This window comes from Peromyscus eremicus, chromosome X, assembly GCF_949786415.1.
Source record: "Peromyscus eremicus chromosome X, PerEre_H2_v1, whole genome shotgun sequence".
In the NCBI taxonomy this organism is placed as follows: Eukaryota; Metazoa; Chordata; class Mammalia; order Rodentia; family Cricetidae; genus Peromyscus; species Peromyscus eremicus.
This window is the reverse complement of record NC_081439.1, coordinates 68,725,141-68,797,229: the sequence shown is the minus strand read 5'-3', so window position 1 is coordinate 68,797,229 and position 72,089 is coordinate 68,725,141.

Genomic DNA, 72,089 nt, shown 5'->3' with positions numbered 1-72,089 from the left:
TATTCAAAGGTGATCAACTATTTAGCAAAATAATCACATAATGCCATGAAATAATGGATCTAGTATGATATCTGTTCTTTAATTAGTAGTTTGTGATAGGTCATTAAGATATGACTTGCAGCAGGGCGGTGGTGGCGCATGCCTTTAATCCCAGCACTTGGGAGGCAGAGCCAGGCGGATCTCTATGAGTTCGAGGCCAGCCTGGGCTACCAAGTGAATTCCAGGAAAAGGCGCAAAACTACACAGAGAAACCCTGTCTTGAAAAACCAAAAAAAAAAAAAAAAAAAAAAAAAAGATATGGCTTGCTTCTTGTATTTCACTATTACTTCTTCATTCTGTATTTAATTAAAAATATATTTAATTTCTGTCTAATATTGTCAAGTTGGTATCTAGTGGGAAATTTTCCAATGAATATTCCCTGACTTTGTTTACACATCTCCTACAAACACAGAGAACAGCATTCTAATTTTTACAGCCTTTTCATGTTTAATTTATATGTTCTTTAAATGCAAGTCATACTGTTTATGCTTAAAATAGCAACACTGAGAAAACTGAGCCTTCATTTATGTGTGCCTGTGTGCACATTGGGTGACTCATGAAAGACTTCAGCAGATACTTTATTTTAAATGCTATTTCTCTTCTCCATACTTATGCCTGCAGGCTATTTATTTTTATGTGTTATACTCTCGGCAAGTTCTTGTCTTCTTATCATGAAATGCATGCTTAATTACTATTATGACATTTTGGAACTTTGCTTGTAACTTATTTTTGATTCTGAAGTCATTATTGTTTTAAGTCTGGGCTTACTTTTTACATGTTTTGATTTGTTTCCACCAAATTAACCAGGATGTTACTTTGAAATGTATAGAATTTTGATTGTTTCAAATACCTATTGGATTTCTTTTCTCCTAAGTACAGAAATACACTGTCCTTTGAAATAGAAAAAAAATAGCAGCATTCACTTTTCAAGCTTCCTTCTTTCTTATGTGCATTGTAAGAAAGTGTTGCTAATTTTGTTCTTCCAAAGCTTTGTAATAAAAGCATGTCTTGTGCTTTTGCTACCAAAACATGCATCTAAAAATGTTTATATATACTGTCTTGATTTTACAAAATTAAATGCCCCATAAGATGATCATGCTTGAACAAGAGATGTCTCCAACTCTTTTACTGGTTTTTGGTACCCTATTCCTCATACTGTGTCACTTGGCCAACCTTAAAACATGAGGAGGTACTCAGTCTTACTGCAACTCAAAATGCCATGTTTTATTGATACTTATGGGAGACACTCATTTTCCTGGATGGAGATGGAAGAAGAGGGCATTGGGGGTTGGGAGAGGGGAATAAGGGAGAGGGATTTATAGAGGAGGATGGGAGGGAGGCTATGCCCAGGATAGAAAATAGATAGGTGAACAATAACAAAAATACAAAGAAAAACAATTAAATGTCTTGAAGAACCAAAATTTCAAAACTATTTTGCATGTTAAATCTGAGTTATATCAGTTCCTGTATAACAGATTCTTAATTGCACTTCACTGTCCATTGTCTTATTAATGTTAATAATCATGACAGGAAAAATAAAGGGAAAGAGTATGTGAGGTGTTAGTTACTTTTCCATTCTTGTGAAGAGATACCATGACCAAAGCAACTTATAAAAGAAATAATTTAATTTGGTTCTTGATTATAGTTTCAGAGGATGAGTCCATGACAATCATCATGGTTAGTATGGCAGGCGGCAAGTAGGCACAATACTGGAGCATTAGCTCACAGCTCCCATCTTACCCACAAGTTAGAGGCAGAAAGAGAATCAGATTGGAATGGTTTGAGCTTTTGAAATCTCAAAGCCCATCCTCAGTGACATACCCCTTCCAACAAGTCCACTACACCTCTTAATCCTTCCTAAATATTCTACGAATTGGGAAACAATCACTTAAATACATTGGCATAAGAGGGTATTTTTACTCAAAAACCCACATGAATGCAACCACATTTTTTAGCAAAAACTAAATACAGAAGCTACATAATTATAAAATGTAAAGAGACTTATAATTTTATATTAAGTTCACTTTTTAATCAATGAATTTTTTAAAGTTTATGTGTTATTTTTAATTTTTATTTTTTTAATTTTATGAGTATGAGTGTGCTGCTTGCATATATGTGCACCATGTGCATGCCTAGTACCCATACAGGCTAGACTAGGGCATTGACTTTCATGAAATTGGTGTTACAAATGGTTATGGGCCACTATGTGGGTGCTGGGAACTGAACTTGGTTTTCTGCAAGAATATCTACTGCTGAGAAAATTTTCTAGGCCTGTATTTATTTATTTTTTATTAACATGTGTCTGTCTACATTTGTTTAAGTGTGATAGGTGCATAGAGAATTTCAGTCTTCTGTAAAAACAGAAAGCCCTCTTTTACTGCTGTGATATTTCTCTAGCGCCTAGCAAAGCATTTTTTGTTTTGTTTCTAAAACTATTACAGAATAAGAAAAGTGATGCATCAAAAGACAGACCCAACAATCATAATAAAGATGACTGTTTTGTAATGTATTCCTTTTCTTTTTTAAAATGATGGTGAAAACCCCTTAGGATTCCTAAAGAATTTAGAACACATTGGAGAGATAATGTACTGGCAGGCAGTATTCTATATGGGAGGTCTACTCAAAATGAAATTAAAGTCTAATGTTGAATTAAACAGTATGTATTCCCTGATAATTTTTGCAGGATTGGGGCTTTACTTCTCACATTTATAGAATGTGGTTAGAATTATTGGACAGTAGAGACCATTTTACTGCTACATTTTATCTAGTATAATTTAAGATCATTGTCATAAAAGCCACCTTTTACAATTATGATTCCCATAGATCTGATTTTCATAAAAGCCAAAGAAGAGAATGTCTGTATGAGAAGAAATTTAAAGATATTTGCAAGAAAGATGTGTTTAGTAATGAATGAAAAATTTATGCAGTTAATAAATCTACTCATTGAAAATTAGAAGCAGACTATATCTAAAAGTTGCCATGTTAACTTGCCATGTTAAGTTGCCAAATGTTACCCATGTTGATTATTAAATATAAAAATAGCAACACAGTTGTCATACTAAGATTTCTTCTTTGGCATGATGTTAAAACAAAGGCTGAAGGGAAAAGAGTAAGGTGTATACACATTCTAATGGTTAATAATTCCATTAGATGATATACTGATCAGTGGTGGTGTAACTTCTTAGGAATGTAAGCTTTCTTAGCATTTTATAATAAAGACATCCATGAAAAGCTTAGTGTGATAATGCAATTATAAAATGAAATTAGCTCTCTCAGAATTTACACATATATTGCAGATTACCTCCTTGGTCAAGTCATTATCAGTTTTTCTGCTATTTTTGATCATTATTATTTTGTTTGAAGGATGTTTTTACATTTTTGCATTTATTTATTTACATAAAATACCTACTTCATAAAAATAGTGCTTATATAAATGAATAACACAGTTATTAGGTCAAATCTAGAATATTTCTGGACTAGAGAGGTGGCTCAGCTGTTGAATACATATACTGCTTCTGTAGAGAACCTGAATTCAGTATCCAGCAACCATGGCAGATGGCCTGCAACTGATTATAACTATAGCTCCATAGGATCTAACTTCTGGCCTCTGAAGTTACCTAAAATCATATGCATATACTCATACAGACACATGCACACATACTTACAATTAAATATAAAATATATATATTTTTTAAAAAAATCTGTAATATTTTCTTGTTTTAAGATTGTATACTAAACTGGGCAGTGGTGGCACACACATTTAATCCCAGCACTGGGAGGCAGAGGCAGGTGGATCTCAGTGAGTTTGAGGCCAGCCTGGTCTACAGAGTGAGTTCCAGGACAGGCTCCAAAGCTAAATAGAGAAAACTTGTCTCAAAAAAAATTTTTTAAAAAAGATTGCATACTAAGATGACTTTATTTTGAAAATACATTTAAGTAGCAGTGTTTTATCCTTGTTAAAATTGAAGTATAATATAATCTATCACATATAAATTTTTACAAAATATACTACATGATTTAGGATTAGCTGCAATTTAATTTCCAAGAAAAACTCCATGGGTAAAATAGAGATTGTTTTTAATTTAAAAATAGAGATATGGTATGGTATGAAACCATTTTTATTCCACAGCTTTAATCTTTCTATAAAAAAATGAGGAAAATAGAAACGGTGGTGATGGGAGGCATAAAAATAACAATTGAGTCTCATTTTCTATCTATTCAATTGTGTACCTAACGCAAACAATAATAGGTCCAGCCTATATTGCTAGCTCCCAGGGTCCATGGAACAGTCTACCAACCAACTGAGGATTCTAATCTGAGGGATATTCAATGAATCTAAGCACACTGAGGTCTTTAGTCCATACACTTTATTCTTCTATGGCGATTCTATCTACACAGTTTCTTTTCTGCTCTCTTACTTAGCTCCTCTCAGTCCCTCCTGCTCTCAGTCCCTTCTGCTGTTCTCTCATCCTTCTACCTAGTTTTTTCCATCTCCGTCCTCATCTTTATTCTTCTCCATCAATCCTCTTCTCTCAATGCTCTCAGAGAACCAGTATATATACCCACACAGTAATTCTTTGGTAAAGCAATATGAGGCTTGATGTTTTCAGGGTCTCAGAGAGAGGTGATAAGGACCCACACATAAAGCAATTAATTGTCAGCTTCCAATTACAACCCAAAAGGGGAGTGAGTAAAGGGGAATTCTCTGGTAGGGTCAACTAAAGGCTAAGATCAATTAGGGAATTTATGTGCTCAAACTATAATCTAGAAATGGCTAGGTAAAATGTTAGGGGTCAGTAAGTCACAAGAAAGTAAACTGTCTTTGGTACCACTTTTCCCGCTCATCCCAGCTGCAGCTGCTTTCTGATAGGGAGGGGGACATATGCTAGGTGGCTAAGCAGCCTATGTCAGAGCTGTAGTATTTGGTTAGTAAAAGCACTTTCACTCAGAGTAATTGCTGAGGAGAAAATCTAGGAATAGCACCTGGCTGAGGAGGAATAAAAACTTAATTTGCACAAGAAAGAAGCTTGGCTCCAGGCCTGCCTGGCCTGGAGGCAATCTCCTTGGGTCAGTGGGAAGTAACCTCCTTAACTCAGTATCTAACAAATGGCTAAAACTTCATCCCAGGAATGTGAGCAGTAAATCTCTTAAATTAGGGTCTTGTGTAAATAACCCGGGGTGAAGGTAAGGAGTTGAGGATTTAATTGTTAGTGGTTCTTTTTTCTATCTGTGAGTGAGATGAGCTAATGTTTATCTATGTGCAGTTTTGTCCTTGGAAAAAGATATCTTTGCTGAAATACTTTTGTCCAGAGAATGGCCCTGGCCAGATATATGTTAATGAAAAATAAATGCAGCTGGGGACAGTTGTCCAGTTACTCCAAATGTATAGGGAAAGTTGTGCCCAAGATTGAGATGCAATCATGAGATTACATGTACATGTAACATTGAGATGCAGGGTAAATGGGGAGCTGTTATTGCACAAGAAGTTTACAACAAGAGACAGCCAGTTCATTCAAAAGGCAGTAATCCCATAACACCTTGTGTGAAGGTTTCCTCTAACAGAACCCTTAGTTCTGATAGGTTGACCTTCTGAACACTAGTTGTCACTGCTGTATACTCTATGGACTTTCACTACCAGCGGCTCTCAATATGTACCTTTTCTTATTATCCCAGTTCTCTGTCTTCAGATTCACATCCAGATATTTATATTAATAAAGGAAGACAGATGAAAAGTTTTCCTCAGTTTGGTAAGTACAATGTCCGGATATCAATATAAGTTTATGTGGTAACAAACATATTTTAGTACGTACAAATAAGAATAGCTTATTACATTATCCTCAGGGAGATGACATCCAATAAGGAAATACTGTTCTTATACTCAAGTGGCAAGTATTGTTAAGAGATGAAAGAAGAACTACAAGAGCACTAAGAGATAGGTTTTTAATTTTTAATTGCGGAAGGTTCATAAAAGATCAGTATTTGAGATGTTCTTGGACAAGTAGATAGATGTACAGTGGATTGAGAGAAAGAATGACATTTCAACAAGACTGAAAATATAAAGACAGAATATCACTGAATGTGTGGAAAGAATAATAAATAATTTAAATTTACTTAAACCAAGGCTACACTTAAGGATGTATTGACACATATTGTATGAGGGGTTCACATATTGACATACTGAATTACAGCTCATCCTATGTGTATATTGAAGTTATTCTGGATCACATGTGGCACATAAGTTACTATGACAAAACTAATGTGCTGTGTGGATTAAAAAAAAAAACAAGGAAGGAGAGAAATGGAGGTCAAACTATTGTAAGTAAATCTACAGCTGTTGTTCACCTTTACAGACAATGAAGTTTCTTCAGAAGACCAAATTTCATTGTAGAGTTTTCTATATGTAAGAAACTGTATTATATATTTTGACCATTTCTTTTACTTGTTATATTAAATCAGGGAGTTTATGCAAGTAGAAATGCATACTTGAAACAATTCAAGTTACCCACAACTATTTGAGAGCCTAGAATTTTGGAACAGAGCACGTTTAGCTAACTTTCTGATTTCTAATTTTGCTGAAATTGCAGATGCTATTGACCTGTTCTTTTGCTTTATTTACTAAAGTATTCTGTTGTCACTGTGCCCTAAATGTACAAATCCTAGCGCTTGCTCATGTTGATTTTCCAGATAGATTTTCCATTTTTTTTTGCATTGTCTTTGTCCATAGGGATTTTTCACAAATCCATGTCTTCTCAAAGGTGACTCATTTATGTAATATTTATGAAAGAGCTCTTATTTCTGTAGCTGAGAGCAGAATTATACTGTTAGAGAATTATATTGTGGAATTGTAGCACATCTGGCCATTTTACCTATCTAGGTATTTTCTAATTCTCTCACCATTTGCATTTTACTTATACTTTATTAAATTTCCCTATTTCCTTAATACCAGTCTCTTTCAATATCAGTTTTTGGTGTTATATCTTCTTTATCATACAAGCCAAATTAGAGAAGTATGAAATATACACGTAAATTTAAAAAAAAACAACTGAGTAGGCATAAAAAGTGAAACTAAGTAGTTTTAGGAGTGTCAGTATATTCACAGAGAATTGACTACTGTGGCAAGCAGTTAGCAATAAATAGAATATCTCACAATACAGACATAACAATATAAACACTTAATAAAATGCTAGGTACTTATGAGGAACAATGATAAAAATATTTGTTTCATAATATGAAGAAATATCCAAACAACACATTTTATTGAAAGTGATAAGATAAGAAAGTGATAAGGCCGGGCGGTGGTGGCGCACACCTTTAATCCCAGCACTCGGGAGGCAGAGCCAGGCGGATCTCTGTGAGTTCGAGGCCAGCCTGGGCTACCAAGTGAGTTCCAGGAAAAGGCGCAAAGCTACACAGAGAAACCCTGTCTCAAAAAAACAAAAAAAAAAAAAAAAAACCAAAAAAAAAAAAAAAAAAGAAAGTGATAAGACTATTATATGATGCTATTGTTTCTTATCATATAAGGGATACCAAAATGTCAAAAAATACAAACACTCACATATTTGCATTGGCCTAACTGTACATACAGAAGAAACACAGGAAGACAACTTAAAATAGTCATATATCCTACACGGTGAAATAGTAAGATGGAGATGTAAAAGTAATCGCAGTAAATTAGAAATTCTTCAGACAGTTCATTCTAGCAGTGAAGTTGGGTCACCCAAAATCTTTAAGACAAGGAGAAAGACACATTTACTAGCAGAAAGTCTTTCTTCATCTATCTATATCCTGGATATCCATCCAACTTTTTTAAATGTTTTTAAACTGCTACGGGAAATGGGATTCAATCTCTTCTATTTTTTTTTTTCAGTTTTTATGGTTACATTTAAGCACAAGCAAAACATGGAAATGAGCCATCTATTCATTTTCTTCACTGCACAGCCTGGCATTGGGGTTAGTGACTCTGGTGACTAGCTATGCTGCTCTTTCTATGATGGTTTTGTCATTCTTGGAGAAAAAGTTGTGAGCAATCTCTGTAGATGTAACCAACCGTCTTATTAAATAAGAAACACAGAGCCGATTCAGAGAAGAAAGCCAAGAGGTCAGAGCTAAGAGCCTTACCCTTCCTGCTTCAGCCAAGAGAGCACTCCAAAAGGGACCTACTTCCTGTGTGTATGTCTTATATAGTCTTTCTCTTCTGCCTTCTCATTGGTTGTAAACCCAAACACATGACTGCATTGTCACTGCCTGTCTGTAGAGACTTCCAGGTCTTCTATGGTTGGTATTGAGATTAAAGGCGTGTGTCTCCAATGCTGGCTGTATCCTTTTACACACAGAGATCTACCTAGCTCTGTCTACCAAGTGCTGGGATTAAAGGCATGCGCCACCACTGCCACGCTCTTGCTATGGTTCTAATAGCTCTGACCCCCGGGCAACTTTATTTATTAACATACAATTAAAATCACATTTCAGTACAAATAAAATACTACCATAAATCTCAACAGGGTAAGACGTTGCACATAACAGAATGCCCAGTTCCTTGATGTGTGGACCAGAAACTTTTGGAATCCACTACACAGCATGCCCATCATTTGCATTTTGCTCTTGTAACAGATGTTGGGCTTCAGTCCTTGAATCTTCTCCACATCCTGTTGTTGATACCTCTAGGTTTCTGCAAGTTTTGCTTAATTATAACATGTAACACAAATCTTAAAAGATCTTATTAAATAAAATACACAGAGCCAGATATAGAGGCAAAAACCTGAGAAACCAGAGGAATAAGAAAAGCCCCAAGCCAACTTCCCCTTACCAACCTTCAACTTCCAAAAGACCTACTTCCTGTATACCCATGCCTATTTGCCTTTCTGTTCTGCTGTATCATTTGCTCTCTCTGTCCAGCTACATCTCTTCCTCTTCCTGCCCAGTTCTGTCACTTCCTGTCTGTCTGTACAGACCTCCAGACTTCTATAGTTAGTGCTGGAATTAAAGGAGTGTGCCACCACACCTGGTTCTGATCCTAGTGTGGCTTTGAACTCACAGAGATCCAGACAGATCCATGCCTCTCAAGTGATAAGACTAAAGGCATGTGCTACCATTGCCTGTCTTCTCTGTTTACTATAGTGGCTGGCTTTTTCCTCTGATCCTCAGATAAACTTTATTGGGGGACAAACTATATTGGGGGACATAATACATCACCACAATAACATATAATGCTTTCTGGTCCTCGATGAACTTCTTGGTCCCTTGTGACAAGCTTGGAATTCACCAGAGGCCAGAGAGCATAGATATCCAGAGGGCAACAATGATGTGGAGAAAAAATGGCAGCCACCTCCTAGGCAGCAATCAGCAATATATATATATATATATATATATATATATATATATATATATATATATATATATATATATATAGTGTATTTTTTTCTATTTTCCATTTATTTTTATATATTATATAATTTTCTCTTATTAGGGACAAGACCACAAGTAGGGTTTATGCTGGAGTATGATTGAAACTGAGATTTCAAATATATTATATATATATATATATATATATATATATATATATATATATTTTAAATTTTGTACTATGTGAATGTAATGTCTATTTAAATGTTAATAAACATGTTAAATGAATAAATGTCCTACTACCACTGAATGGATTTAAAATTATAGCACAAATTATGTGGTGTTAGCTTCCAGGATTTGTGAAACATTTACTATAAAAGGTCAGATAATTAATACACTTCATTTTGTAAGTCATACAGCTCTGTCACAGCTACATAATTCTGCTTTTGCAGTGTGAAAGCCACTATGAAAACAAATGGGTGTGGCTGTGTTCCAATAAAATCTTATATATAAAAAGAGATAGCAAATCAAATATGACCTTTCGTCTATAATTTAATAATCTCTGTTCTAAATAAATAACCCTGTCAGTGATAAGTTTAGGGGACTAAATAATAAAAACTTTAAGGGCAAGAAATAAGAAAAAGTGACTTAATTATCATTATTCACAAGCAGAAGGAATATACCATCTCAGTGAAAATATTCAGAGTTACTAAATTGAATCTATTTGACTCTGTTGCCATGTAAAAGAAGTGATGCCAGCTACGTTCTACATAGTCCCCATATGTTTCAGTTTAATTTCTGTTGCTGTTATAAAACATCATGACAAAAAGCAAAGTGGGAAATGGGGGATTATTTCCAGTTTTTATTCCATATTACATATAGTCCATCAATGCATGGGAGTCAGGCAGGAACTTCAAATTTCTAGTCATGTTATATCTGCAGTCATGAGCAGAGAGAAATGAATACACAAACCACGAATACTCACTTCTTTGCTTGTTCTCAGCTTGCTTTCTCCATTCTTGTATATAGTTCAGGACAGCCTTGCTCAGGGACTGGTCCTGCTCACAGAGTGCTTCATCTTTCCACATCAATTTATTTATTTAAGATAATCTTCAATAGACACGCTCACAGGCTAACCCAGGTGATTCTAAATTGTATCAAGTTAACAATTAAAGACTGTAGCTGCATTTTCTTTCTAGACCACCGGTCAGCTCTGTCCCACCAGGTGCTCTCCAAATAACCACACAGAGACTTAATTTTAATTATAAATGCTTAGCTGATACCTTAGACTTGCTCTTAGCTATCCCTTATTGTAGCACGAAACTTAAAAGATCTTATTAATAAAAACAAACCTAGAGCCAGATATTGGGGTGAATGTTGAAAGATCAGAGAAACAGAACAAGCCACATCCAACCTCACCTTGCTAACTTCTCAGCTGATCTTTTTTTCCTCAAACTGGAAGCCTCAGACTGACAGTTTCTGAGTCCTCATAGGAATGGATCTCACCTGAACTGGTGCTCAAAGGCCTAAAAGCTTAAAAAGCCTAAAAAGCTTCTAGTTCCTGGTCCTCACACCTTATATACCTTTCTGCTTTCTGCTATCACTTCCTGAGATTAAAGATGTGTGTCACCATGCCCAGCTATTTCCAGTGTGGCTTTGAACTCACAGAGATCCAAATAGATCTCTGCCTCCCAAGTGATAGGATTAAAGGTATGTGCTACCTTTTTCTGGCGTCTATGTCTATCTAGTGGCTGTTGTGTTCTCTAATCCCAGATAAGTTTATTAGGGTGCACAATATATTAGGGGACACTACCACCACATTTCCCCTTTTTTGTCTAAAATTAAAAAGAATCTATAACTAATATAAGAAAAAGTATATACAATAAGCATACACAATATATGCAGTCAAGAATTACATTAATAGTGACTAGTACATTAACATTTGACAGATTCAGCCAAAAAACTCAATTATATACATTAACAATGTTCAGTCCATTATCATTTGACAAGTTCAGATGAAAAATTTCATTGCTTATCCTATTTAAAACAAGTAGTTCGTTTTTAAAAGTAGATTCAATAATCTCCCTTTTTTATCTTGTCATATCCATATTCTATTTTCTTTTCTGAGTAGATCCATAAATCTACCTTTTATCTTACTATTTCTATATCTTCCCTTTTATCAGAGTAGATTCAATGAGCTACCCTTTTCTATACCCTCTTTTTTCTTTTCTTTTCTTTAAACAAGAATCCTGTATCTAATCACTTTTTATTAGCTTTTTTTTAACCATTAACAATTAACAACTTGTAACCAACCATGGTAAATAATGACAATTATCTATATAAGTCATTGAATGTCCAAAAACCACCCATCCCACCTCTTGGGAATGTGGGTGTCATTTTCTTAAAATTTCTTCCTGCTTTCTGGGGCCTGAGACATCTTTAGGGGATCCTGAAAAGAAAATTTTTAGGTTAATTGTCAAGTCCTGAAAGAGTTAACTGTATCATTTGTTGTCCAGTCTCTGCATAGTGCAAAAGTGCACGGTTTATCTCAAGTCCTTGTTTGAGTAGTCTGTGAGGCTGGATCATCTCAGCTAGTCATCTTGAAATTGTCCTGAGCAGTTTGGAGTCCAAAGTAGGTCTTTCAGTGGTGTTAATAAGATTAATGGTTTTTATCATAGTCCATGTGCAATCATCATTGTGGGATTCCATCATCCTTTTGAAGATTCCAAATTTGCTGTAAGACGTGGTCATGGTTCCCTGCATAATTTTATTTTAGACCCTCCTCTGTGGTTTGGAGCAATCACAGTCTGATAAATATTTGTCTCTTGGAACCACAAATGGTCTTCCCTAGAAGAGAATATCTTCACAGCAATTTTTCCCCACCACTTGCCTCATCAAACTTCTCCAAACTGACCTTTGCTGATGCTTTCTTGTAACATGACGGTCCTGGCAATTATTCTCTGAACAAGTAGCAGCAAACCCTTTGTCCCAGGTAGCAGCATCACTGCAGTCACCAACATGATGAGAAGCAGCCAGCAACTCAGAGCAGCAGCCACTGCCTTCATGGTCCCACCGCCACCGTTTATGGCCTGACCCCAGCTGAAGCTTCTCCTTAGTAAGCCTCCTAGGCTGGCCTCAAACTCAGGATCCTCCTGCTTCTGTCTTCTTCAGTAAATCATACTGGCGTGTGCTACCACAACAAGCAACTTTTAGCTCAGGTCTGAGCTGGGGCCTGCAAGGCCACAGGCAAGTAGCTTTCTCGAGAATTCGTAAACGACAAGTTGGGCACCAAATGTAGACAAATTTCTAAATGGTCTTATTAAATGAAAAACACAGAGTCAAATGTAGCCTTAGTTCAGGGAAATAGGGAAAGCCACCAGCCAACCTTACTTCACCAACTCTGCAGCTTCCAAATGCACACAACTTCCTGTCTACCTAGACTTTATATGCCTTGCTTTTCTGCCTTCTCATTGGATCTCTTAACCCAGCATTTAGCTATCTCTTATAACTTAAATTAACCCATTTCTATTAATCTATGTAATGAACTGAGGCTCATTTACCTCAACTACATCTCTCCCATCTCCCCCTTCTTCTCCCCAGCATTATCTCTACCCCCAAAATGCTGCCTAGCTATTGGCCAATCAGGTTTTTATTAATAATGAGAGCAACACATCTTCACAGTGTACAGAAGGATTAATCCACAGCAAAAGATAACTATCACATCATGGCTGAAAACAGCTACACTTAAAATCAAGTCTTGACTTTAAATTTTTCTAGAATAGAGAACAGTGTGTAGATATGAAATTATTATATGGGCTATTTATTTAGGAAACCTCAAAAGGAGGTACATGTTTTGCAGATTTCTGAAATCACATTTTGAGAACATCTGTTTCCAGTCTGTCTGCTGGGAATTCAATACATAGAATTGCTACCAAGATTTTCTGTCTAGACTGGTTGTATTCAAGACGCTTGTTCAAGAATTGAAAAAAAAATCACACATACACAGAGAAGCACACAAACACACAATCAAAACAAACAAACAAAAACATGCAAATAACAAAATAGCAAGGCTTTTATTTTTAAATGAGAATACAAAGTAAATACACTGAAAGGGAGTAGAATATTTAGGACAAATTTAGCTTCTCACTATAGACCCTTGAAAAAGAGATTTGGTTATTAGGGAGAAAACATGAGTATTTTGTTTTGATGGGAAAGCTTGCATTATGAATGTCCTTGTTGACTGTATATTCTCTTGCATTACAAATTTAATTTCAGTCATGTGAATGACCAATCATAGGTAGACATAGAGTAACAAATTAAGATTTTATCTAAAAGATCTTTCTGAAGACACAGTTTGCTTTATTCTGTAAACATCTAAAACATATTCGGGGTGGATTCACTGTTTCAAGTTAAAAAAATGTATTCTAAGTTGTATTTAACTACAAACTACCAAAGAGGAGCTGCTAGGGTAGAGCTGTGTACTTTTTGTTTGAAGAGAAGTGTATTCTTTGTGTGTCTCTTGATGTAGGTGTGGTCTGTGTTGCTAAACTATAACCACAAACTGGCTGCCTCAGAATGAATACACTGAATATCCATCCTAACTTTTAAAAATGAATAAAATCAATGCAAGGAGAGGTGGGAAATGGGGGAAGATAGTGATTGGATAAACATAAATATAGTATATTAATTAGGATATATGAAAATCTTGTATTAAAATAAATTTAAAAAAAATAAAAGATTCCTTAAGCTAGAAATGGTGCTGTGCCTCTTATATCAGCACTCACAATTTAGTAGCACTTCAAGGCCAGCCTGAGCCACATCATGAAAATTATCTCAAAAAGGAAAATCTGTCAATATGACTCAGACTCTAGATCAGCAAAAGACAATCTTTGCTAACTAGATTTCTCAAAAGCCACTGCTAAATGATCAGTATCAAGGACAACAAGAAAGTTCATTAATTCTATATTTAATTAATTTATCAAAAAGTGGCAGAATGTTATTTCTAAGGGATAAATCCATATGATAATGATAGCTGTTTCAATGTCTAATGTGACAAAAGGAACGATAGATGCTTGCAGGAAAACCAGAAGTTTTTTATCTTATTCTTCAAATGTTCATGAAACTATATGAATATGTACCTTCCATTAAGAGGTGACATTTGTAAAAAAAAAAAGTGTTAAGTATTAGGAATATACTTTTTTAAATTGGGGGAACATAAATATGTACTTTAATTAAAAGTTAAAAGATAGTAAGCTTTGTGTTTTCAAATCAAGACAATGTGGAGCTAAGTACTCAAGTCACAACCATAGGAGAGAGAAAGAAAGAGAGAGAGAGAGAGAGAGAGAGAGAGAGAGAGAGAGAGAGAGAGAGAGAGAGAGAGAGAGAAACTTAAAATTGCTTCTTTCAAAAAGCAGATTTCATGTTTGTTCATTTGTTGTTACCCAAAGGGTCTTAGTGAATGATACAATGTGTCCCATTTAGTCTAATTCTTTATGTTACAGTTTTGGGAAGTACTATGAAATAACATAATGTAAAAAGTTGGAAATATGCCAGTCTTTGGATTAATGTTGACTGGGTACTCAAAGTCAAGAGTTTTGTTTTTTATTCTTTAATTATTTCAACATATTAGCCAAGTACATTTAAAGTTAACTTCTTAGAAATGTCTTTCTGGGTTTGTGATTTCCATTTCTCAATATTAAATTTATTTACAAAATGCCAAGATTTCAACAGATATTTTTTAAGCTCAATCTTCTGTGATCCTTGATCATAGTAGAGCTCTTTATAGGAACATGAAGAAAAGTTGAAACTCAAAATATGTTTGTGTTATTACCAAACTGCCATAATCCAACTATACAGAAAGGTGGAAAATATGAGAGAAATGTGTGAAAGGTTAGAACCTTAAGTGACACAGTTATTTTCTCAATGTTATTATACAAATAATATCAGACCCTGCTAGAAGGAAGTTAGGTCATTGAGATACATCGTGAAGTAAGCCCTTTTCCTCACCACATGCTTCCACCATAATAAGCTGTTTTATCATAGGCAAAGGAGCCACGTGAATATAGACTAAAATCTCGGAGCATTTGAAATAAAACTAGCCTATCTTCCTTATAGTTTAGTTATTTCTGGTATTTGGTCACCGAGATAAGAGGCTGACTAGCACATAGGTCTAGCAGTTACATCTGCCATTACTGTGACCAAATACATGATATAAACACTTTAAGGAATGGGGTTTTGGGCTCTTGATTTTAAAAATGTCAGTCCTTTGTATCTCAGCCTCTAGTGCTTGGGGAGAACATCATGGCAGCTATAATGTATGGAAAAGGATTTACTTACTCAATTGCTCACAGGAAACACAAAGAAGTAATAGGGAAAAGACCAAGACAAAAGAAAAGTCCTTCAGTGACTTACTTCCTCAAACCAGGAAAGAAGAGCTCACTGATATCAATAAACTATTCAAACTTTGAATCCATGAGACGATAAAAATCATTCATTAAGTCATAGGTTTCATCTAGTTTCCTGATGTCTCTGTAAATGTCTTCATAGGTAGAATCAGAGGTGTGCTTCACTACTTGCTTTGATATTTCTTAATTTAATCAAGCTGAAAATTTATTACAATTGAATGAAATGTGCTCTTTGAAGATTGATTTTTATAAAATTTATAATAGGTACTCATTATAATGAACATTTTTCAATTCAACCACTGTGTCTTACAAATTTATAAAGCTCAACTTAGCAGTTTCCCCATCCAGGAATGTTCTATTTATAGTAAGTAATATAATAAAATGAAAATTACCTTTCCTTCTAAAAAGCATTGCTAAGGAATATAAATTGCACAATTTTGGCTTTATACTTTTCTATAGAGTTACTACTTAGCCTCTATTGCAATTGTATGAATTTGAAAAAAATCAGCATATCTCTATATCATCTATAATTATATGTCTATCTATATCAATACAGAAATGTAGGCAAACACACTATAACAAAAATTCTGAGGAGAAACAGGTTTGCATAAAATATCAGTGTCACAAATTGATCCATCATGGAAAAAAAACATTTTTGCTTATAAACTGATATGATTTTTCAAAATCCACAACATTTGATATATATAAAATGTTTACTATTTCTAAAATGAAACGAAATTTAGGCGAGACCCTAAATGACATCTTTGATAAGTTTCTCCTACAAGTTTTCCAATGGGGTTTCCTAGAAAAAAACAATTTAGTAGAAACTTGATATTAAATTATTATACAAGGAAAAAAGAAAATGTCAGAGAAAAGCTAGAATTTTATGAAGCTCAGAAAGCTAGTATTTCAATATTCTAAACTGTGTAATAAATGAAAAGCTTTCAAGTTACAGTGGCATTATTGACAGTGAGAGAATTAGAAAGTTTAAATGTAATATATATTAGAAAGATCAGTTATTCCTATTACTACAATGCTTATTAAAAACCATGATGTTCATTGCATTATGAAAATAATACTATTTTAAACTATAAGCAGTCTAAACTTTATCAGTCCTGACATGGGGAGAAAAGTATTAAATGTATAACATCTGACAAATAGCAAACAATTCTATTGTAAAGCTTTAAAGAAAATATTTTCAATTTTTCTAAATCACATTTGGACAAGTCACTATTGAACTGTAAATAATATAGGAAAATTAAAATGTATGCAATATATGACAATAATCAAAGTTAAAATGCTAATTCCATCCTCACATGAGAACAAACAAATGAAATGCCTACCATTTTAATATGAGTTAAATTTTCCAACATTTGCCATTGCCATTGGCTCCCAATGAAAGGAGTCTCAATAGTTTATTTAAATCAATATAATATTCTATCCTGTCTCATTTGCAACTACTTCATAGAGGGCTGCCCTACTTCTTCATTTCCCACTTAAGAAGTATGTTTTCAGCAACCAGAATATCTCATACTCCAACCAACGTGTTTCAGAGACGAATTTTCAGATAAATGAAGTGAGTGAGAGGTCAATGACTCCTACTTTCAAATCAGCACCCTCTTACATAGCATAGACTCTATTTATAACACAATGAGAATATTAGAGCCCAAATGGCCCTTATTCATCTTATTCAAAGAACAATCTTTCATACAAATAGAGGCAAACTGAAAAGATGAGTAGCTAGATTTTCTACCCACCAAATTCTTTGATACTGAAGAAAAGCTAACAAGTCCAAAAGATGATGGGGAAAATTCACACAAAAAATGTTATAATACATTATTTAGAACAAGTTTTCAACAATTTTTTAAAATTAATAAACCAGTGTGGGTCACACATAGACAAACAGATTACAATTATGGTCTATGAAGACAGAGAAATAATTTAGAAAAAATAAACATGTTTCAGAGAAATAAGAGGCATATATAAACTAATAAAGACAGGAGTAATAGGACTACTGAAAAGAGAAAACAACTCATGAAAAAGTAGATACATAGTAGAAGAAATTGCAGATGGAAATTTCCCAACACTGAGGAAAATTCTTTATGTAAGAAGTTCAACAACTCCAAGTGAGATAACAGAGGTCTGCATTACAATACATTGCAGAGTTCATCCAAACATCAATCAAAGTGGAATTGACCAGCCATAAAATGATACAAACGGTACATTGCTATTCATATCATATGTTCATAATCAGCAATTCTATTCAGTAATTAAGTTAGTAATTCACTAGAGCAGAGGATTTCAGAGAAATTGTACAATGACTGTTAAAGTGTATGGAGTCTGTGAAGCCCCTTGACATAGTGAATATACTCTAAAATCTCTGTGGTGATGGCTGCACAAATCTGTGAATAAACTGACACAGTTGAACTGCATTCTTTCCATGGTAAATTGTGTGCTATATCAAATATTTCTCAATAAAGCTGCTCTTTAAAAAAGCTAGAAAGTGAATCCAATAGATTCAATGCCTAAGTAGGAAGGTCAGTGATAAAGTACTTACTTATCATGTGTGAGGCCCTTAGTTTAACCCCAAGATAGGACATGCATGCAAATATTGAGCACAGCATTATTAAACATGAACAAAGGACTAAACAATATGAAATCTGTCAACTTACAGAAAAATAATTTTTGTATTCATACAATAGGATATAGTATGGCACATAAAAGAAGGAAGTCCTCATATATTCTTCTGATACATAAATATAGAAAGATATACATATAAAAATATGGCACAGTCACAGAAACAGGTAGGTATGCTTCCCACCATGTAAAACACCAGCTGCCTAGTAGAGAAGTAGTCAATTAAAATTTATATAAAATTGCACAAGGAGAAGAAGCAAGAAGGTTGGGAAGAAAAGAGAAAGAAATAGAGAATGAAAATGAAGGAATTAGTAGTATATCCTGTAGATTAAGTTTTCCAGCCTGGCCCACAGTCAGGACAAATCTCTCTCACCTGCCAGTCCCACAGCCACTCAGATCTGACCAAGTAAACACAGAGACTTATATTGCTTACAAACTGTATGGCCGTGGCAGGCTTCTTGCTAACTGTTCTTACAGCTTAAATTAATCCATTTCCATTAATCTATACCTAGCCACATGGCTCGTGGCTTACCGGCATCTTCATATGCTGTTTGTCATCATGGTGGCTGGCAGTGTCTCTCTGACTCAGCCTTTCACTTCCCAGCTTTTTTCTCCTCCTTGTCCCGCCTACACTTTCTGACTAGCCAATGGCCAATCAGTGTTTTCTTTATTGACTAATCAGCAACACATGTGACATACAGAACATTCCACAGCATTTCCCCCCCCCCTTTTTTTTTCAAAAAGGAAGGTTTTAACCTTAACAAAGTAAAATTACATATAATTTGGGAATTTGGGCGTAGCTTCTCTTACTACTTCCTGCTGGAGGGGGGGCACTGTATCTTATGGGGAAACAAAGAAAATTTTAGAATTATGGAGTAGTTCATGAGGGTGCATCGTCCGAGCCAGTTGCCTTGAAATGGTTCTGGAGTTGGATCATCTGGGCCATGGTGTCATCAGATACCTTTCAGGGGGTCTTGGCTGGTCAAACCTGATGTATCTTAATTTGGAACAAATCCATAGCCTCTGGCTTTCTGTGGAAACAAAAGAGACTCTTTTCCAAACAACATATCCTTATATCCAAATTTTGAAGTCAAGATATCTTTAAAATATGCATATTGGTTTAACTCAACATCTTTTATGATCAAATGTTTTTCTGCAGTTAAGAATCCCAAAGACAACACAATCCAGATTCTCTGTGTAATATTCATCTTCACGTGGCTTATTTTTTATATTAATTTTACTGTCTCTTTAAAGAATTTATTTTTTAAAACTATGTATTTGTTTCTATAACTGTAAACATCACCTTTTTTGTATCTTTCAAGTCTACGTATTTTTTACACACATTGTAAACTATTACATCTGAATCTGTCTTATTGTGAATCTATTGCTTTAAACTGCAGCAGCTGTGGCTGCTGGTTCTGCCCACCTCAGCTTCCCAACATGGCTGTGGTACTTTACCACCGGCTCTGGGAGCTACCGTGGGTCTATGCTTTTATCCAAGCAGTGTGTAGCCCAGAAACATCTTTTTTTTTTTTTTGTACTAGCAAAGGCTAAATCCACCATGCAGCTTAATGTGCCACTTGCAGAGGCCTCATTCCCGCCATACTGCAGGTTGAGCTAGGAACCCACCATTAACTCAAACCAGCAGCTGCCGCTCGTTTGAGAAAGACAATTAGGAAGCTGTTTTTAGCTCCGTTTTAGAAACTTTTTTCTCAGTTTTTAGGTGGAAACTCTTGCCACCACGTTGGACGCCATTTGTAGCTAGAGTTTTCCTGCCTGGCCCACAGTCAGGATAAATCTCTCTCACCTGCCAGTCCCACAGCCACTCAGATCCGACCAAGTAAACACAGAGACTTATATTGCTTACAAACTGTATGGCCGTGGCAGGCTTCTTGCTAACTGTTCTTACAGCTTAAATTAATCCATTTCCATTAATCTATACCTTGCCACGTGGCTCGTGGCTTACCGGCATCTTCATATGCTGTTTGTCATCATGGTAGCTGGCAGTGTCTCTCTGACTCAGCCTTCCACTTCCCAGCTTTATTCTCCTCCTTGTCCTGCCTACACTTCATGCCTAGCCAATGGCCAATCAGTGTTTTCTTTATTGACTAATCAGCAACACATGTGACATACAGAACATTCCACAGCAATATCCAGAGCAGCTAAAAAGGTTTTGAGGCTTTGGAAGTGACTGTTTAAGAGTATGTAGTTTATTTTATGAGGTTGAGAGGTTCTAAAATGGATTGTGGCAGTGGTGACAAAGTCCTGTGCATTCAAGTAAAAGCAAAAAAGAGATGAATGAGCCCTGAATAGTGCATTTTAAATGGATTAATTACTTGGTTTGTAGTTTATACAACTACAAATTCCAAGGAAAATGGTGAAAATATTTAAATCTTGAATAAGCTCATGAAATTACTAAAATTATAAAGAGCATATTATGAAAGATTTTGAACATATCCCAACTGCAAGAGAATATTACAATGAATTCACAATTACTAGTCAGCTTTGACAATTAAATTTGATAGTCTTCTGTCAACTGACGCATTTTTATTTCTTTAAATCAAATGAACAATATACTTCGTTAATCTTCTGACATCATAAGACATTAAAATTCCATAGACTTACACTTTGGGAGATGTTGCAGTTTTATATTTTAATATGATATTTTTATTTTATTTGAGAATTTCATACATGTTCACAATATATTTTTATCATATTCATTCCCACACACTGCTTTTCAAGCCCTCCAAGGTACAAACCATCTCCCCTTCCTAACCTCTCAACTTCATGTCATCTTTTAAGTTTATAATTCATCAAGTCTAATTATAGTTACCTGAATGCACATGGGTAGGAGCCATTCATTGGAGCACCATTAACCCAGGAGACACTCCCCTAAAGACAACTGATTCTCTATTCTTCTCAGTAGCCATAGACTACCAATAGTTTCATAACCAAAAATGGGACCTTCTGAGGGCGTCCCCTGCCTTAGTTTGAGTTACTATGCTATGAAGAGACACCATAACCATGGAAACTCTTATAAAGGAAAACACTTACTTGGGGCTAGCTTACAGTTCAGAGGTTCAGTCTATTATCATCATGGTGGGAAGCACGGTGACATGCAGACAGACATGTTCCTGGAGAAGTAGCTGAGATTTATATATCTGAATTGACAGGAAGTAGCAATAAAGCCACTAGAACTGGCTTGAGCATTTGAAACCTCGAAACCCAGTGACACCTTTTCTCCAATAAGGCTACATGTACTCCAACAAGGCCACACCTCTTTATAGTGCCACCCCCTATGAGCCTATTGGATTAATTATCATTCAAACCACCACATTCCACATCCTGGCTCCATAGACTTGTAGCCATATAATAATATCAAAATGCACTCAGTCCAACTTCGAAAGTTCCCATAGTCAACCAGTTTAAAAGTTTAAACTCTGTTTAAAAGTCCAAAGTCTCTTCTGAGACTCATGGAAATCTGCTGTGGGATGTTCTGTATGGCAAATGTGTTGCTGATTGGTCAATAAATAAAACACTGATTGGCCATTGGTTAGGCAGAAAGTATAGGCGGGACAAGGAGGAGAATAAAGCTGGGAAGTGGAAGGCTGAGTCAGAGAGACACTGCCAGCCGCCAAGATGACAAACAGCATGTGAAGATGCCGGTAAGCCACGAGCCACGTGGCAAGGTATAGATTAATGGAAATGGATTAATTTAAGCTGTAAGAACAGTTAGCAAGAAGCCTGCCACGGCCATACCAATATAAGTCTCTGTGTTTACTTGGTCGGGTCTGAGTGGCTGTGGAACTGGCAGGTGAGAGAGATTTGTCCTGACTGTGGGCCAGGCAGGAGAACTCTAGCTACAAATGGCGTCCAACGTGGTGGCAAGAGTTTCCACCTAAAAACTGAGAAAAAAAGATTCTAAAATGGAGCTAAAAACAGTTCCTAATTGTCTCTCTCAAATGAGCGGCAGCTGCCAGTTTAAGCTACTGGTGGGTTCCTAGTGTGTGTGCTCAGACCTGCCACCCTGTGGCAGGAATGAGGCCTCTTGCAAGTGGCACATTAAGCCACATGGTGGATTTAGCCTTTGCTAGTACAAAACAAAAAAGAGGTTTCTGGGCTACATGCTGCTTGGATAAAAGCATAGACCCATGGTAGCTCCCAGAGCTGGCAGTAAACGTACAAGACATGTTGGGAAGCTGAGGTGGGTGGAGCCAGCAGCCACAGCTGCTGCAGTTTAAAGCAATAGATTCACAATAAGACAGATTCAGATGTAATAGTTTACAATGTGTGTAAAATATACGTAGGCTTAAAAGAGACAAAAAAGGAGATATATACAGTTATAGAAACAAATACATAGTTTTAAAAAATAAAGTCTTTAAAAAGACAGTAAAATTAATATAAAAAATAAGCCACGTGAAGATGAATATTACACAGAGAATCTGGATTGTGTTGTCTTTGGTACTTCTAACCACAAAAAAACATTTGATTGTAAAAGCTGTTGAGTTATGCCAAAATGTATATTTTAAAGGTACCTTGACTTCAAAATTTGGGTATAAGGATATGTTGCTTTGGAAAAGAGTCTCTGCTTTTGTTTCCACAGAAAGCCAGAGGCTATGGATTTGTTCCAGATTAAGATACATCAGGTTTGACCAGCCAAGACCCCCTGAAAGGTCTCCAATGACACCATGGCCCAGATGATCCAACATCCATTCAGGCAACTGGCTCAGATGATACACCCTCATGGACTACTCCATAATCCTATAATTTTCTTTGTGTCCCCATAAGATACAGCGCCCCCCCCCCCTCCAGCAGGAAGCAGTAAGAGAAGCTGCACCCAAATTCCCAAATTATATGTAATTTTACTTTGTTAAGGTTAAAACCTTCCTTTTTGAAAAAAAAAAAAAAAGGGAAGTGCTGTGGGATGTTCTGTATGGCAAGTGTGTTGCTGACTGGTCAATAAATAAAATACTGATTGGCCATTGGTTAGGCAGGAAGTATAGGCGGGACAAGGAGGAGAATAAAGCTGGGAAGTGGAAGGCTGAGTCAGAGAGACACTGCCAGCCGCCAAGATGACAAACAGCATGTGAAGATGTCGGTAAGCCACGAGCCACGTGGCAAGGTATAGATTAATGGAAATGGATTAATTTAAGCTGTAAGAACAGTTAGCAAGAAGCCTGCCATGGCCATATAGTTTGTAACTAATATAAGTCTCTGTGTTTACTTGGTCGGGTCTGAGTGGCTGTGGAACTGGCAGGAGAGAGAGATTTGTCCTGACTGTGGGCCAGGCAGGAAAAGTCTAGCTACAGAAATCTCTTTAGTTTAATCCCATATTAAATCAAAATGAAAAAGCAGACTACCTACTTCCAACATATAATGGCACAGGACATATATTACTATTCCAAAAAGAATGAAAAGGAGCATAGTAAGTAAATACTGGACTAAAACAAGACCAAAACCCAGCTGGGTAAATGCCAAACTCTGCTTCTCCATATCTGATGTCATAAAGCTCTTCAGATATCCAACTCCTTTCATCTTTTTTGACTGCAACACACTTATTTCTCCATATCTCCAACTCCTTTCAGCTTTTTTCCTTTTTTTTTAACTGCAACACACTTCTTTCTCTTGGGCTGGTTCCATTCACTGTTAGCAGCTTTCCTTGGCAGGTATCCCATGACTCTGACATCTCCAGTATCTTGGGGTCTCTGAGCCAATCCAGGCTTCACCTTTACAGCTTCATGCAATGGCTTCTCTAGGCCTCCATGCAGGGACATCCCTGATGTATGCCTAGCTTCAGGGGCTTTCTTTACTTTTATAGGGAGTTTCCATACCTCTTTCTTGTATGTTTGATTCTCACCAGAACCACATGCCTGAAGCTGCTAAATTCTGGTGCTGGCTGGGACTGGAACATAGCCCACTCATTCAAAAAATTTTCATCACCTTTCGGTTTTTGATGGTTTCCTTCAGTACCTAAGTGTGGCTATCCTTGAACTTGCTCTGTAGACCAGGCTATTCTCTATTGAATTCAGAGTTCTGCCTGCCTCTGCCTCCTCAGTGCTGGGATTAAAGGCTAGTGACACCATAGCAGGCCCTAAACTTTTCTTTAATTCTTTTTCACAAGTTGAAAACTTAGCTGGTTGTGGTCTTGGCCTGAGGTCACCACTTCCTTCATTTCATTTAGCATCAGATTTTTCTTTAAACTTTTAATTCATGGAAAATTGGAACATGACTTCTTTACCCTTCCTGGTGCTCTCTTTCTCCTCAAACTGTATATTCTGTATTTTTTTATTTCTCAGCTTGCTCCTTTTCATTATATAACTTCATAAGTATGCCCACTAATACCAAGCAACACAGTCAATATAAAATTGTCTAGAAATTGCCTTGCCAAAGCTGTTAATCAATAACCCTTCAATTTAGCCTCAGGCAGATTTTTTGGACAAGGGCAGAAAGCAGCCACATTCTTCACTTAAATATGATAAGAACACTCTCTAGGCCACTTCTCCTCTGAAACCTTTTGTGGTTGATCTCTACAGTTCACATTACCCTATTCTCCTCCTCCTACATCCCATTATGGCCTTATTAAAGCATTCAACTGCTTTCCTTTTTTTAATTAAGAATTTTTTCTATTCATTTTACATACCAACCACAGATCCCCCTCTCTTTCTTCTTTCCGTCCCCCAGCTTTCCCCCCAATCCACCCCTCATTCCCTCATCCTACAAGGTAAGGCCTCCCATGGGGAGTCAGCAGAGCTTACTACATTCAGTTAAGGTAGGTCCAAGCCCCTCCCCCTGCATTAAGGCTGTTCAAGGTGTCCCACCATAGGTAGTGGGCTCCAAAAAGCCAGCTTATGCACCAGGGATGGATCCTGATTATACTGCCAGGGGGCCCCTTAAGCAAATCAAGCTACACGACTGTCTCCTTTATGCAGAGGGCTTAGTCTAGTCTCATGAAGACTCCACAGCTGGTGGTCTAAAGTTCATGAGTTCCCACTAGCTTGGTTTGGTTGTCTCTGGAGGTTTCCCCATCATGATCTTAATGCCCCTTGCTCATAGAGTCCCTCTTGTCTCTCTTTGACTGGACCCCTGGAGCTTGGCCTGATGCTTGGCTATGGGTCTCAGTTACTTAATGAAGGCTCTACAATAACAGAGTACTCACTGATCTGACTACTGGGATAAGCCAGTTCAGGCACCCTCTCCACTATTGCTAGTAGTCTAAACTGGGGGAAATCCACGAGGATGACCTCAACTGCTTTCCTAATCCAACATCCCAAAACCTACATTCCTCCAAAGAAAAGTACAGTCAAGACTATCACAGCAATACTCCACTCCTGGTACCAACTTCTGTCTTAATTAGGGTATCTATTGCTGTAAAGAGACACAATAGCCATGACACCTCTTTTTCTTTTCTTTTCTCTCTCTCTCTCTTTTTTTTTTTCTTTTCGAGACAGGGTTTCTCTGTGTAGTTTTGGAGGCTGTCCTGGATCTCACTCTGTAGATCAGGCTAGCTTCAAACTCACTGAGATCCACCTGGCTCTGCCTCCTGAATGCTGGGATTAAAGGCATGTGCCACCTCCACCCAGTGCCATGACACATCTTATGAAGGAAAAATTTAAATGGGGCCATCATACAGTTCAGAGGTTTACTCCATTATTATTATGGCAGAAAGCATGGTGACATTCAGGCAGACATGGTGCTAGAAAGGTAGCTAGGCGTTCTATGTCTGGATTGGCAGCAGAAGGAAAAAAGAGAGCCACTGAGCCTAGCTTGAGCATTTGAAACCCCAAAGCCTACCCCTAGTGACACACTTCATTCAATAAGGACACAACTACTTCAAGAAGGCCACACCCACTCCAAGAAGGCCACCACTCCTAATGCCACTTCCTATCATTCATATGAGTCTCTGGGGGCCATTTTTATTCAAACCCCCATGCTGGAATTTTGACTGGGTTGGTCTTGTGCAGGTCTTGTAAAGGTGACCACAGCTGCTGTGAGTTTACGGGAGTGCAAAGACTTTTCATTTCCCAAACACACTATTTAACAGTACTCCTTCCCAACTTCTGTAACAATTTTCTGCCCCCTTTCTCACAAGGTCCCCTGAGCCTAATGTGAGAAAATATGGTATAGATGTCTCATTTAGGGTTGAGCACTCCACAGACACTTGTTCTCTACACTCTGACAAATTGTGAGACTCTCTATTAAGCACTATTCACTGCAAAAAGAAGATTCTCTAATGAGGACTGAGAGCTAAACTAATCTATGGATATAAAGGTAAGTGTTTATAAGGCAGCTTTACAGTATGTCTATTTTGCAAAATTGTAACAGTAGATTCTCCCATAGGAACTAATGGCTCCACAGTCAATGCTTCTTGGCCAGATTTACCACATCGGACATGAATTTACTCCTGTGGAGAGAGCTTTAAATCCAGAGAGAAAGCTGCTTGATACACCCATAATAATCATGCCACTATTTCTCCCATGGGCATATCATGCAAAGCTGATCATTGTAGAGTTCACAGCTTATAGAGCTCACAGCTGGGTAAAAATGTTGCTCTTCACTAACACTCTTAATAATATTTTAAAATCTATCCAGTAGGGAGAAAACTTCTCGGTCAATATCAGCTTGATTTCTTCAAGTCATGAGTTCAAAGTGTGTGGTGTTTTTAGCAATGGGATATTACCATCAATTTATCATAGACAATCAAAAACTATGCTAACTGCCTGTATTACTGGTATGTGTGGGCAGCTCTCTAGACACTGCCCTGCACTGATCAACAATTAGAAGACAGGTATTATGAACCAGGCACTAGGCTTTTTGTGTAACACCTTATGAATCTAGGTAGATCATTACCCCCTGGAGATTAACTTTATTTAACCAATTTTTGTATGAGACCCAGTTTTATTATGTAGGCAAACTTGCCTAAAACTCGTGATTCTCCTGCCTCAACACCAGAGTACTGGGATTGCAGTCATGGTCCACCATATCTTGTTGTGGCTTTGATAATTTTGAGGATCAGGGATCAGATTTTATATTGTAAGATGCCTCTCTACTGGAATTTGTTTGAGTTGTATTTTCATAAGTAGACAGGAATTATAGATTTGGAGGAGGAAGAATATTCAACTAAAGGTATATTTTTATAACATTATATTATAAATATATACATAATCTATAATGCTTTCTGAACTTGATAGGGCAAAAGTAGAGTACATAAAAGTTCTCTATTGGTGTTTTTGCCATCACTTCTACTATATCTTATATATGTTAATTACTATGGAAATCCTATATATAGTTGTGTTATTCCTCTTTTAAGCAGACATAATTAATTGGAAATCTTTCTCAACATGAAATTTGCATGGCTCTGATTAATTTAAACAATCATCTTATTTCAATAAAGATTCAAACATAATCATTGTATGTGGTGATATTTAGTTTGTGCTCTAAAAAATAAAGCTTGCCAGGAGATCAGAGTGTGGAGCTAGCCACTAGTAAATGATAGAGGCCAGGCAATGGTGGCATACATGGCACTTTGGAGGAGGAAGCAAGAAGACCAGGAGTTCAAGGCCACCCTGTGCTACATGAGCTTGATTCAGTCTAAAGGAGAAACAGCCAGACGTTTGGAGCCTCATGCCTTTCATCTCAGCACTTGGGATCTCCTGCCTTTTATCCCAGCACATGGGAAGCTCAAACCTTTAATCCCAGCACTAGGAAGATGGAGACAGGAATATACCATGGGAGCAGACAGGAGCTCAGGCCTTTGACCCCCTTTTTTGGTCTGAAGAGTTGTGGAGATAAGAGGTGACTTTGTCTAGCTCCTTTACTTATTGATCTTTTAGCATTTACCCCTATATCTGACTCTGAGTTTTTATTATTAAGACCTATTAGAATTTGTGCTACAGTTACATACTTTGGTTTGTATAATATTTAATGCTCAAATTGGTGTAGGATTAGCCAATAAAAGATCTTTAAGTGGGTGTCTGTGCCCTATGACATATCTTCAATACTGTTTTATGTTTACTTGGAACAGAGAAATTTTCATATTTACTTTCTGCAACTATAAAATGTTTTAGGATCAATGTGTCTATTTCCTTAGATAGTATTAGAATCCCCAACAATCCACCAGGCATAGTAGAACACACCTATAATTCCACCATTTGTGAACTGAGGCAAGAGGAGTGAAAGATTCAGATCAGCTTTGATGCACATTGACATCAAGTCTCAAAAGAACAAACCAAAAATTTAAGTCAGTCATTTTTTGATTATATTGAGGGTACTTGAAAAGTGATAAGGAACATGAGTATCTGGGAGCTCCTATTTACTGAGAGTGTAGCATTGCATGTATCATCTTTGTGCTAAAATAATCATGAAACAAATACTTGTGTACTAATTCTTATAATATATATTTGTAATTAACTTTGTCTACATCTAAGTTAAACATGAATTATTCTGATATTTTCAATACAAATATATGGCTACACAGGCCATTCTAAGTATATGTATTACTTATCTATAAACCCCCACTTGAATAGTAAGACACTAGACTCCTACCATCTGCTATCAATTGTATAGTTGTGACATTCCAAAATATCTAAAGAATGAGAATTGTTAAATTCTATCATTTGCGGACTTAACTTTATCAAGAGAGTACATTTCATATGTATGTTTCCTTTGCCTATATTTCCATTCATTTTTAAGTTTTGCCAAAACTAGAGTTATCTCTCTGCATATTCAGTGATGTTTTATGTGTATTAGCCTCGCTACATTATTTCATCATACCCACCATTCATTCTTAGACATCAAATATCTTCTAAAGCATTTTTTAAATTTATCTATTAAATAATTCCATGTTGTGATGCTTCATACTTTTTGTAAAGAACTAAAATTATACATCATTATCAATCATTTACTTGGCAATATTTTAGTCAGGCTTTAAAAAAAATACATAGATCCATCTATGTACTTGTTTACTAACACTACTTTTTAGCTTCTCAGTAAGTTTAACCAGAATTGTCCCACATCCTTGATATCAGACCACCCGTGGTATTTCATCAGGTTTCACAGTTTCCATCATCCAGGTGATGTCTGATCACTCTAGGTTGTCTTCATAACCATATTAGAACAGTTTTAAAAGAATATCCCTTTATCCCCCACCTTTCTTCTAACACTTTTCCATCCACCAACCTTTACATTGCTCCTTATCTGTAATCATCTGCTTATTCATGTTGTATTTGGATTTGAGTCCCTTTTCCCTCCTCATTGAATGTAAGGCCCCATTGCATTAGTCTGTGATGATCCCAGTAGCCCTGAATAAGTCTTTTCTTACCTTGCTTAAAAGGTATCATTTACTTTTTCTTTAAAAATATCAACCTGAACAGGTTTGCCTGTCTAAAACTAAGTAATCTTAACTGATTTATCTATCCTCTATGCTTCAAATACCTGGGTGTCCCTGATATTTTTTTAATATGATAGTACTTTTATTTCCTGAATATGAAGTAATTGGAATCATGAAATTGATTACTTTTTAAAATGAACTTCTTTCACTTAATAACATGCTTAGAAGTTTTCTACATATTGTGAATTTTAATTTAATGATTAAGACCACACTGGAAACAGAGCAAGACCACACTGGAAACAGAGCCAGGCATGGTGGCACACATCTTTAATCTCAGCACTTGAGATCTAATGACTTTGCTCGGGAAGGACAATTGTCTTTAATCCCAGGAAGTGATGGCAAAAAGCAGAAAGGTATATAAGACGTGAGGACCAGGAACTAGAGGCTTTTGAGCAGTTCAGCTGAGATCCATTCCAGTGAGGACTCAGAGGCTTTCAGTCTGAGGAAACAAGATCAGCTGAGGAATTGGCAAGATGAGGTTGGCTGTGTGTGGCTTGTTCTGTCTCTCTGATTTTTCAGAATTTACCTCAAATTCTGGCTCCAGTTTATTATTATTATTATTAATAAGACCATATAGCAATTCATCTAGTGGCCATTGAGTTTCCAGGATCTGATAGGTACAGCAAGAGCTTAAAAGTGTCCACTGCTCTCACATATTCAAGTATCACCGAGGTGTGTATACTCTTGAGGGTTTTTTCAAATCTAAATCACATCCTGCATCTTTAGAAATGCTACCTAGTGATTTCCTTGAGTGGAAAATTTAGTATTATAGAGGGAAATTTTACTTGACCTAATCTAAAAGAAGTAAATTGGAGTGTCTTGATGATTTGAGCACATTACTTCTAACTTTCTGGAGGGTGTCAACTAAAGCAATGAAACTCCTCTGGAGGAGTCTTAACATTCATTTAAATGAATCGAGACTAACCTTGACCTGCAATGGTAAGTAAACATAGGGTATTTCATGTAAGGATCTACTTGGTGACTAAATGTTTCAAAAACAACAAGCTGAGATATGGCTATGGAGGTTAAAAATCAAGTTAGTAACTAAGTAGAAAATTATGTGAAAAAATCAACCTCCCAAATGTGGGTAATAGCTCAATCCAAATAAAGACTTATGTCTCACTTCACAAAAGTATTTTCTTAAGAGCCATTTCTATGAAAAAGAAGAAAAGAAAAATATTAATCATTGCAACAGTCTACAAACTAGTCTCTGAGACTGGAGAGCAACAAGCTGAAAAGATTTCTAGTTTTTGTGCAAAATATCTTCAGTCAGGAGGTTTAGCCCAACAGATTTTCCTCAAGTTTAATTTGTGGTGATTTCTCTGAGGCCATTAATGAACATTATACTCTGAGATGGTAGGGTTCTTTGGAAAAGAGAGTTTTAGTTTTAGTTAGTAAAAATTAGAAACTTAGGAGAAAATTTTAAAATATTAGGTTGACAGAAAATATTTTAGAATTTATTCTAAATGCAAGTAAATAATAAAATCTCCAAAAATAACAAGTTTGGCCAAAATCTAGTGATGGATTACTATGGTATTAGTCTAAAACAAGTTTTTGTTTCTTTTTTTTTTGGGGGGGGGGTTGAGACAGGGTTTCTCTGTGTAGCTTTGCACCTTTCCTGGAACTTGCTTTGGAGACCAGGCTGGCCTCGAACTCACAGAGATCCGCCTGCTTCTGCCTCCTGAGTGCTGGGATTAAAGGCATGTGCCACTGCTGCCCGGCAAGTTTTTGTTTCTTGACAACTATTCCAATTTTAACAAAGATATTCATAGAAAGTCCAATTTATTTCCAAACATACATTTCAACCATAATATAATTGCCTCGGATATTTCCATAAAGTACAAGTAGAAATAACTATTTTTGCTCTTTGTAAATATGGTTTCCTGACTATAGTGCTGAAGTTTCATGGTTTGGACAGTGATTTTGTTAGCTTACCACAAGACCAGTGCTGTTTCCCAAGATTGTTCAGATACTTATGACATTTCCCTTGAATTTTAGCACTGTAGTTTCCATATTGTATTATTTGAACAAAACTGAAATCCTCCTAGGATATTGACACAAATTTTACTTAATTTGATTTTTTTTCTGTTTTAAAAACCAACAGTAAATCAAAGCACTTGCAAATGTAAATCTAGTAAAGGAGCAGTCTCCAACACAATCTGGATTCAGATCATGGCTGTTTTGAAAGAGGTGTCACTGGTGGCAGACTCTGAGGTATCAAAAGCTCACCACATTACCAGTTATCTCACTCTGGCTTGTAATTGTAGATCAAACTGTGAACTCTCAGCTACTGCTTGCCATCGTGATCACTGTGGATTCTAATCCTCTAATACCATGAGCCCCAAATTAAATATCTTCTTTTATAAGTTACCTTGTCATTGTGTTTTATCACTGCAATTGAAAAATAACTAATATAGACACACAGGCTGTTGAGAATGTTAAGAGATTATACAGAGAGTAGCAATAAAGCCGGGTGAGAAAGTATCTCTGTATTATGATGGAGAGTCCTTTGGGTATATGTACAAGAGTTATAAAGCTCAATCTTGTTGTAGATCAATTTTCACCTCTTTGAAGAAGCCCCAAACTGATTTCCATTGGGGTTATACCAGTTTGTCCTCCCACCAGCAATGAATAATATTCTCCTTTCTTGACATTCTTGCTAGCATGTGATGTCATTTGTTTTATTTATCTTGGCCATTGTGACTGAGGTAAGATGAAATCTTTGCATTTCCCTGATGGCTAAGTATGCTGAACATTTCTTCAAAAGTTTATCAGTCATTTTTTGTTTCATCTTTTAAGGACTCTCTGTTTAGTTCTATACCTCAATTTATAATTTTTTTTTTATTTTCTTGGTATTCATTTTCTTTGTAGTTCTTAATACATCCTAGATACTAACCCTCTATCAGATGTAAAATTGGTAATTTTCCCCCAAATCTGTACTCTTTATTCAAGCGGTGGTGGCCTTTGCTGTATAGGCATTTTTTAGCTTTATGGGTTCTCATTTTACAACTTTTGTTCTTAATAACGCCTTTGCTATTAGTGGCCTGTGAAAAAGTCCTCTCTTGTGACAATGTGATCAAGCCTATTCCCCACATTATCTTCTATCAGATTCAGGGTAGATGGTCTTATTCTGAGATCCTTGATACATTTGGAGTTGAGATTTATATAGATTGATAAATACAGATAAATTTTTATCCTCTGCATGCAGTTACCCAGTTTAACCAGCTCCATTTGTTGAAAACTCTGTCTTTTCTCTAGTGTCTATTTCTGGCTTCTTTTTCAAATATCAGCTGTCCATAGGTGTGTGAAATTATGTCCTCTTCCCTTAGTATTGCATGTTAGGGAAGTATCTATTTAAAAATATTAACATGCATTGTTTCTTTCAATCTACAGATAAGACTAGCTAAGCACTTTTCATGTCTGTTTTAAAATTGTTTCATTTCTAGCATTTTTGATTCTTTCTTATACTTCTTAATTTATTGGTCTTTAATATCCTTCCATTCTTGTTTCTTCATTTTCATGTAGAGCCAACAATAAATGTTCATAATTATTTTCACTTCCTTGGCCACCTGAAAAATCTATACTATACATGTTTTAAGGAGCATAGGTAAAACAACATTAGAAAGGGTGCTTTAGTTAAACATATTGAATTTTTACAACATTGTGACAGGCCAAGACAATGAAAAGGTACCTACACCTTGTATTCTTGATGAGGCCATTTCAGGTTTAAGCAGAATCTGATCTCCTTGATGGAGACTACCAAGGAAAATTACCTAACTCTATTCTAGGACACAAGGTCAGGATATCCTAGCTAACATATCTTAGCTTGTTTGTGTGGAACTCTCTCCAGCTAATTGTTTATCTTAGCTTCTGTTAAACTGCTTGCTTCTTTGAAGACCCCCTGCAGCTGCTGATCTAGAAGCCAGGATGTAATTTTTGCCTTCAAAAACCTTGTGTTCTTTACAATTAGATTCACACCTAGGTCCCCAACTACCTGGACGTAGTCCCAGTCAGTTGGAATAAAGACTTTTCAGGTGGCTATAAACTGTGTCTGAGTGGTCATCTCTAGTGGGCTACCCATAACATCACACAAGGAATCTGAAGCAGTTTAGTTAATGTTAGCAATAGGAATTTTTCTGTACATACTCTTGTGTGTTATTCAGGTGTATCATTGTTTTTAAAAGTTAAAGGAAATTATTTCTTTTTGGCTCATGTTTTCTAAAGTTTAAGGTCATGATTAGTTGACACCATAGACTTTTCTACTTGTGGTAAGTCAGTATTTAGTGAAAGCATGTGGCTGAGGAAATCTATCTTTGTCATAGTGGCTATGAAACAAATACAGAGAAAGAGCTAGTGTCTCTTCAGGGGTCTGCTTCCTATAATGTAACTTCTTTCTGTCACTAATCAGTATGTCTACCTCTTGGTGGATACTGAATCATATTATAAAACATAGTTGTTAAAGAGAACAAAATTCATTTGTAAGAAAGAAGGAAATCACAAGAAATTCATTCCAAATTATTGAGTTTCCCAAATCAGGGCAGCTTATTTGGGTCATGGGCGTATATTCAAGATGTTTTAAGACAGCTCTAGTAAAAGACAAAAAGAATCTGCACAAAGATTCTGATAACTTCCTCTTATAAAAATGAAGCTTTAATATTCCCCTGCGTGGAGATTTTTAGCATTGAAATTCAATACAGTTATTCTGTCAGTCAGTTACATGCTCCTTGTGTTATCTTATGGAACTTTTTTTTCTGAAAAAAAATTTTAAGGACATTTTATTTAAAATTGAAACCAAAATAAAAATAAAGCATTATACTATCTTGAAGCTCAGAGTACTAAATAGGAAACAGTCTGTATCCTGTTTTTACAGATTTCATCTGAATGGAAGATACCCTCCTTATTCTTTCTCTGACTGTTTTTCTGCCAATCCTTCCACCAAGCCCCACCTTTTAAAGTCTTTACCTTCTTCCTACAGTGCCACTAGCTTGAAACCAAGTCATTACCATATACATTTTTGGAAGACATTTAGGAAAGAATTGACAAGATCTTGTTTTCCAACTTTTATAGGCTTTGAATTTATAATTCACATGTATTTAAAATTTCATCACTTGTCATGAATCTAAGTTGTAATTATTTTTCTTATTCTATTATTGCTTACAGAAAGTAAAACGTTGTTTTTTTTTTCCTATGAGCATTTCCTCCTAGCACCAAAATAAGGACATCAACTTATTTATCTTCTATTGTCATTATTTTCTTCACTTACTTAATCTTTATTTTTGGTGAAACAATTGTATGTGAAAAATAGACTACCTTGAAATGTCAATGAAAGTATGCCATTTTTAATAATCACTTGTCAAATATAAATTGCATTAGACAATCCACTCTCTTGAAAATTATGCATATTTGATGAAACCTTGAATAGTGTGGTGGTATTTTACTTGTACTGAAATGTGATTTTAATTGTATGTTAATAAATAAAGTTGCCTGGGGGTCAGAGCTATTAGAGCCATAGCAAGTGCGTGGCAGTGGTGGCGCACGCCTTTAAGGACCTGGAGGGCGGTACATACAGGCAGTGACAAGGCAATCACGTGTTTAGGTTTACAACCAATGAGAAGGCAGAACAGCTAGACTATAAAAAGACATACACACAGGAAGTAGGCCCCTTTTTTCGGAGAGCTCTCTTGGCTGAAGCAGGATAGTTGAAGCAGGAAGGGTAAGGCTCTTAGTTCTGACCTCTTGGCTTTCTTCTCTGAATCGGCTCTGTGTTTCTTATTTAATAAGATGGTTGGTTACAGCTACAGAATAGCTATCAAATTTTGAAATTAAGCAATTCTCTTTACATAAATGAATTGATTCTCTCTGTTACATTTCTTTAAAACAGATGGAAAAATGTAAATGTCTCTATTATGCCAAGTATTGTTAAAAGCTACCATTTACCTGTAGGTTCTGTTTCCAGAACCATATATTTCTTTTTTTCTCATTTTCCTAGTAATGGCATTACCACTGTGTGACATCATACACCACACCTGTTCATATCAATACTTTTCAACATCTCTTTCCATGGTTGGCATTTTCTTTTAAACATAGAAAACCACTAAAATTTGGTGGTTGGTTTTCATATTTGTGTATTTCACTACTTTTATATAGTGGTACCAATAAAATCATTCTTTGCAGATGAACAAGTTCATGAACTATAATTTACTCTTGTGATGGTTGGTTTTAATTCTCAACTTAAAACATTGTAGACTCATATGAGAATAGAGTCTCAGTGAGGGACTGTCTAGACAAAACTGGCCTGTGGGCATTCCAGTGTGAGATTTTAAGATAATAGAGGTGGGAAGACCTGCCTACTATGGGTTGCAACACTTCCTGGGCAGAGAATTTTGAACTGTATAAGCTGGGAAGAGGAATGCAGGCATTTATTCTCTCTGTGTTCTTCACTGCAGATGTTTTGACTAGCTGTTCCAAGTTTCTGCCACCTTGACTCCCCTGTAATCATGGACTGTAATCTGGATTTGTGAGCAAAATAAACCTATTCTCTCTTAAGTTGTTTTTGTCAGAATATTTTATTACAGCAGCAAAACCGAGTGAAATTTTTTTTCATATAGATCTTTTTCAAGAGACTTATAGTTGTACATGTCACATGGGTATCCTCCTCCAATAACAAACTAATAATGTTTTACTTGGCATATAATGATGGTATTTGAACTTATTGGCAGAACAACTAGATGTTGAGGTTCTTGAATGACATTTCTCAAAAGTCTTCTTTAAATGGATAGAGTAATCTTTTCTTGTTTCAAATTTTTCATCATGTTACCTGTTAATCAAGGCATTTATAGCAACTTTTTGAGCAATGAAACAATAGCTGCCCACTAAAGTAAAAATGAAGACTGTAAAACTAGCTCAATCTTCCAATAACCAAAAAAGCTGCCACGACTAAGAGGCATCCTCACACTGGAACTGTTTTCATGAGAGAGATAAATTGCCTTATTTAATTCAGTCAATAATGATTGATAAATTTGAAAAAAATACTAAAATTTAAAGAAATATTGACAAAATCATTATCTAAGTTCAAGTCATTTCTGAATCTAAGGAATGAAAAGAAGAAAATATCTTGGTATTCTACTGTGAAGGTTACTATTAACTATGTCACAATCTGATATGTCTCAGTATTTATAAGCAAAAAAAATTGTACTTGTAATGGAAAAAAATAAAAAGGAGGAGATAAAGAGATGGCTCATTGGTTAAGAGTATTTGTTCTTACAGAGGACTTAGGTTTTATACCCAGAACCAACATGATGGCTCAGAAACATTTGTGACTCCAGTTCCAAGGGATGAAATACGTTCTTCTGACCACTTCATGCACTTGCCATGCACTTGGTATGCTTATATTCATAAAGGAAAATCATTCTCACACACAAAATTAAATTTAAAATATCTAAAAAGCAAAAAATAAACATATTTACATTTCAGTTAGCTATGTCTAAAATTGCTTCATAGCTAGAATTTCCCCAATCACTATAAACACATAAAAGTCATACAGTTTGGGCTTATTAAATTGATTCAGATACTTGGCTACGTTTTGTGAACTACAAGCAGATAAAGTGTATGACATAATTATATATAACCCTGAAAATGTGTGGAAATTTTGCATCATAATAATAAGCTTCTATTTAAGAGATAGCTTCATAATATAAAAGTAATTAATTTCTAGAAGAGATTTCATACCCATTATATGATGCCATTCTCTTAAAGACACTTAACTTGATGAAATGTGATCAATTATTCTCAATGGAAGTAATATATCAGGTGTACAACTGATATAGGGGCACCAGTGAGTGGCTGCTTTATATCAGATTGCAGCTTATAAAATCTGCCATTATTTGGTGTTGTGGAATATTACTTGAACTATGTAAAGATTGATTCTTTTTTTTTTGGTTTTTCGAGACAGGGTTTCTCTGTGTAGCTTTGTGCCTTTCCTGGAACTCACTTGGTAGCCCAGGCTGGCCTTGAACTCACAGAGATCCACCTGGCTCTGCCTCCTGAGTGCTGGATTTAAAGGCGTGCGCCACCACCGCCCGGCAAGATGTAATTCTTTTGAATATGTTGCAGAATAGTACTTTATGTAGTGGTGTATTGCATTTGTTTATGTTGCATTTGTTTAAATAGGAAAGATGTGTTACATTTGTTTATGCTGCATTTGTTTAATTATGTAAAGATGTGTTGAATTTGTTTTATCTCACCTGTAAGATACTTGATTGGTCTAATAAAAAGCTGAACAGCCAATAGCTAGCCAGGAAAGGGACAAGCAGGGATGGCCAGAAGAGAGTATAATTAGGAGGAGGAATCCAGGCTTGAGAGAGGAAGGAGAAAAGGAGGGAGAAAAAGAGGGAGATACCCAGGGTCAGTCTGGCAGGCAGCCACCAACCAGCCAGACACAGAGGAAGCAGTGAAAGTAGGTCATATAGAATGAAAGGAAAATAGAAAGCCTCAAGGCAAAATGTAGATGAAGATAAACAGGTTAAATTAAGTTATAAGAGCTAGTGGACAAGCATAAGATAAGGCCGAGCATTCATAAGTAACATTAAGTTTCCTTGTCATGATGTGGGAGTTCATTATCAGTGCAAAAAAAATTTGACCTCAATTTACCTTGTCAAAATCACTTTTATATGTGCCAACCTTTTAATTGGAAGGGAATATTTTCTCCTTCCTATTGGCCTTTTATATAAATATTGTATTAACTCATGTTGAACAAAATACAAGGAATTCTCATGTATTAACAACTTTAAATCCACTACTCAATTGGGAGGCAGATTCAGACAGATATCTGTGAGTTCAAGGTCAGCCTGATCTATACAATGAGTTCCAGGCCAGTCAAGTCACTGAGACCCTGTTTCAAAAAGAAAAAAAAAAGAGACAAAATAGCATACATGAGGAACATTTATGCCCATATATTTATGCTGCTCTCACTTTGTATAATGCCATGTTCCTATGGCCAATAAAATGCAGAGATTTATAGATGGAAAAAAGTTCTATTGTGTATATGTACCACATTTTCATATCCATTCATCTTTTCATGAACATCTAGGCTGATTCCATTTCCCAGCTATTGTGAATAGAGCCGCAAAGAAATCACATTTTTTTTTTCAGGTAAATGGATGTAATTGTAAAAATTTATACTGAGTAAAGTAACCCAGGCCCAGAAGGATAAGTACCATATGGCTTCTCTCATCTGTGGATCCTACCTTAAAAACTTCAGTTTTATGTGCTTATCTTGGTGTACCTGTAGAAGCTAGAAAACTAGAAATGGTAATTAAGGGGATATCTTAATGGATGAGGAGCTTGTGAAATGTAGCAATATGAAAGTAGAAAGGGAGAACACATATTTAAGCAGGAATGGGGGTTAAAGAACTGGGGGCCTGAAGAGTTGGAAAAGGATGGCTGATCCAAGTGAGTAATCCAGAAAAAAAAGCTACATAGAAGCCCACTACATTGTAAAGTAATTTTAAAAATAAGTTAAAAAGCATAGAAGTGCGAAGTACTGCTGTTCCATGAAGCCATTGTTATTTATAAAAATCTGAGTGCCAATTATGGGCTACATCATTATGAGTTGTCAACAAGGTCTCAGAGCCCTCATGCAAAAGTTACAGGCTATTGCTGTTCCTCTTTGTTGCCTACTAAAACTAGAGGATAACACCTTATGCTGAAGACAGTAAACATCTAGACTTCAAGATACAGAGAAAACAGGCTGAAACTGAACAAGAAGTTTCCTCCTTGCCATCCAGCTTCAAAGATGTTGGAAGGTGTTATGCAGGCTTTTACGGGAGAAACGTGAATACTATTAACTACAATACCAATCTATCAGGAAGTACAGGTGCAATAGTGTCACAAAGGTTATTAGGGTACCAAACTAACTACTTCTGCATTGGTTTGGAAGCCTACTCACAAGAGGGAATACATGCCTGGTACTGTAGATTTAGTCTAAAACCAATGTTTGGAGAGTTCATAGACCCTAGGAGAGGCCTTACTACTATTGTTTAGCTAAATTGACATGACAGCAAACTGAAGTCTAAATATTTATGTTTATATCCATTGACAAATATTATTCTTATCTCTAATCAGAAAAGGTCAGTTTTGAGGGAATGATAGTGAATACAGAGACTTGTAGCAGTTCGGGGTCTTTATAATATATGGCAGTTTTATACTCAGCCCTTAACAGGGAATTTTGACCATCCCCTCTAAGAATCGGGGAACACTGTGAAAGAAGCAAAAAGAATTAAGAGTCAGAAGATGTGGTGAGGATATGTGAAATGCTATCTACTAAGCATGAAACAACAACTGAAAATATGTTATCTTAGGAGCTATGGTTGCCTGTTTGCCTGAACTGGGTTTTCACATTATTTGACTTCTCAAGAGTAAATCATGAGTCACAGAGAGACTCATCGGGCCCTACCTACAGTTATTACCTCTAACAACAAAGAATAGGCCCACACAGACAAGAATGGATAGTTCCAAACTTGTGGACACAGAAAATTCTGTTTAAAATCTTGTTCTCAAAACAAAACAAAAAGGCATCACTGTGGAAAAGGGATCTGTAGGTAGGAGATGGCAGAGGGGAAATAACAGATGTGAAAGAGAAATAATAGGATGTGAGGTGAGAGTAAACAGAATACACTATACACATGTATAAAACTGTCAAAGAGCGAGGTTAATCAATACAAAATCTGAAAAGAAGAAAAGTTATCTTGTTAAAAAGTTTAAAGCGAACTGAGTAATCTGTCACAACCTCTGAATTTTCTTTTTTTATCCTTCTTAATAAAGTGACTGAGAAAGAAGTCCAAGGACAAACAAGATAACTTGATAATACCACAGAAGGATATGAAGAGTACTATTTATGGAGGAAGACATCTCATTTTGAATAAGACAAAATGAGATAAATTATTAAAATATTTAAAACAGGATTAGATTAATCCATTTGCCTTTATGGCTATTCATTTGTTTTGCAATTTCTGATATAAGCCCAGCTATGTTATATAATGGTATTGAGTGATGTAGTTATGTAAAAGTCAAGATCCTTTATTTGAGATGGAGAATCATAAGAAAATATACTTACTTATACACAAATGTTCTTAAACTCACCTATGGAGTTCTGGCTATATCTAGGACTTTTTCATTAAATGAAATGTTCAATGGTTTACTCTGCTTTCCTGTTTACATCTCTCCTCTTATTCCCCTCCACTGAAAACACTGCTGGAGGATGTCTTTCTGTATGCTGTGAATATATGTTTTCCCCATTGGTTAATAAATAAGCTGCTTTGGCCTATGACAAGGCAGCTTAGAGGCAGGTGGGAAATTGAAAGAGAAAGACAGGAAAGAGAAAGGCAGAGTCTAGAGAGATGCCAGCACTGCCAGTAGAAGCAAAATGTGGAAGTACCAGTAAGCCATGGCCACATGGCAAGACATGGATTAATAGAAATGAGTTAATTTAAGATATAAGATCTAGCTAGCAAGAGGCCTGCCATAGACCATGCAATTGGTAATTAATATTAAGCCTCTGAATGATTATTTTATAAGTGGCTGTCGTACCTTGGGGCCAGGCAAGACCAAAGAAACCTTCTGACTACAAAACACATTCTTAATAAATCACATATATTAAAATTTCATCTCAAATACTCCTTATAGGAAACATGATCTAAAACATGGATTATGTCAAATGAATATTTTATGGATGAAACAAAGGCAGTTTTTAGTGATTTAAATATAAATGAGATTAAGAAACAGAAGATTAATCCATGCATGTGAGAAGGGCATTGAATGTTATTAAAGTATTAAACAAACTTTGCATTTTTAGGCATTTTAAAAGAAACATTTAATATCTCACTTTGATAAACTTAGAATTCATGCTACTTTTACATGTGATATCCCAACAAAATAAAAAATAGTAAGAATGCTGACATCTTTGATCCACTTGGACTTGAGTTTTGTGCAGGGTGATATCTATGAATCTATGGGGGTAATTGGAAGTGGCAGGTGAAACTGAGGTCATTTTGTAAAGAAATAAGAAAATGCAGTCTCAAAACTTGAAAGAAAATAGAATGAATAAAAATAAATTTCTTTTTTTAAAAAAAGAAAGAAAACTAAGGCAATACTGGAAAAGAATCCTAAAGCTAAAATAAATAAATAAATAAATAAATAAATAAATAAATAAATAAATAAATAAATAAATAAACAAACAGTGAAACAAGATGCTATATGTAGTCAAATTGCTAATGGTCTTTTGAAATAAAAAACCTGGAACCACATATCAGAGTTAAAACCTGAGAGACCAGAGGAATAGGAAAAGCCACAAGCCAACCTCAACTTATAGACCATCAGCTTTCAAAAGAGACCTACTTCCTGTATACCCACACCTATATGCCTTGCTATTCTACTATCTCATTTGATCTCTCTGTCCAGCTACATCACTTCCTCTTTCTGCCCAGCTCTGTCACTTCCTGTCTGTCTGTACAGGCCTCCAAACCTTTATGGTTAACTAATGTTGGAATTTAAGGCATGTGCCACCATACCTGGCTCTGTTCCCAGTGTGGCCTTGTACTCACAGAGAACCAAACAGATCCCAGCCTCCCGAATTATAGGATAAAAGGCATGTGCTACCCTTGCCTGACTTCTATGTTTAGTATATTGGTTGGCTTTTTCCTCTGATTCTCAGATAAACTTTATTGGGTTGCACAAATAAAATATCACCATAGCTATATTTTACTTGGGAGAGCTCGAGATATGGCTCAACAGTTAAGATCACTGCTACTCTTATAGTAGACTGGGGTTTAGTTTGAAGCACCCTCATGACAGCTCACAAACAACTATAACTCCAATTCCAGTGATTCCAGCTCCCATTTCTGATATCTGAAGATATCTGCAGGTAAAACATTCATATGCATAAAATACAGTAAGTGTAACTAAAACATTAAGTGGACACTAATCTTTTTTTTAAATTACATGACTAAAATTCCTATGTGTTTCCTTAGAAATAAACAATTTTAAAATTACCAAACTCCAAATTCAGCTACAAACTGTTCCAAAAGATATATTTATTACACAAGAAATAAAAAATGTGAATATACATCTGGAAATTACATTCAAAGTAAATACTAATGAAACATACTACCATGTTAACTTTAAAAACAAAATAAAAATTTAAATCAAATGAATTACAAATAATAAAGGATAACCAGTAAGAACCAATAAAATAGAATGAATAAATAAATAAATAGGTAGCTGAATAAAACCCAATTTCTAAAGACTTCATAAAATGACCTCAAAGGCTGGAGAGATGGCTCAGAGGTTAAGAGCACTGGCTGCTCTTCCAGAGGTCCTGAGTTCAATGCCCAGCAACCATATGGTGGCTCACAACTACACATAATAAGATCTGGCACCATCTTCTGGCCCACAGGTACACATGCAGGCAGAACACTGTATACATAATAAATAAATCTTAAAAAAAAACTGCCTCAAAAGCTATACAGGAAACAATAAAGAACTATAAAAGTAAATTTATAAATAAAAATCTTATTCTTTTAACATATTCACAAAAATTGATCAACCATAGAGTAACTGAACAAACAGAAATCATGATCAGCAAATCTTGATTAATTTACATTAAAAGAAACTGAATATGTCTCAAAAAGCACACACTCGAAGAAGGCATAAGTCAGCTCTAAAAGCTATGTATGCTTTGGGGCATAAAAGAAGTCTAAACAAATATTAAGGACACAAGGCAGGATACAAAATTACAGGAAATCCTTGGGCCTTGGCAAGAGAGAGGAGATTCTTACTCAGACATTTGGCTAAGACTTTTGCCAGCAGAAAACCAAGAATTCCAGCACAATTAACTACCTAGCCCTTTTTCCTTCCTAGGTATAATCTTCCGTTTTTCTAGGAATCTCACCAGAATCTCCATTTGCAAAGAAAAGACATGTTAAAAGCCCTTTGTGAAACTTTAGTGGAATCTAATTTTACCTTGTCTGATTGTAATTCTATTAAATCCATTTTAGATGCTATGCTTTTATCTCTTATTAAAAGAACATTTCCATTTTCTTCTCATCCTGAATGATACAATTTTTATCAATTTTTTTATTAATTTTAATAATAATTCTTCTTCCTGCAGCAGACAGGAACAAATACAGAGATCTACAGCTAGACATTACATAGAGAGTGAGAGAGACCTTAGAATATTCAACCCTAAATAGGATGTTTTCATCAAATCCCTCCCCTCAGGACTCAGAGATCTCTAAAGAAGAGGAGATGAAAAGAGTGTAAGACTAGAGGGGCTATAAGACATCAAGAAAACAATGTTCTCTATATCAACATGTGAACTCACAGAGACAAAAGCAGAATGTAAAGGGTCTACATGGTCTGTACCAAGTCCTTTGCATATATATTACGATTTCCAGGATAGTTTTTTATGAGATTCCTGAGTGTGCAAACAAGTGGGTTTCTGGTTCTTGTTCCTTCACTTGGGATCTTTTCCTTCTGATGGGGTAGTTTTTGTTTGCCTTATATATTTCAGTTTGCTTTATTTTATTATTGTACCTTAGAAGTTTGTTCTTTTCTAATGATAGACAGAAATGAAGTGGATCTTGATGTGAGTGGAGGAGGGGAAGACCTTGGAGAAGTAGAGAGATGTGAAACTATAATTAGAATATTATATGACAAAAGAATCTATTTTCAATAAAGTGAAAAGAAACAGAATGTGGTCAGTGTAATACAGTTTGATCACATTATTTGTCCTTCACCACCTACCTTCAGACTCAACATCATGTTCTCTCTCTCTCTCTCTCTCTCTCTCTCTCTCTCTCTCTCTCTCTCTCTCTTAAAAATATCCATCAAGTTCAGTTTGTGTTTGGAGATTACCCTAGGTATGAGGCTTGCCCTAGAGTATGGCCAGTATACCAGGTGTCCCATCACTAAAGGAAACAACCTTCCTTTCTCCCAAATGCAAGCAAATGCCAATAGCTTCTCAGGTCAGAATGGAGATTCATGCCTACCTCTTTTCACCTGTGTTGGGATTTTATGTGGCTTGAGCTTGTACAGGTCATGAGTATACTACCACAACTGCTGGTACTGCATATGTGCCTCTTTCCATATTTTAAAATTTTCAAATTTTGAGGATTTATACATAGATGAGTATTATATTTACATTATTTCTGAGCCTCCCTCTTTCCTCCAATTCTTCCCATGACTTCTTTCTCACAAATTCATATATGTAAATAAAACAATGACTTACTAAGACTATTTAGTGCTGCTCATATGTACATGTTTACAACTGGCCATTTGAGATCATATAACCTATAGGGGAACTCTTCTCTCAAGAAAAATTGATTAATCTTCTCTCATGAGCCATTGATTCCCTATAACTTTTCATTTAGGGATTAGAACCTATGACATTTTTGCCATTCACATTGGCAGGTCAATTGGTATTTTCATTATGCAGTTCTTTTTTAGGAAACCACACCATTGATATTTCATTGTTATGGCTTCCCTATCATACTAAAAGATGTTATCTTACAGTATGGGATCTGGTCTTCAGCTTTTACAATATTTCTTCTCCCTTTTTCGCAAAGTTCCATGAGCCATATTTATATGGATTGTGTTGTAGATATACTGCGGTGGCTAAGGAAATCTCCATTTTGTGCTAGGCACCCAATCTAAATTCCTAAAAGATAAGTGTAGTCATAAGTTTTTCTCTGGTCCTGCCTATCCATGTAGTCCATAGCTGCTTATAAAATAAACACTCAAAAGTTTATATTAATTATAACTGCTTGACCATTATCTCAGGATTATTACTGACTAGCTCTTACACTTAAATTAACCCATAATTCTTATCTATGTTTAGCCACATGGGCTGGTACCTTTTCTCAGTTCTGCTTTGTCATCTTGCTTCCTTGGTGTCTGACTGGTGACTCCTGACTCTGCCCTTCCTCTTCCCAGAATTCTTAGTTTGTTCTTCCCACCTATATTTCTTGCCTGGCTACTGGCAAATCAGCATTTTATTAAACCAATGTACAAGAGCATTATCCCACAACAGATAAGGTCCCACAACACTGATCCTTGCCCCCTCCACTGAACTGTAAAACTGTTATGAAATCATTCATTGCTTGCTCTGGTTTCTGTAAACTCTACTTATTAGTGTATACAGGGGAAGTAAGATACTTCCTTGCTTACCTAGGAGTGAGGTGATTCCTCACTTTGCTGTAATTTCACAGAAATTAAGTAACTGTGACCTGCATTTAAAAGTCCACTTCTCCTTGTATCTGGGACTTAGTTCCAAATCTAACCACGGGAACTAAGAACAATTGCAGCTTAAAATACAAAAATAAAATTTTGACTAAGTATAATTTAAATTTATTCTTTGATCATCCCTAGTGTATTCCAACTCAATCATAGTACCAATTGGAGAAGGGTACTCCACAGTCCTATATTCTCGGTATTTTGACTAGTTGTGGATCTCTGAAAGAGCCTTTGTCTGTTTCTGTATCAGATTGGATTGTGGGGTATTTTCTTAAAATAATATTTGACATGAGAGGGCTCATCCCACTGTGTGCAATGTAATCCCTGGGCATGTTTTCCTGGGTTGTATAAAGAAAATGAGCAATCCATGAAAACAAACCAGTAGAAAGAATTCATCCATGGTCCTGCTTTAGTTCCTGCCTAAAGCTTCCTACCTTGGCTTCCCTGGACGACACACAATAATGTATAAGATAAAATAATCCCTTTCTTCCTCTAAGCTGCTTTTGGCCAATATTTTATCACTAAAGCAGAAAGCAAACTGGGACAATGGAGAAGGGATTTCTTAGTAACCATTTAAGATGTAATTTAAATGCCACCAAAACTTTACCTGTGTGTATAAGCATAAATATTTAGACTATAGTTATAAATTAGATTTATTTAGGAAAATGGCAGTAGTAAGTTCTCCTCTAAAATCAATGACTTCTCCAGCCACAGTTTGTTAGCTATGTTTACAGTATCAGTCATGAACTCCCTCTTACTGAACAAGCCTTAAGTACAAGTAGGTGGATGTTGGGTATCTCTAAAAGTGACACTATTGAAGCATTGGGAATGTCTTTCTGGACTGGTTATTGTTGTGGTTCATAGACTTTATGGACAGGAAATTGAGTGAGGACATGCCAGCCAGCTATCCAGGGAGCAGCATGTAATGGCATATAGGTAAAGCCAGGGAACACATGGCATCATATAGATTAGCAGAAATGGGCTGAGTTTAAGTGTAAGGGCTAGTAAATAGTAAGCATGAGCTAATGGCTGAGCAGTTTCAACTAATATAAGCCTCTGTGTGATTACTTAGGTCTGAGTGACTGCAGACCAGGCAGGGCACAGGAAAACTCTCAGCTATAAATGGTGCCCAGACATGGTGGCAAGAGTTTCCACTTAAAATCTGAGAGAGCTTAAGAAGAGATTATAAATGTAGCTAAGAGCACCTTCCTTGTTCCTGTTGCTGATGGTGGGCCTAGGTACAATGATGTGTCGCCTAGCTGTGGAGGGTTTGTGGCATGTGTGCTGGAGCTAAGGCATGGTGGATTACCATTGAGTTACACAGAGGTTTCTGCAAGCCATGCAACATGGTGCATGGTGGATATAGCTTTTGCCACTAAAAAGAGAGAGAGAGAGAGAGAGAGAGAGAGAGAGAGAGAGAGAGAGAGAGAGAGAGGTTTCTGGGCTACGTGCTGCTGGATAGAAGCATAGACCCACTGCCTCCCAGAGTAAGCAGACAACATGGCTCCCAGAGCTGGTAGTGAATTATCTCCACCATACTGAAAAGCTGAGATGGGCAGAGTCATCAGTCAAGGCTGTTACTTCAGTACTAACCATTGTGGTTTAAAGAAATAGATTCACAATAAGCCAAAACTGTACAATGGAAAAAAGAAAGCATCTTCAACAAATAGTACTGGCACAACTGGATATCAATGTGTAGAAAACTGCAAATAGATCCACATCTGTCACCGTGCACAAAACTTAAGTCCAAGTGGATCAAAGACCTCAACATAAATCCAATTACTCTGAACCAAATTCCCAAAATATTGTTCATAAATGTTTACTTTTATTTAAAGGGGGTTGATTATAAAGTCAATCTCTTTCTAAAGAAGAAAAGGGGATAGTGTAGCTATGATACAATGAAAGGGTAGATAATTGAATCTACTTTTAAAGAGCAACAACTTGTTTGAAATATTTTACATTGTTATGGATTTTAGTTTATTGATATAAGTTTAAACTTAATTTTTTAATACTATTTATATGTTTCTACTCTTGTTTAAGGTGTTATGTTTGTGTAACTCAATGGATAATTAAAAAATACAGATTAATAATTAGTTTTCTATGACAGTCAAATTTATACTCATTTTAAGTTTTCTAGGTATACATAGATATAATTCAATTAGTTAGGTAATCTTCAAACACTTCAAAGACCTACAGAATATGGCATTTAAAATGTTTTAAAACAGACTTTCCTGGATAGTGAGACATGTCTGCTCCTCGCAGCACCAATTCACTTCAAAGAGAAATGTGGGCATCAAAGACACTCCATATGGAGTTTATCTTCTTGGCAAAAATAGTCATTTGGGCAAGAAACTGTTTTTTCTGGACTGCTTGACAAAATGTCATATAAACTGGATATGTAGGACCCATAGGAAGGTAACCACTAAACTTGGCAAGGCAAGATGGTCCTTCAGCTTCCTGTTTCACAGAAGAAACTGCCAGACATTCTACAGGACACAGAGAGAAGGTACTGAGACACTGTAGGCCTGTAAGCTGAAAAATGGATGCCTCAACATTGCAGAAGAACTTTGGGTGACTATCCAGGCAGCCAGCTGTCTCTGTCATTCTAGATTTTTGGAAGTTGCTTACAATGCTCTCCCTGTTTACCTAGGTAAAATTATAACCTTCTGAGGTCTTTGATGTAGTTTAAGACTAGATAGTTATAATTTTCCTTGGTTATGATAAAAGATAAATTAGATATGAAACTTTAGACTCACAAATATAGGATAGATTGAATATTTTCTTTAATTTTACAAAATACAAATAGACTAGATATTGTAACTGTAATTCTTGCTTGATAACTGATCTATTATATGTAATTTTACTATGTTGACATTAAAACCTTCGTTTTTAAATAGAAAGAAAAGGAGAAACAAGGGTGAGGTTGCTCTGTATGCTATAAATGTGTTGCTCTGTTTGTTTGATAAATAAAATGTTGATTGTCCAGTAGCCAGGAAGGAAGAATAGGCAGGAAAAGCAGAAAAGGAGAATTTTAGGAAGATGAAGGCTGAGTGAGGACACATCAGCCTGCCATCCAGGGAGCAGCATGTAATGGCACACAGGTAGATCCATGGAACACATGGCAACATATAGATTAACCGAAATAGGCTGAGTTTAAGTGTAAAGGCAAGTCAGTAGTAAGCCTGAGCTAATGGCTGAGAGGTTTTAATTAATATAAGCCTCTGTGTGTTTACTTGGTTCTGAGCAGCTGCGGACCAGGAGGGAAAAAGGAAAACTTTTGACTACATCTGAGAGTCTCTTGGAAGCCCCTGATCAAATAAATCAAAGGGAGGTTCCCCGTACCAGACACTGTAATTTTTATTAATCTATGGCTATTGAAGGAAGTATTATTACCCCATGTGACACATATATGTACACATGAAGCTTTTCTTTCTATTTGCCTACCTTCTGTGACTATGTCAGTTTATATACTCAAATGGAGTAAATTGAGTAAATATACTCAATTTGGAGTTATGATCCAAGAATAAGAGACAAAATACATCCATTTATATATATATATAATTAAACAATTGAACAAGCCAAAATTATAGTAAAAGGTTGTGTGTGTGTGTGTGTGTGTGTGTGTATGCATGCCTGTGTGAGTACCATTTAAGTATATACATACACCCACATATAATTTTTAAGTAAAGAAAATGCTGCTTTAATATGGATTTTTCAAATATACTTAGTGTTATTTATCTCTCCTTCTTCCCTCTCTTTCCCCAGGTAAAGGCCTAGCCTTGCCCGTTTTCCCTTTTCTTTATTATATCCCTCCATTGATTTCATTCTCCCTCCCCTCCCCAATCTCCCTGTAGTTAGTGAGGTACATAGAAAGACAAATGCTGTATGTTGTCTATTACACTTGGACCATAACTCCAAATCTTACATTTGAGAAGATAACCCAAAATAATCATAGAAAGTAAATAAATAGAAAAGTGTCTTAGTAACTTTTTGATATGTAAGTTAAGAGCCATGAAAAGGGTATCTATAATCCTTATCCAATTAATTGTGATTTTCCCTTGAGTAGCACATAAGTATACTTGAATATGTCTTATTGTCTGTGATTCTTCCTTGAGGAGCTGGCATCCATATCTGAGCATGTCTAATTTACTGTGAATATTCCTTAATTAGACCAGCACTACACTTGAATATGTCTAACTCTCTGTGACTCTTCCTTCAGGATGCACCACCCCACTTTAATATTCCTCATTTTTGTGACTCTTCCTTTAGAAGGTCATACCTATACTTGTATCTGTCTTACTTTCATGACACTTTCTTGAGATGCCCACATCTATGCTTATGGACATCTCTTTATTAGTGCTTCAACTTCTTTCTAACATGCTTACTTATGCCTACATTAAAATTATCTTCAATAAAATCTTCTCTAACTGCTCTATTATGTCAACCAGGACTGAAATTCTCCTCAGTGTTGAAAGCATGAATCCTGCTTTGGCCTAAATTAGATTCCCTAAAAATCTAGAGGCACTAATTAGGCTAGTGAAAATAGTGAAGTGGAGCTATATCCCTGTACTGTCACTACTGACAGATCCATTATCTAACCACAATATGGTTAACCTAAAATCTAATTAGGATAATCACTAGAAATTAAGAAATATATTTCTAAATAAAAACGAGTTAAGAAACACATCAAAATGAAAATTAGTAAATATTTCCAAATGAAAATACTACCTACAAAAACTTGTAAAATATAGTCCTGAGATGTGCAACACTATTTCACTTAATTATGTGCGTTGGTTTGTATTTTGTCAACTTAACATAAGTTAGAATCATCTAAGAAAAAGGACCCTCAGATGAAAAAGTACCCCCTCATCAGACTGGCCTGTAAGCATGGCTGTGGAGCATTTTCTGGATCCATGATTGATATAGGAGGCCCCAGCTCACAGAAGGTTTGTGCTACACTGGAGAAGATGGTCCTGAGTTATACAAGAAAGCAAGTTAAGGTAGACAGATTGTCAATATTCTTAGAAAGAACCATATTGATTCGCAAAGTGGTTGTATAGGTTTGCACTCCCATCAGCGATGGAGGAGTGTTCCCCTTGCTTGACATCCTCTCCAGCATAAGCTACCATTTGCATTTTTGATCTTAGCCATTCTGGCAGGTGTAAGATGGAATCTCAGAGTTGTTTTGATTTGCATTTCACTGATGGCTAATGATGTTTAACCTTTCTTTAAGTGTTTCTCAGTCATTTCAGATACTTCTGTTGAGATCTCTCTGTTTAAATCTGTACCCCATTTTTTAATTGGATTGGTTTTTTTTATGTCTGATTTCTTGAGTTCCTTATATATTTTGGAAATCAGGTCTTTGTTGGATGTGGGTTGGTGAAGATATTTTCCCATTCTGTAGGCTGCCGTTTTGTCCTGTAGACAGTGTCTTTTGTCACACAAAGGCTATTCAGTTTCATGAGGTCCCATTTATTAATTGTCAATCTTAGTATCTGTGCTACTGGTGTTCTGTTCAGGAAGTTGTGTCCTGTGCTTATGTGCTCAAGGCTATTTCTAATGTTCTCTTTTATCAAGTTGCAAATATACCCAAAGGATGCTCCATCCTTTCACAAGGACACTTGCTCAACTATATTCATAGCAGCTTTGTTTGTAATAGTCAGAACCTGAAAACAACCTAGATATCCCTCAACAGACGAATGGATAATGCAAATGTGGTACATTTACACAATGGTTTATTACTCAGCTGTTAAAAACAATGACATCATGAAATTCGAAGGCAAATGGATGGAAGTAGACAAAAAAAAAATTGATTCTCAGTGAGGTAATCCAGACCAAGAAAGACAAACATAATTGAAGCCTACCTCAATTGTCATCAGAGATACTTCATCCAGTAACTGATGGACACAGATGCAGAGACTCACAGCCAAATATTAGGCTGAGCTTGGGGGAACCTGCTTGAGAAGATGGAGGATGGATTTCATGGAAATTGTAAGAAAACCCACAGAATCAACTACCCTGGGCTGATAGGAGCTCAAAGAGTCTGAACCAACAACTCAGGAGCCAACAAAGGACAAATCTAGGCCCTGTACATACATGTGACAGTTGTGTAGCTTGGTTTGCCTTGTAAAAGTTCCTAACCCAACTTCTTGAGGTGATGGACTGCTTGCTACCAAGAAATGTGAAATGGAATAAACCCATTTCTCCCCTAGCCATTTTAACCATGGTGTTAATCAAATCAGTAGGAACTCCAACTATACACTGGGCAAGCAAGCAGGAACAACCAACAAGTATCATGCCTCAGTGGTTTTGCTTCAGTTTTTACCCCTCACAATTTCATTCTCCTATTCTACTTACCAATGCCTTAAGTTCCTTCCTTGGCTTCTCTCATTAGACTGTGACTTGGGATATGGACGGCAAATAAACATTTTTCTACCTAAATTGCTTTTGGTCAGTGTTTCATAACAGCAATAGAAAGCAGATGAAGACAGAGCAGAACATCATATAGTAAGTAGTCCCATACAATAATAAAGGAAATGAAAAATAATTATTTCCTAAGGCTATTACAAGCTATGGTGATTTAAATGACAATTGCCTCGTGGGCTCTTGTATTTGAATGCCCGGTTCCCACTTGGTGGAGTTCTTAGGAAGGATTAGGAGATCTAGCCTTGCCGGAGGAGATTTGTAGCCACTGGGGTTGGGCTGTGAGGTTTCAGAAACCCACACCAGGCTTTCTCTGTTTGCTGCTTGTGGATAAAGACTGTTAACTGTCCGCTAAACAAACCTGCCTGCTGCCCTGCTTCCTGCCATGATTGTCATTAACTAACACTCTAAAACTGCAAGCCAGCTCTCAATAAAATACTTTATTTTATAAGTTTCCTTGGACATTGTTTCTCTTCACAGCATCAGAATAGTAACTAAGACAGAAGCCATTGTATTTTGTAGGAGAAGGCATTATTCCAATGTTTGTGGTGATGCTGATTATATATATATAATATATATATAATAATATATATATATATATATACATATATCATACAAAAGTATTTAACAAACAAATATGCTGTGGGATGTATGGCAAATGTGTTGCTGATTAATCAATAAAACACTGATTGGCCATTGGCTAGGCAGGAAGTATAGGCGGGGCAAGGAGGAGAATAAAGCTGGGAAGTAGAAGGCTGAGTCAGAGAGACACTGCCAGCCGCCACCATGACAAACAGCATGTGAAGATGCCAGTAAGCCACGAGCCATGTGGCAAGGGATAGATTTATGGAAATGAATTAATTTAAACTGTAAGAACAGTTAGCAAGAAGCCTGCCACGGCCATACAGTTTGTAACCAATATAAGTCTCTGTGTTTACTTGGTCAGGTCTGAGTGGCTGTGGGACTGGCAGGTGAAAGAGATTTTTCCTGACTGTGGGCCAGGCAGAAAAACTCTAGCTACAAATGGCGTCCAACATGGTGGCAAGAGTTTCCAACTAAAAACTGAAAAAAGATTCTAAAACGGAGCTAAAAACAGTTCCTAATTGTCTCTCTCAAATGAGCGGCAGCTGCCAGTTTGAGCTACTGGTGGGTTCCTAGCATGTGTGCTCGACCTGCAGTATGGTGGGAATGAGGCCTCTGCAAGTGGCACATTAAGCTGCATGGTGGATTTAGACTTTGCTAATACAAAAAAAAAAAAAAGAGGTTTCTGGGCTACATGCTGCTTGGATAAAAGCATAGACCCAGAATAGCTCCCAGAGCTGGTGGTAAACGTAGCCATGTTGGGAAGCTGAGGTGGGCAGAGCCAGCAGCTACAGCTGCTGCAGTTTAAAGCAATAGATTCACAATAAGACAGATTCAGATGTAATAGTTTACAATGTGTGTAAAAATGTACGTAGGCTTGGAAGAGAGAGAAAAAGGAATATATACAGTTGTATAAAGAAATACATAGTTTTTAAAAATAAAGTCTTTAAAGAGACAGTAAAGGTAATATAAAAAATAAGCCACGTAAAGATGAATATTACACAGAGAATCTGGATTGTGTTGTCTTTGGGATTTTTAACTGCAGAAAAACATTTGATTGTAAAAGCTGTTGAGTTATGCCAAAATGTATATTTTAAAGATATCTTGATTTCAAAATTTGAATATAAGGATATGTTACTTTGGAAAGGAGACTCTGCTTTTGTTCCCACAGAAAGCCAGAGGCTATGGATTTGTTCAAGATTAAGATACATCAGGTTTGACCAGCCAAGACCCCCTGAAAGGTCTCCGATGACACCATGGCCCAGATGATCCAACATCCAGAACGATTTGAGGGCAACTGGCTCAGATGATACAGCCTCATGGACTATTCCATAATTCTAAAATTTTCTTTGTTTCCCCATAGGATACAGCGCCCCCCTCCAGCAGGAAGTAGTAAGAGAAGCTACGCCCAAATTCCCAAATTATATGTAATTTTACTTTGTTAAGGTTAAAACCTTCCTTTTTGAAAAAAAAAAGGGGGGGGAAGTGCTGTGGGATGTATGGCAAATGTGTTGCTGATTAATCAATAAAACACTGATTGGCCGTTGGCTAGGCAGGAAGTATAGGTGGGGCAAGGAGGAGAATAAAGCTGGGAAGTGGAAGGGTGAGTCAGAGAGACACTGCCAGCCGCCACCATGACAAACAGCATGTGAAGATGCCAGTAAGCCACGAGCCATGTGGCAAGGGATAGATTTATGGAAATGAATTAATTTAAACTGTAAGAACAGTTAGCAAGAAGCCTGCCACGGCCATACAGTTTGTAACCAATATAAGTCTCTGTGTTTACTTGGTCGGGTCTGAGCGGCTGTGGGACTGGCAGGTGAGAGAGATTTGTCCTGACTGTGGGCCAGGCAGAAAAACTCCAGCTACACAAATATATTGACAAGTAGTTATATTACTGAGTTACATACTTATATGATATTTTAACCATTACAAATCTCTTTCTACTCATAGAGTACCGGTTTACTATAAAATATCATGCTCTACTGTGATGGGTGGCAGTTGCTTCATATATTTTATTTTATCATATTTCTTGATTTAATCAAGAATTTAACATAAAGTAATTGACCTATAACATCTGTATTTTTTAAAAAAAATTGTTTGAGAATTTCATTTACATACTTGTTCACTCTCTGTTTCTCCATTTCTTCCTTATCTCCCTGCTGCTATTTCCTCACAATTTCATTCTCCTATTTTTTTTTTGACCTTCAGATTCTACTTACTAATGCCAAGATGTGTAAACTTGTAGAGTCATGTACTGGATCATGGTTAGCCTCACATGGTTAGACTGCATCGCTAAAAAAAAAAAAAAAAACTTCTTCTCCCAGAAAGCATCAATTATCAATTATCAATAGGCTACCAGTCAATAGGCTACCAGTCAAGCATGGGACTTCCTAACATCCTTCATATTCTATGGTTCTATTTGGTCTGGATTGATCTTGTACAGGCATTGTGTATGTAGTCTCACATGCACTAAGTGCATATGGCTATTGCTCCTAAGATGTCCAGAAGACAGTTTCACTGTTTTTATCTGCCTCTGGCTCTTAGAACCTTTCTGCCTCCTTTTTCACAATGATCTCTAAGCCTTGGGAGGAGGCACTGTAATATAGATTTCCCACTTAGGGCTGAGCAAGCTTCAATCTCTTATCCTCCACAGGTTGACCAGCTTTGTATTTCTGTGTTAAATGGCATTTGCTGCAAGAAGCTCCCCTGATGAAAGCTGAGATCTATATAAGGTGTGCTGCATCAGGTAGTGTCAGTTATCAGAGACTGGGTCTGCAGGTAGGCTTCCTATCTAGACTTGTACACGTATACTATATGATGTTGATCAATTATAAAACTGTGGAATTATTGCTTGATGTTAAGGGGTCCATTATGGTTTAGATCTAAAAAGTTAATTTTATAAAGCTTTGATCTTTAAATTAACAATGTTAACAGGTGAGACATTACAAAAGTGCATGGGTAATGACTGTTGTAATATCAATAATATATTAATCCATTAATTAGATCTTAACTTAATGGACTATTGGTAATTTGTAGAAACTTTAGGCAGTATTTCCTAGTTCGAAAACCTAAGTAATTGAGACACATCCTTAAATAATTTTTGTATCTAATCCTTTAGCCTTTTCTCTGTCTCTCCCCCTCTTCTCTTCACTCCATCTCTCTTTATATTCACTTTATATTTTTTCTAGTCACCATCAGATGAATACATTTGCATCATCACATGCTCTGTGCCATCAAACTCTGCCTCAATATGGCTTAGACAAACTTAGTCAAATAATCATGAACTAAAAATTGTGAAATTATGAGCCAAAAGAAGTATTCCTTCAGGAGGATTTTCACAGCGATTGGGTCACAGTGATAGAAAGCTAACAGATGACACATGCAAGAAGAAATTAACAGAGTTAGGTGGATATTCATGAACCTAAATTCATATATTAGAAAAGGATGTTGAAACTTTATGAGTAAATAATTATTTCATTAAATACATACAAATTATTTCATTAAATACATATATATGCACTTTTGAAAATTAATGAAATTCCTTACACTGGATATTAACTCCTTATCAGATATAACGTTTGATTTTTCTCCATTCTGTCCATTATCTGCTGATTAATTCATTCACAGAGATGAAGCAACAACACACATGATCCTGTAAGCCATTCTTTTAAAATAAGGCAGATGTACTTAGTGGCACAAATGTTATGGGAGTATCAAACTACTATCAGACTATATTTAAGTCACACTCCATGATATAGAACCCAAGTCTGACAGTGCTATGTTGGCCTAGAACCTGAGACTAGATAGGTCATGGACCTGAGGAAAACCAAATACTGTTGTTCCGCTGGAAAAAAAAAAGCAATAAAATTACCACTAATGATATTCTGTTGTAACCATAGATCAGTGTCTCAATCAGCCATCATCATAGAAGATTGCTCCTGCAGTAGATGAGAATTAATACAGAGACTCACAAACTGACAACGTGCAGAGAATGAAAGACCTTGGAATATTCAGTCCTAAACGAGACATCTTCCTCAAACTCTTCTCTGTGTGGTGTTATTTTGTTTGTGCTCTAACAAATAAAGCTTGCCTTGGTTATCTGAGTGCAGAGCTCGCCACTAGTTAACTGTAGAGGACAGGCAATGGTGACACACATCTTTAATCCCAGCACTTGGGATCTCATGCCTTTGATCCTAGTATTAAGAGGCACACACCTTTAATCCCAGCACTAGGGAGGAGAAAACAGGAAGTGATAAGGCAGGCAGAGCTTGGCTCCCTTTTCAGCTGAGGAGTTGGCTAGGTAAGAGTTGGCTATCGCTTGCTCCTTTGTGTGTCTGATCTTTCAGGATTTACCTAGATATCTGGCTCCTGGTTTTCATTATTAAGATCAACTAGAATTTGAGCTATACCTCTGAGTTCAAGAAACTCTATGAAAAAGGAGGAAGAAAGATTGTGAAAGCCAGAGAGAATGGAAGACACCAAGAAAGCAGGCCTTCCAAACAACAGGACAAAGGCACATATGAATTTACAGAGACTGATGCAGCATGCACAGCACCTGCACAGGTACAAGCCAAAAGGGGTCCTGGTGCTGGTAGAGGGAAGTGGACACAAGCACCCATCTCTTACCCAGAAGCTATCTGGAACAGACAAATGCTTGAAACAAACAAACAAAAAATATTTTTCCCTAATAGAGTTTCACTGGGTGTAGAAACTGCACTTAAGGTCAGCCCCACACCTAGCAGTAGAATATCAAAAAATGCACTCAATAATATTTTTGTAGTTTCTATTTTTTTTTTGCCTCAAATTTCTTTATTTGGTCACTTTTTACATTACTGATCTTTTGCTTGTATATTATAATTTCTAATTGTCTGTTTTTATGTGTCTTGTTTATTGTGTGTTTGTGTCTATCTCTGTGTGTGTATGTCTCTCATGCATTTTCTTTTTTTGGGTCTGTTAATATTTTTGGGGGAGAGTTTTATTTGTTTGCTTGCTTTGTTTTTGTTTAGTTTAGTTTAGTATTTTTTCTTTTTTGTGTTTTTTGCCTGTTTTATTTTCTAAAGAGAGAGAGATGATTGGAGATTGATGTGTGGGGGTGATCTAGGAGGAGATGAGTGAGGAGGAACCATGATCAAAACATATTGTATGAATAATTTTTTAACAAAAATAAGGCATGTTCAGAAATATAAACACTGCACAATCTTACCCATGTGAAATATAATAAAAAGTTATTTCATTCATGCAAATTGAGATTATGAGAAGGTAAGCAGAATAGAGAATAAGGTAAATGAGGAGAGACCAAACAGTGGGCCCAATGTGACAATTAAGTAGTTCAAGTGTTCTACCATATGAGTAGGCCAAAGTATAATTAACAACAATGTATTGCACAGCATAAATGTTAAAAAAGAGAATTTTTTAATGTTTACATCAAAAATACATGGAAAGTAGAGATAAATTTGGTTATAGTATGCAGCACACTTGTTTAATTATAGGAATCATCATTCTATACCAATGAATATGTGTCAAAAATAAATAAATAAATAGCAGAATAGGTAAAGTAATGGAACAATTAAGTATTAGATCAATACTCAATGTCCACATAAAGTTTACTCCATAAATATATGGGATTATTATGTTTCAACCTAATTGAAAATTATGACTTCTACAGTATTGAGTATATTCACAAGAATCTTGCCTCAGTATGATATAATTAGTCTAAAAGTGAACAGTGTTCTTTTCATGCCTAACAAATATTCAAATTAGTACTCAGACTTATTGTTGTATAATTACTTAACTATTTTCCAGAACAAAGGTTAATAATTTTCATAGGACTGTATGAATATTCAATAATCAGTGAAGTAAAATTCACAGTGTCTTCATTCCAACAATAAAAATTTACCAGGTCTACAAAGAAGCAGGAAATAGCTCATACTGAGAAAATAAATCAATCAACTGAAATTGCCAAAGAACAGACACAGATGTTAGAATTAGCAGATGAAGACATTAATACAGATATAATTTTATTATGTAAGTGGAAAAAGTTAAACTGCAATGTGAGATGGAGATGTAACTCAAGCAGTACTTCCAAAGATGAGACTTATAAAATGTACTGGAAAATTTGAAAGCAAATGCACATTATTTGTTGTATTTAAAGATAAGAAGTTTGAAGAAAAGCATTAGCAATAATTTAAAAAGAAATATGAAGAAAATGCATGAGTTTGGTTCTGTTGCTGTGATAAAACAGTGAGGGAAAGGGTTTGTTTCATCTTTCAATTCCAGGTAACAGTTCATCACTGAGGGAATTTAGGACAGGAATAAAGGAAAGAACCACAGAGCAAATTTGCTCACTGGCTTGCTCTCTTTGACTTGCTCATCTTGTATTCTTAAACAACTCAGGACCACCTGCCCTCCCAAATCAATTATTAATCAAGAAAATGCCCCCACAGACTTTCCTATAGCCCAATTTTATGGAGGTAATTCCTCATTTGATGGTTCCTTTCCACAGGACATGCTAGTTTGCATCAAGTTGCCAAAAAATTAACCAACACCAAAAAGAAAATTAACATAAAATTGAGAATAAAAATTAAGATAAGCTTAGCAATTAGGCTAAAGGTAAAAATATGTATACTAAGTGTTATGGATGAAGTAGCAGAATGAACATGTCATGCATTAGAGTAGAAAGTATTCAATGATAAAACCATTTTAAATAATAATGTTTCAGTTGCCTAAAAAGTTGAACATAATCTGGAGAGATGCCTCAGTGATTATGAGCACTGAGTTCCAGCAGAACTGGGTTTGATTTGCAACACTTACATGGTCGCTCCCTGTGGTGGTATTGTGTTCCCTGAAATATTGAGCACCCTAATAAACTTATCTGGGGTCAGAGACAGAACAGCCACAATATTAAACATAGAGGATAGGCAGAGGTAGCACACAACTTTAGTCACAGCACTTGAGAGACAGAGCTAGACAGAAATCCATATGTTCAAGGATATAGCCAAGCATGGTGACTCATGCCTTTAATCCCAGAAAATGAGCCTTTAATCCCAGGGAGTGATGGTAGAAGGCAGAAAGATATATAAGGCATGAGGACCAGGAACTAGCAGCATTTGGCTGGTTAAGCATTTGGCTGGTTAAGCTTTCAGGCTTTCGAGCAGCACAGTTCAGCTGAGACCCATTTTGGATGAGGACTCAGAGGCCTCCAGCCTAAGGAAAGAAGACCAGCTGAGAAGTTGGCCAGATGAGGTTATCTGTGTTTTGTTCTGGTTCTCTGATCTTCCAGTGTTCACCCCAATACTTGGCTCCGGGTTTGCTTTATTAAGTAAGACCATTTAAGATTCGTGCTACAGCTCCCAATCAGTTATAATTACAACTTCAGGGGTTCTGATCCTTTCTTTTGGCCTCCATGGACATCTGTAAAAAAGTGGTACACATAAATTTACATAACTACAAACACATAAACAAAAATAAATAATTCTTAAATATAAAAAATCGAAGAAGAGCCAATTTTACTTAACCCAGAATGACCAAATTCATAGGCAACAACATTAATAAAAACTATACATGCACAATTTTATCAAACTAAAAAAGTATGGCACAGCAAAATATTCAACTAAGCAGCCTGTAGGATGTTTACATTAAGTTTTGTACAATCATAATTTTTTATCACTGGTAATCCCTCCAGCATTATTAGTGAGTTTTTAGTATTCTATTAGAAACAAGAGCTCTCTCTTTCTGCTAATATATTTGATTAACTTTTGTTATTTATGGATTTTCAACTATTTAAAACAGTTCATAATGCATTAACTATTTTGATGATTAAGTTGTATGAGATTTTGCAATTGTACCTCCTCAGTGTTGCTATTTTGTACTTGAAATATATGTTTATCATTTTTCAATTTTCTTACTATCTAGTGTAAAACGATGTTTTCATCTATTTTGTACCTACTCTGTCCAAGTCTTATAATCATTTTTTTTACTGATATTTTACAGTTGCTTATATTGGGTAGTGGCATTATAGTCCAAAACATGAGAGTTGTGTATTTTATTCCAACAGTGATGTTTTCACTTCTTGGTCCATTCATCCTCTCAACATATTTTACTAGGAAAGAAGCATTAATTGAATATGTAAATATTACATTGTTCATTTAAGTATAATCTTGAAGATTAAAAATTGGGATTTTCCCTTGATGCTGTTGGGATAGTTGGATATTCACACATATAAATTGTACTTTAAATTACTCATAGCATTTGGAAGTGATCCTTGAAGCCTAGAATTGGATTTTTTTTTAGTTGTAGCACCTACAAAACACACAGGGAAAAATAAATTCAATTTCATGAAAATTCAGAATACTTGAAATTCAAACTTCATCATTGAGAAAATGAAAACATAATTATAAGGAATGAAATATTGACAAAGTATACACACTGTGAAAAGTTTTGAATAATAGTATGCCAAAATACCACACATATCTTTAAGAAGATAAACTGGGGATGGAAAGAAGGGTTAGCAGTTGAGAGCCATTGCTGCTCTTGCAGAGAAGCCAAGATTTGTTCACATGTTGGCCCACATACACCTGTAACTCTCTTTCCAAGGGATCCAGTGTCCTTTTCTGGCCTCTACAAGCCACATACATACATTCATGCATGCAAACAAATATCTATACATATAAAATAAAAACAAGTAGATAGTTTTAAAGTGCACTCTATTATGAAGATATGAACAGATCCAATAAACCAGTAAAAACATGCTTAAAATGACTAGTAATTAAAGAAATGAAACTGAAAACTCAAAACGGACTGTGTTTCTTACCTTCTAGAAAGAATAAAACAGAAAAGATAAAAAATAATAGAGGGTAACAAAGCAGTGGAAAAAGGTTTTTAATTTATTTTATTATGGAGAAAGAGAGACAGAGAGAGACAGAGACAGAGAGAGACAGAGAGACAGAGAGAGAGAGAGAGAGAGAGAGAGAGAGAGAGAGAGAGAGAGAGAGAGAGAGAGAGAGAGAGAATGTAGTGCTTATGGAGACTGGAGACATCCGGATACCTCCTGAAACTGAGTTACAGGACGTGTTGAAAAGTCTGATAATAGGAATTGAATTCCCAGTTGAGTCCTCTACAATAGCAAGATGCATTCTTAACTGCTGAGCCATCCCTTTAGCCCAAGAAAACCCACCTACCTTTCTACAAGCCATAGAACATGCAGAACCGAAGAGACCTTACGCTGTGTAGAAGAATCTCCAAAGATGCTTATGTTTGTCACAGTTACACAAACTTACACAACTTTTATCATTTCATATATTGTTGCTATTTCTCCTTTTTACTCATAATTGTATATTTCTGATTCCTATAGGGACATAAAATAGATTGTGGATCTTGGGGAATATTTCAATAGGCCTTACGCTCATGAGTGGTTGGCTAATACACATTGAACTCCAGTTTTGTGCTTTTTGTTTTTTTAGTTTGTTTTATTTTTTCCTAAAAGAGAAAGAATATGATGTTGGGTGTATGAGAATATAGAAGGAGTTGGAAGAAGTGAAAGAATATAATCAAATATATTTTATAAAATTCTCAAAACAAAAGTAAAGACATAAAAATTTTCTATGCATCTTACTGAAAATTAATATAATCTATATAAAATATCAAAGATATTCATTCTAAAGAAAGTTAAAACAACCCCAATTTTTCTTAATTACTACAAATTGCCCTGTATGGTATTATAGGAAATTAATCTCCACATTGTTGTTTTCATTCAAAGTATGAAAGTGAAGTTAACTGGGCATCTATTTCTACCCATTCACTTCAGTGAGATTATGTTACACATCTTTAAAATTGTTTCATTCATCTTTTGGCCATTTCTCCTATTGTAGAACATGACTATATCTTGGTAATGTTTAATTTTATACCAATTAAAGTACATATTTTGTGCCGGTGAGTCTTATGAGTTTTGTTACACATGTATCCACCACTTCAGCACTTCAAAGAACAATTTCATTATAGTAGATTTATTTTTTGTATATTTTTCAGACTTTAATTTATTTGCAACATCTTTTCCTTTTGTTTACTCCCTCCAAATCCTCCCGTATACCCCTCACTATGTAGCCAAGGATGACTTTCTGTTCCTCCTGTCTCTACCTGCTGTGTTCTGGGATTACAAATATGCCTTGTTATATCTGACTTATATAGTATTGGAGATACTCCCAGAGCTTTGTGTGATATCAACTGAGGTTTATCTCCAGAAATTTTATTAATTATCTTTTATACCATATATCCCTGCACCTTTTCTATGTTTATGTGCATAGAATTGACTTTTATGCTATAATTGGCTACAGTATTCAGTGTATAGTAATGGATGAGTACAGTGGGGCATATACACTGTAGCTTAGGTATATAGAACACATACATTTTGGGGTTGTGCAAGAGCACATTATGGTGTTTAAACAGTGATGACATTACATAGCTATTCATGTCTCAGAACATAGCTCTATCAAACGACACAACTATGTTTTAGGAAAGCTCATATTCACATAAATTTATTGTTGGACACTTAATTTTTTCTAGTTTATTATTAGTTATTATTGCTATTTATTTTGTCAAACATGTAAAATATATACTTCTATAAGAATATATGTATAAGAAAAAAATCATAATTTATGGTTTTGTGTTATCTGTAGTTTCTTTCAAATGTTGAAGTGTTTTGGAAGAAATTGCCTGAAGATCAGGGGATTAATGTATCTTCTGTTTAAGTTTTTCTTTCTCTCTGCTGCCTTCACCTTTAAGTACTGGGTCATGTCTGTACAAATGGATTTCCTCCAGATAAACTACATTCATGAATTTACCCTTGTGACCCCATATAGTTTTATCCCCCTTTCTATAGAAAAGTCTAAAAATAATCAAGTCATGACTAGTATTCAGGATTTGGGGATTAATGTTTTGCTTTCCTTTTCTGGGAGTGATTTAATATTGACTGCCAGAAGAACTCAACTGCCCTCTGCTATTTTCCTTGACATCCTTTCAACCTGGGCTCCTTCTGTGCTGTACCTACAGGCTTTCAGAAAAGGGAGGAGGAAGACAATGGGAGATGCGCTGCAATGTTTTATTAAAGAATTTTAAGTGCTACAGACAGGGCTCTGTGTTTCCAGTAGTGCTGGTATTGTTGAGACTTTATTTGTTACAGTGTTTGATTTTATGATTATTTTGAAACAGTGAGGAGGAGACTTAGAAATTTGTGACAATAGTTTCGCAAATCTTTTTCTCTCATTTCTATCTTTTAGTTTTGATGAACAAATACATGATTTGAGAGTAAAATTTCTTAAATGTTTTCATTATTCTTTTTAAAGCATTCTGACTTTAGCACACAGTAAGAAAACATTAAGCATGTTTATGAGTACTTAAATTAAAATGAGCTGAGATAAGAAGATTCAGATGAGGAATAATATTATTAGATAGTGTAGTTTCTGTAAGACATTTAAAGCAAAGTTTAAGATTATATAGCTTGGCATGAAACAATACAGGGATAATTGGAAGAACAAAGGTGAAAGATTAAATATGTCTTGAATTCAGCTATAGTGATTCTTTTATAGGAAGCATAAAAATGAAGAGCAATACAGAATAATTAATGTCAGATCCACAATTGAGGGCAAAGATAATATGATAGTTTATTATTCAATAAAAATCCCACTCATTTTATGAGGTTCTACTAATTCTGTGTCTCAGTAATGTCAAAGCTATGAAACTTTTACAGAATATACACTTCATTTTATGCTACAAATATTTGACGTTGGTGGTAAATTTTACAAATGCTTACTTAGTTTGTTAATGTACACTTCAGTTATATCTAAACAAATATAGGAAACTCCCAGAAAAATGTACACAGATATGTAATGATGGCAATTTAATTGTGTCTATCAGGAGTGGTGATGATTTTAAATCAGAAAGCATGAGGTCAGTTAGAAAAAAAGAAGCATATAAAAGCAATAATATACATGCTACAATAAGATAATATTGACATTAAAAATTATTTAAGTAATTCATTCACCTAACACTTAATAAGTATGGAATTCAATATACATGTTCTATATCCTGATAATATCAAACAACTCTGTTGCTGTGATAAATAAAGGGGTCCTATTTGAATTTATGAGAGAAATGGGCAGAAATATATAACTTCCCAAAAATATTTAATATAAAAAATTAAATCCCTTCTAGGTTACTTATGGTTATTATAGGTATGCAAAAACAAGTCAGATTACACATATACATTAATTGCTATGTGCAATATTTTTAAAGATGCTAATACTCACAAATGTATTAAGAAAATTTGAAATTATAAAATGCTTGTAATTTTCCTTCTCAATTCTAGTCAAACCTAATCAAAATATTAATTTACTAATGAAGGTCACCAATGAAGTGTTATTTGAATGACTTATTTCATGTGAAGTGAGGATGAGTATGATGTGAACCTTGCCATCTCCTTGCAGTTAAATCCCATGTATTACTCGTTCATATTTTTATATTATGAGATATAGCTATGGGTAAGTGGGCTATCTAATTCTGAACTACAGAAAATAGAAATTCATTCTACCTAAGAAAACTAATGTGGCTACTACCTTCTTCTATGCAAGACCAAACTAGCGTAAGAAATTCCTCTACAAATTTACTCCCAACCAATCATCTCTATCTCAGTGAAGTAGCTAAAAAGATCTCAGGAGGATTTCCCTAAGGAGATTTTCACCATAGGAATGAGTGGATGCAGTTTTTCAGATAATTCTTTTTCCATTTATCTTTTATCCATTGTTTGATATTTTATATTTAACAAAAACCCAAGACCTTATCAATTTGGTAAGGGAATTTTACAAGGAAAGGCAAGAAAACAAGTCCTTTTATTTTCTACCAATAGTTTTTTTTTGTGTGTGTGTAGATCAAATTCCACAAATTCATTCATTTGAAGTATACATTATGAACTATTTTAACACACAACCATATTAGTATAATCATCGTCACAATTGTAGAACATTTTCTATCATCGGAGCAAAACACTCTGTCTTCATCACCATTCCTCATTCTACCTTAACTTTGGCAATGATAAATGCCTTCTATTTTCTTTCTCAATTTATATGATTACTCTAAATATTTTGCCTAAGTAGAGTTACTATGTTCATTCAGGTGTTTTTGTCCAAATACATGTTTTCATTTCTTTTACATATATGAATGAAGGTGACAAGTGTATCAACTTTCTATTTCTTGTATAAAAATCAGCAAAATTCATGGTCTTACACAACAAAACTATGTTCTCTTACATGATTAGAATTCAGAAATTAAAAATTGGACTTCATGGTCTAAAACCAAGCTTTTTTTCATTGTTTTGTTTGTTTGTTTGTTTGTTTGTTTAGTTTACAATAAGTCTTAGTTCTTCCTGGAGACGTTAGAGGATATTTTATTTATAAGCCATTTCTGGTACCAGTGGACTCACTTTACCTTTTGCCCATAACTATGATATTCTCATGTTTGAAGATAATGCAAATTATGAGCTGGAGACATGGCTTATCAGTTAGGAGTACTGACTACTCTTCCACAGGACATACATTTTATTCACAGCACCCACATGGCAGTTTACAGCCATCTGGAATTCCAGTCCTAAGGTATCTAGCAGCTTCTTCTGACCTTCCTCAGCATCAGGCAGGCATACATGTGATTCAAAGACATAAAGGTAAGCAAAACATACATATTAAAATTAGTTTTTAAAAAATGTTCCCAACTTAGGATTGTTAAGTATGATAATTCAAGAACAAAATATACTCACTAGGAACTGGCCAGCCATAGTGATCCATATTCTTTTGTAATGGTGGGCAGTGATTGGGACCTGGTCAGCCACATAATAAAGATAAGTTTATGGGAAAGGGACATAGAGTCTACTCTCACTAAAAATTATTAATGCTATATTTAGGTCTGCAGACATCCAACAAGTAACTAAAATTAGGATAAAATTTGAACTGCTTGCATGCATTTTGCATATATGCTTTACTTATTTAAAACTTTGGGTAAAATCCTGATTACTCATATAAGAAATGTTCATGTTAAGGTACCAATCCTTCTATGAGTCTGAAGAATAAAATAAGAGTAATTAAGATATTTTCAGAATTGCAAGAATTGAAGTTCCTGCCAGAAGCCTATAATTTCAGAGGTAGGAAAAGGAGGGTTATCATAAATTCAAGACCAGGCTGATTTACAATAATAAGTTCCATGACAGCCAGTCACACATAATAAGATCCTGTCTCACAAAATAAAAAAAAATCAGGGACATTATAATCAATTTACTGTCATCAATACCATGAGTTGTTGTTTGATTTTTTAACAGCATACTATACCATAATAAGGGATTTGTACAATTTCCACCTAGGAATCCAGGAACAGTGGAGCCTTGTAGGTAGTTCAACTAGGATGACACTGTTCTCACTAGTGGGAAAAATTATCCCATGCTAAGAAACAAAACTTTACTTCTCCATGCAGGACAAAGTGTCTCATGACATGAACTGAAGTGGTGCCTCAAATCATACAGACTTCTATAGTACTTTTCAGAACCAGACATGGTATAATGATTAACTTAACAACAATGTGAAGACTGCCTTGTAAACAGAGGCTTTTTTCTGTCCCACCCCATCCTGCAGCTGTTTTTAAATAATCACTCAGAGGCTTAATATTAATTAGAGAATGTTTGGCCTATAGTTCGGGCTTATTACTAACTAGCTCTTAGACTTAAATTAATCACAATTCTTATCTTTGTTTAGCCATATGGCTTTGTACCTTTGCTCAATAAAACATTCTCGTCTTGCTTCCTCTGAGTCTGGTTGGCAACTCCCGACTCTGCCCTTCCTTCTCTCTGTATCTCTGTTTGGCTTTCCCATCCAGCCTTATTCTGTCTGGCTGTAGGCCAAAACAGCCTTTATTATCAAACAACGAGAGCAACACATATCCACAGTGCACAGAAGGATCCTCCCACACACTGGCTAACCATAATATCTCTTGCCCTGTGCCCACTTGATCTTCCTGTCTAAAGATAAGGCTAAATATGTTAGGTCCTTTAGTCTTCTTAGTATAACAATAATAATTAAACTCATTTCTGCTTTTCTCTATTACTTTTTGCATGAGGTTTGCTGGAATTCCCTGGTATCAGACATATTCTGGCCTAGGAATTTGGTAATAGTTATATTAAAAATACTTATTACTTTTGATATTTTCAGCTCATGATGAGTCTCTTGAGATGTAAACCTGCCTTAAGCCAATGAGAACCTGTTATTAAAAATTGTGCATATAGGCCATACCAGGCTCAACTCAGGTCAGTAAGTCACTCAGCCATTATCAAATAAGTTTCTTTTTGATGTAGATGGGAAATAACACAGAGACACAAAACAGGAAAATATTCTGAGAGTGAGAGAACTTGGAACACTAAAAAATGAAATGTCTTCATAAAACCCCTCCCCTCAGTGTTCAGTGACCTATGTCAAAGAGAAGGCAAACAGATTATAAGAGGCAGTGGGAATGGAAGACACCAATGTAACAAGGATTTCTAGACACAACAGGACTGATACACATATGAGCTGTCAGAGACTATTGGCAACATGCACAGAGTGTGCACAGGTCCAAGCCAAATGGGGTCCCAGTGTTGAGAGGGGGAAGTGGACACGAGAACCCATCCCCAACCAAGAAACTTTCTCCAATCAACAAACACTTGCAAAGGAAAATTTAATTTTCCCTGTGGAATCTCACTTGGTATACTTACCACACTTAAAGGTAGGTCCCATGCCTAGAAGTAGAAAGCATACACAAAATGAACTCAATGGTATTTTCGTGAATTTATTTTTGTCTTATATTGCTTTGTTTGGGCATTTTTTGTTTATTGGCCTTTTTCTTAAATATTATGCTTTTTATTTTATATTTTTATGGATTTTGTTGTGTGATGTTTCTTTTTTATTTTCTGTTTATCTTTAAGTTTTAAAAATTTATTCTTTTTTTCATACAATACATCCCTCCACTCCTCTGAGTCCCCCTCCCACCTTGCGTTTGTACCAGATCTTCCTCCTCATTTCTCCTGCAGAAAAGACCAGGCCTCCAGGGACAAAAACAGAACATGACTTATCAAGATACAAAAAGACTAGCCACAAACATTCATATCAAGGCTGGGTCAGGCAACCCAGTACAAGGAAAACTATCGCAAGAGCAGGCAAAAGAGTAAGAGGTACCCCCACTTCTACTGTTGTCTTGCAGGCATGATAGACTGTAGTTTTAAGGTTTGGTGTTTGAGTTGCTGTCCCATTCCCACCACTGGAAGTTGCCTGGTTAGAGAATGTAGCTGGGTCAGGCACCATATCCTCCATTACTAGGATTTCTTGCTAAGGTGACCCTCATACAGTCCTAGAAGTTTCTCCCATCCTAGGTTTCCACATCACCACACTCCAAATGTCCTCCGATTCTAGTCCTCTCTCCCTTCCTTCCTCCCATCCTCCTGTTCCCATACCCACCTACCCTCAGTCCACCTCCTTTCCAGGGAGATCCATGAATCCTACTTAGAGTCCTCCTTGTTACACAGCTGTTTTTGTTCTGTTGATTGTAGCATGATTATCCTTTACTTAATAGCTAATATCCACTTATAAGTGAGTATATAACATGTGGGTCTTTCTGGGTCTGAGTTACCTCACTCGGAATGATTTTTTTCTAGTTCCATTCATTTGCCTGAAAATTTCATGATGTGATTTTTTTTCTTTTAACAGCTGAGTAATATTGAGTATAAATATACCACATTTTTTTTATCCATTTGTCAGTTGAGTGACATCTAGGTTGTTTCCAGTTTCTGGATATTATGAATAAAGTCACTATGAACACAGTTGAGCAAGTGCCTTTGTGGTGGGATGGAATGTCCTTTGGGTATATTCCCAAGATTGGTATAGCTAGCTGGCTCTTGAGGTGGATTGATTCCCAGTTGTTTGGGGAACTGCTACATTGGTTTCTATAGTGGCTGTACAAGTTTGCACTCCCACCAGCAATGGAGGAGTGTTTTCCTTTCTTACTCCACATTCTTGCCAGCACGAAGTGTCATTTGTGTTATTGATTTCAGATATTTTGACAGATGTAAGATGGAATCTTCAAGTAGTTTTGATTTCTATTTCCCTGATGGCTAAGGATGTTGAACATTTAAGTGTTTATCAGTCATTTGAGGAAGTCATTCCTCAATTGAGAATTCTGATTAGGTCTGTACCCCATTTTTTAATTGAATTATTTGGTTTGTTGACATTTAGTTTCTTGAGTCCTTTAAATATTTTGGATATTAGCCCTCTACTGTATATGGAGTTGGTGAAAATCTTTTCCCATTCTGTAGGCTACCATTTTATCCTATTGACAGTGTCATTTGCCTTACAGAAGCCTTTCAGTTTCATGAAATCTCATTTATTAATTGTTGATCTTACTGCTGGTATAATTAGACCAGCACCATTTGTTGAAAGTTCTTTCTTTTTTTCCCATTATGTCTGTCTGACTGCTTTACAAATAATGAGGTTTCTAAAGTTGTATGGATTTATATCTGAATTTTTTATTCTATTCCATTGATCAATGTATCTGTTTTTAGGCCAATACCATACAGTTTTTTTTTTTTTATTACTAAAGACCTGTTAATTCTGTGGGTTTTTTGTTTGTTTGTTTGCTTGCTTGTTTTTAAAAAGCTAGAGAAAGAATGGTAATGGTGTTTAGTGGATTAGGGGGTAGGGAGGAAAAGTGAGGACTTTGGGAAGGGAAACTGTGATCAGAATATATTATACAAAGCAAAAATTATTATGTGTGTGTGTGTGTGTGTGTGTGTGTGTGTGTGTGTGTGTGTGTACTATAGGGTCATCCAGATAATCATACTTTATAAATAATATGATTATCAAACTGAAATCAGTCTAAAACTATATATTACATTGAGACACCTACAAATTCTGAGATTTGATGTATAAATACATTTTGGAGGCTAAATACAATGCCTATCATAACAGTTAATATGTGTATTGGTCCCTTAAGTTGTGTAGTTATGAGGAAACACCCGAGAAACAAATTTTTAAACAGGAAGATTTATTTCCATTCACAGTTTCAGGGTTTTCATTCATTGTGACTTAATTCCATGGTTTCTGGGCATGCAATGAGGAAAAACTAATGGTCTGGAGGGCATGAGAAAAATTTTGCTCTCTTCAGCAAGGAGGAAAGAAAAATGGAAGGGGTGAGAGAAGGAGAGGAAGAATGGCCTACAACAATATAAATTTTCTCAACATATAACCCCAGTGACCTACTTCTTCTAGCTAAAACTTACCTTCTATCACACCAATTACCTCCTAATAGTCTGTCAATAATACATTAATCCATTGATTAAAATATTATTCCTCCTGATCATGCACTTCTCCACTGTGTCATGGTCTAAGAACTAATCCTTCAGCACAGAAGCCTGACATTTTTTTTCTTGTTGTTATTTATTCAAGACAGTGTAGTTTTGGTGCCTGTCCTGGATCTCACTCTGTAGACCAGGCTGGCCTAGAGCTCAAAGAGATCCATCTGGCTCTGCCTTCCAAGTGCTGAGATTAAAGGTGTGTGCCACCCCTGCCTGGCAGACATTTTATTACCAAAATAAGTTTATTTATGTTATTTTGCATGTCCGCCAAACAATTTTCTAAAAGTAGCCATATGATTTTGTATTGTCATCAGTTTATCAGAATCCATTATTTCCACTTCCTCACCAATAATTTTAATTACTCCCATCTTTAATGGTTACATGTGTTAGTTTTCCTGTTGCAACAAATACCTGTCAAAAACAAAGAGGATTTATTTTGGATACCAGATCCAGGGTATAGTCAATCATGATGATGCTGCAAGATATGCAAGCTTTTGGACACATGGCATCTACATTTGAGGCAACTAACCACATGGTGTCTACTGATGCTCTGCTCACTGTCTTCTTTCAAGTAATTGGA